The following is a 70,990-nucleotide window of genomic DNA, read 5'->3' on the forward strand; positions in this document are numbered from 1 at the left end:
GAATTTGTTTAGAATTGCACATACTTAAATATATGACCTTGAAATTTGCTTAACTCTGTTCTTAAGCACAAAAATTGAAATAGCAAAAAACACGCCACCTTCGATTTGGCTCATTTTCATATATTTTATTGCCTAACTTATTCTTAACAACCTGTGAAAAAATTAGAGTGGGCCATTCATAAGTTTTGAAGAAAATGGCACATTTGCAAACGTATGTTAGCACGCGCAGTGGAGGGGGAAGAACGAATTTCGCCCCACCCCTCCTGTTTTTCGCCAATATCTCATAATATTAATGCGAAATTAATTATGGCTACCTGTCCAGAATTGAATTGCACATCTCATCGTGCAAGCAATAAGAAAATCGGTTCACAACTGTTCTAGTAATAGCGGTGTAAAGTGAATATCCTGTCGCCGCGGCGACGCGGCGACTCGGCAGCCGGCGCCGACCCCTGGGCGCCTACCGCTACGTGCCGCCTGAATTGTAGACTGTGCCGGGACGGAACGGAACGGTTCCGTCTTTACATCGCGCTCCTTACCGCTGATTACGTTCGATTCGCGTCAAATTTTGTGAGAAGACTAAGAAATGTACAGGCAATCTTATGGTGATTTTTTTTTTTTAATCTGTTGGTAAACATTTGAAATATGAACGTGTAAACACAACATTGTGATTGCTGCGTTTGCCGCGTCGGCCGATCCCGCCTCAGCCGGCGACATCTTACTCTTAGCAGGCCTCTAACTGCCATATTTATTATTGGATTAACTAGAAATTCACCATACATACTCAAAAATGTATGTTCTTTCGTATAGTGAAGTTAAAAAGACGTGAAGATATCGTTGTGTGATAATGCTTTCGTTTAATTTACTTCATGATGCATTTCCACACGGCTCAAAATTCACCGCAAAATACCGTTTGCCTGAGACACTTTTACTATGGAACGTGAATGCTTGACTACGATGACTATGCATTTCCATTCTCGCAGAGTTTGGGATATCACTAATCAGCAATCATTCATTTCAGAAAGTGTACACAAGCAAGCATGTCTTGACTCTGTCTTTCAAGGTCACGCGCGGTTGCGTGATGTTGATGCATGAAAACGGCGTTTGCCGCGAAAGTTATGAATGGCCCACTCTAATTTTTTCACAGCTGGTTAGGAACATTGTGATGGACATAATATGTAAAAATTACCCAAATCGAAGGTGGCGTGTTTTTTGCTATTTAAATTTTTCTGTTTTAATTCCAGGTCAAATGCATTTCAAGGTCACTTCAATTTAATCTTATAATTAAAAATCAAAGCCTTACCAATTGCCTACAAGACCCTGTTAATATCATTTTGATACCAGAGAAGGAACCAGAGTTATAGACATTTAAAAAATTGATGTGTGGCATTTTTGGCTATATTCGATTACCTATATCTCAGCGATACGTCATCAAATTTCGAAAATATTATACGTAACTCAGTTTTGAACCATGCCCAGTCTGCCTACAAATTTTCAGAAAAATCGAAGGGGATGACGGATTTCGGTGTTTGATTTGACGTGGAATGCCCCGAACGTATAGCGGGGGGGGGATTCCGCTGGACCCCACCCCCTTGCCGTTTCGCCCCTGATCGAGCTAGAGCTTCGCGGAAAAACGAGAATGCTGCCCGTGACGAGAGGATGCCGATTATACCCAATTTTAAGGCCCAAGGTCATTGTTTGGCCTTCCAGGTCAGGTCAATGACCGAAAAGTCGGGAAAATGGGGACCTGTTATAACGTCGTAAAAAGTGGCTGCTAAGGGGTTTTCGGGGCGATGATCACGAATATCATATTAGTTTTGATCACAGATGTCTTCATCCATATAGGCCAGATCGGGTCAGGTCAGGTCAGGGCAACCAGTAGGGATCCTGACGGGCAGTGTCCCAAAATTATACTTTGGCTTGGGTGTCGGAGGGGAATATTCGTCACTACAAAGAGGACTGAGAGTGGAAAATTGCCAGCCAGAACGGCACAAAAAAAAACTTAAAACAGGGTCAGCAATTTATTTTTTTAAATTTGAAGCCTGGAGGATGTGAGAGCCCTTTTTAAGTTAATTGAATCGAATGTGGACTGTGGCGGGAGGTAAAAGGTACACAGGCGGACACACATGACACAGATGCTCTTTATTAATAAAATAGGGAGTGAAAAATCGCGCTGGAAAATTGGAGGTGTGAGTGAAAAATTATTTTGAATTGGATGTCATTTCCCAACTAAACTCGCAAATTTTGGGACACTTCTGACGGGTATTCGTAGAAAGTGTCAACCGCCTCTGATAGCTTCGTAATGTGTTAAGCAGGCACCAAAACTATTTCGTAAATGTTCAAATGGTTGCTTAACCCGCGTCCTGGTGGAAGGGGGCTATTTTTGCCCCCCCCCCCTCAAGACTTTCCGATATATCTCCAGAACCGCTGCGCCGATCGTCACCAAACTTTCAGTACCCTCCTGGGCATTAATTTTACACATTGTGAGCAAAATTTTTTCGAAGGCTATGATAGGTTGGCGGCAAATGACGTCAGAGTGACGTCATGTTCTGCCGTTTTCGACCAAAAAAGGATTCGCGGGAAGAGCTGTCAGGCCTATAGCTTTGAAGACACATAAAAACGTTGAATACGTAAGAGGTGTAGAATTATCAGAGCTACAAAACTGCTATATCAAAATTTTGATTTTTTTAATTTTGTGCCCCCCCAAAAAAAATTTAACCCGCGCCCCACTGGGGGGGGCTATTTATAGCCCCCCCCCCCCCTCACGTTTTTCTGCAATAACTTCCAAACTGCTTGACGGATCGACGCCAAACTTTCAGTACCATCGGCTGCATCAATTTGACACCTTGTGTCAAAATTTGAACTTTGTAGCTACCATAGGTCGGCCGGAAATGACGTCAGAGTGACGTCATGTTCGTCCGATTTCGACGTAAAACATTGAACCACGGCAATCGCTCCCAAGAGCTCAGTTTTTAAGCTAGATCCAATTTCTTTGCATGAAAGTACTCAGAATTGACCGCGCTATCAAACTGCTATCTCGGATTTTCAAAATTTTGAAAATTGCGAAAATTATATACAATAATATTCAAAATTTATCTTTTTATATTTTTTCAAAAAGCTTTTGACTTTTCGAAAAATCCGGAATACCTATATGTGACAGAACGCATGATTATGACTAACTCTAGCATGTTTTAGCTAAATATCTTCAAAAATGGCCAAGTTATACGTATTATTGCAAAAAAAATCACAATTATTAATTTTTCAAATCAATTTTTCAGTACGTATATGACATCGTACACCAATATAAATGGCACCATCGTGTTCCTGAGTAGAGGTGGCAAAAGATGAAAATTTTGGGAACCAGACTCGAACCAGACCCGGCTGTACATTTATGGAACCAGTCGGACCCGGTCTTAGTAAGAATCGGAACCAGTTGGACCCGTTCCCCAAAAGTCAATTAATACAAACTACTTGTAGGTATCATTAGTTGCATCATGTAAAACAGCTTATTTCCCACTAGGAATACTCATGAGCTACTGTTTGCAAAGAAACATTCACTTCATTCACTTCATATTTTGCAATAATGTGTAGTGTGCAAAATGTATAGTTTATGGTAGGACCCGGTTGGACCCGTCAGAAAATTTCCAGGAACCGGTCTGGACCCATATGGGTCCAGACTGGTTCTTTGGACCGGGTCCTCGGGTCCACATTTTGCCACCTCTATTCCTGAGCTCAAACTGCATCTAATAGACACCTTTTTTGTTGAAAAATCTTAACTTCAAAATTTGACCTTTTTTACCTGAAAGTGACCTCACCTAAGCTAAATTCGACTCAAAATGACCTCGAATGACACAGACGACATCAAATTCGAAATCTATGGCTTAAATGGACCATAAAACATGTGTCACGTGACCGACGCATGATATAATATTTCCGTGACCTGTGATGACCTGACCCTGACCTGAAAATCAAAGTACAAGTTTGGTACACTCAAGGTATCTAGAGCATCTGTTCACGAGTGTGGAAACCAAAAATGAGCCTGATCTGACTTGTAAGACGGCGGCCAGAGCCCAAAATGTGAACAAGCCAAAATGCTAATAATTTTTACTTTAACTGACCTGTGACGTCATCGGTGACCTCGAGGTCAATGAAATTAGGTTTCGCTCGACAGTTTTTCCGGGGCTATCAGACGCCGTTTGATTTTTGACGATCGGCCCAGTAGTTTCGTAGTTAGGAGGGGGGCTATGAATAGCCCCCCCCCCCCCCCAGTAGGGCGTGTTATACACAGACCCCAGTGGGGCGCGGGTTAATACAAACGGCAAAAAATCTTTTTTTCAAAAAAGTTTTTCGATTTTCTAAAAAAAGGAATATACCTATGTGATAGCCCCTACCAACTTCTATTTACATACCATATTTTACATCAATACCTCTTTTTTTTTGGCCAAGTAACAAGTTATAGCGAAAAACTGTTCAAAATTGATGACGTCAAATTTTCAAACTCAATTTTTTTTGCAATTCTAGACCACGTATCGCAAGACAAAGACCCCCCCCCCCCCCCACACACACACACAGGGCGTGCATTGCTCGGCAGACCCCAACAGGTCGCGGGTTAATATATGTAGAATGATTCCTTAGCATTACATTTTAAATCTAAATGTGACATAATTGGTGATCACAAAGTAATTTTGATTAGTCATCTCATGACCAGCTTGTGCCATTTTCAGTAGAATTCCCTAAGGCTTATGAGGAAAAGGATTATTGCTGGTATGCTATTGGTACACCTACCAAGAAACACATCTCACTTTCAGATGATTTAATTTTTGCATCATAGCCTAAGTGATTAACTGTGAATGTAAAAAAATGTACCATCTGAATCAATGTTTGTAACTAGCAACACCAAATGTGAGACTTGAAGCCTGCCTTTTTAATATTATGGGCCTATGTAGGCATAGCCAATAGCCATGTTGTCAAAATAAACATGCTTTACCTAACGTAATAAAAAAGCATAAAATGAAGTCAATGTGGTACCTAACACCCAACTGGAAATAATCAGCAGATAAGCTATATAGATCTTTCGTGCAAGTCAACCTGGTGAAACTTCAAAATAAATGTGAGTGGGGTTTAGTTATCTCACATACCTAACAATAGGTATCCTTTTGTCCATGCGAAGAGCTGTATACTGCCACCCTGTCCATTTCAGCCTTGAGTTTGCAAGTTCCTTTATTTTATATCTAGGTCCAGTCCACCTTTAATCCTCAATGTATTAATCAGGAGATAGGCCAGCATTATAACAGGTGACTTTAACAGGTGAGTGGCTGTGAGCTAATATCTTCAAGTGCAACAGGGCCCTAGTCCCTAGCAGGCTACACTGACACTTGATGCCTGGATGTGCAGTCCACAGACAAATAGTGGTACCTATTTGATCAAGATGGTTTAATGTAGGTATACCTACCACTACCAGACCAGTGACATAAGGATGCTGATGTAATACCTGTTTCAAATCCTGGGTATCCACTTTCCAAACATACCCAAACATAGCAGATTTGGGTACCGCCCCATACAAAAGCAGATCTGCACCCTAACTGAAGCAAATGCGCATCAAATGCCTGGCAGATTCATGATTAGAATAGTGCTGAGAATGGCCTCTGATATTTTTGTTCAGATCCGACTATTTTCAAATAATGAATCTGAAAATAGTCAGATCTGAACAAAAATAGCAGAGATCACTCTCAGCACTATTCTCATCATGAATCTGCCAGGCATTTGATGCGCATTTGCTTCAATTAGGGTGTAGATCTGCTTTTGTATGGGGCCGTACCCAAATCTGCTATATTTGGGTACGATGACATCACATGCGTACCCATTTTTGGCAGATTTCTGTCAAAAATAGCAGACTGCTAAAAATAGCAGATTTTGCCATAGTTTCCCCGACTGATATAGAAATGCATGACGTGACGTATACAATGACAGTCTGAGTGAATGGCTGATGCTCTGGATGAAAAAAAATGTACGAAATCTAAGGCAAAAATAAACATGGAAAGAGGACAAAATGATTTCAAAGCACTTACCATTGCAGAAAGAGCAGGAAGACTTCAAGGACCACAGTTCAACACCGGGCAGCCAAAGCAGCAGCTAGGCTCAGGCTCGCCTCTTCAATGAGTTGCATTTCAACCATCCACTACCACCGCTCAGCCTCAGCAGCGAGAGCGAATCGATCTTTGGCGAAGCTCCTCATGCAATTCTATTTTTATCTCCAGGGCTTGCTCCAGGGTGGCTCGTCGCCCGATTTGCAAGGGCAGTTTTCAATAACAACAGCGCCTTCCATGGCAAAAGAAGTGCGTCGAAATCGTAGACGAGACGCCATTCTGAGCTTTACTGAAGTTCCTGTTAAGTCGCCGTAGCCAAATTCTATCATACGAAGCACTTTGTGTCATTGACGGTTCTTCCAAGCGATTTAAGAATAAAAATGGCCCATCTGTGATGCTTTGCTTTCCATATTGATTGCATTTTTCAATTTTAATAACTTTAAGATTAGATATCATATTTTTTTTAGGAAAATGGGGGAAAATCATGATCATCTAGAAACCGTAGGGTAGGCATTCGATATTTCCAAGGTTAGCCTCGGGTATTTCTATCCTAGAGGCTTAGCAGTTATCCTAGAGGCTCGGCACTTAGACGATGAGCAGTTTTGGGGAAAGGATGTAAAAAGGAAAACAAGCTTAGAGCCCGCATCGTCTTCTTCCAGAATATGTTGATGCGATCCTCAAAAGAACGCTAAAAAGCAAGCGCTCTTCATTCGTGGTCACCGTTCTATCCAGATCACATCAGTGCACCGAATTTGTATGCAATCAGTCCGGCGACCGGCAATGACACTTGCACGTGTGCAGTTACAGTAAACTACAATTTCGCGACAAATCATAGCGGAAACGGCTGCCCACCGATAGATAAGTGCGCTCGGCGGTCGGCCCCACCTCCACCATATCATTATGCCAGTACAAGCAAGGACTTAAAGCCTTAAAGGTTCGTGGTTTCGGGCTTCGGCCGACGACGGCCGTCATTCCCTAGCGCCTAGGACCTGAGCTGACCTAATCTGAGCCTATCAACTTAGCATAACGCCTCAGCCCCGAAAATTGAATTGGCCGTGCCTTGGACCGAAACTAACGGCCGTGTAATCAAACAAAACCTTAACTAGCCTAGTCGTACTTGTGTCCCAACGAACACCTGCGATAAGCACCTTTGCCCAAGCTTTTGCCCTATGAAGCACATTATCCCGCACCGTAGACATGGTGTTTACAATTGCTTTATATCCCGCACCGTAGAAAGTGTTTACAATTGCTTCTGCAAAGGGATAAATCATCAGATGTCTAACTGATTTGTTAAACGTCTAGACGATTAACAAACTGTTAAACGTCTAGTAGACATTTGTCATTTCGTGTAGTCTGAAATGTGTCGTATTTTTTATATAAAATTCATTTTTTGCCTTTAATTAAGTGGCCAAAAGATATAGGTGGTACGGTATAAAGCTATTAGACCTCTCGTAGCCTAGAAAAAATCTTTTAAACGTCTCGCCTATCGGCTCGACTTGTAAAATATTTGCTCTACCTACTCGCGGTTATAATATAGGTATATTCACGTGCAAAGAGAGAAAATTATCACATGTCGCCTAACTGATTTGTTAAACGTCTAGACGATTAACAAACTGTTAAACGTCTAGTAGACATTTCGTCTAGTCTGAATTTTGTCTTATTTTTTTATATGAAATGTATTTTTACCTTTAAGCGCCCGACACATATCGGCGGTAGGTACGGGATAAAATCAATAAACCGCTCGTAGGTAGAAAAATCAATATGACACAATATGACAATATGATAAACAATTATGTATTACCTTAACAATATGACAGACCAATTATGCTTGCCTACGTTCAGGCATTACCTCTGATGGTCATACGCCCAGTACAACATGTGTTGTCTGTCAAACAACAATCGACGACGGGATCCCTTCTCATCATCTCTTAACCCTATTAGTGGCAGGGGGGGGGGGTTGTTTTCATCCACCCCTCAGGTTTTTCGGGAATATCTCCGAAACCGCTGAAGCTACGATGCTGAAATTTTCTGACTTTTCCTAAAACTAAATTGGGCACATTCCCTGAAAATTTCAAGTTCATAACTTTACCAAGGGCGGCTCCAGAGCACTGGGAATTGGGGGGTCCTATTCGTGAAGCGAGTCATTTGGGCGATGATCACGATGCTGATGTAGGTATTATAACTGTATGCACCAGTTTTATCATGTGATAACATATACAAAGTTATTGTGCATCCTCTTTTGACACGTTTTTGCTATAATAGGCGGATCCAGGCGTCCAAAAAGGGGGTTATGTTTTACCTCCCAACATAGGTGCCCTCACACCGCCTATGCATGACCAATACAATTGTAGTCGTTCTCTCATAAGAAAATTGTAACATAACAAGACCATTACCACCCTTTTTAGAAACAGTACCAACAAAAACCTTATTTGCTATACTTTTTGTGTACCCCCAATCTCAATGATCTGTATCCGCCTATGATTTTTGAAAATGCATATTTTTAGGATCCATGTGAATTCCTGGTTCATTCTTTATCGATCGGCAAAAGTTGCGTTAAGATTGGTTCAGAAACCTGGCCGTGATAAGCAGTCTAAAATGTATCTGCAATTTGCCCGTTTTTACCCCCCTCAACCCCCCTTTTGACATTTTCTTAATTTTTTTTTTAGAAATGTAGATCACGTTGAGCGAAGTCGAATGCCGTTTGAATTTTGAAAATCGGCCCGTTAGATCTCGAGATATCAAGGGGGGGTCGTAAACAGCCCCCCCCCCCCTGCCACTAATAGGGGTAGCCAGGAGCCTGCCACTAATAGGGTTAAGCCATCGGTTGTCAATTCACCCACCCCGTTTCCCTAAAAATAGACGGTCAGATTCGGCCTGGGTCCTTACGACCCCTCTAAATTCGCCAGAGACGCCGGATCGGATCGCCGTTATTGCACCCGTCTTAGTGTCTTAAATACTATGACAGCTTCGACCACGGACGTCGGACGGGGTGATCGTTCCACGAATGTACGCACCATCCAGGCCTAGGATGCATCGAGGTTTAAAAGGATGCAGTCTGTAGATCAATCAACAAACAATGGTGGTATGCAACCACTTTAAAATATCTCCCTGGCTCCCGCAACGTTCCAACGCCCCTCCGTTATGCATTCGCCCTGTGTGTCCGCCGAGCCGGCTTGCCTCCAATGACGTCATCGGCCGGCCGGCAGCGTTCAAGGTCAAACGGCTGGTGTCCTTACCTGGAGTTCTATAGCCTTGCATCGCCTATGAATTAGCAATACATTTGACACGTGCCCCGAAAAAGTCTTCAATTTTATCGCGTCGTGTTTGAAACAGAGGTGGAAACATGCAGAACATGGTAGCAAACCAAAAATCCTTTACCACTTACCTTTGTCATAGGGTCTGCTCCCTTCACTAGTGTTGAAGAGATCGGACCTCAGGTCTTCCCTTTACCACTTCCCTTCAAGTAAAAAAAAGCATTGTCTTCTACCACAAATTTGCTAATTAACAATTTATCGCCTTTGAATTGAATATGTGTGAATAAGAAAAGACAAATAAAACCCTTTTGACGAGTTTTTCCTTAAAATTTGTATAAAATGCTCTTAATTAAAATCGACAAAGTTTTTCCTTTCCCTGAAATCCTTCACAATGCTAAGAGATCGGCCTTTCTTCATGCTAGTATACTAGGAAACCTTCAACATTAATTTGCTAAATGTACGTCTTTGCTGTTGAAATTAATATTGGTATTACGAAATTTGTCACAACATTCAAGAAAAATAACAATGAATCTCTATGATGCCAAAATGTAATGAAAAGTGTCATACATGCTATCGTAGTGATGAGCATTTTCACCGGCGAAAAAGATGGCATCAAATGGAACTTTGGGAGGCGATTGCGCGTTACAGGGTGAGGATAACGGAAAATGGACTGGACATCTGTGGTGAGGGCGGGCACCTCTTACGAAAACCGGTAAGTGAAAAAAAGGTGACAGTCTACCTTTAAACGTCTCGTCTATCGGCTCGACGTTTAAAAGATTTGTTCTACCTACTCGTGGTTTAATATAAATTTTCTGACGACTGGGTTATGTCATTTATTTGGGATGTCATGCGAACATTTGCGATTTGAACTTTGTTCGCATACAATACCTGTAGGGTAAGGTGCCTAATTAGCGACCCTTTCCGATTTGCGACCTACCTCCCTACAGAAAAACTGGCAGGAGAAAACGGGATAAAAACATCGTCAAAAGGTCAGCCATACTTTGGTCAGCCTAGGTACTATGCCACCCAACGCTAGGTAGATACCACCCAAGGCAATGCAAATATCCAAGATTCCAATTTCCAAAAGATGAATAGGTACCATCGATTTACGATTATCACCCACAGCAACAGTTGAGATACTTGTCGCGACAGTAGAAACATCCAATCGGGTTACAGACAAAAGTACGTATCGCATAGGTAGGTACTTACGTAGGACAGAAGTACGTAAGCAAAAGTACGTAGGACAAAAAAAAAGCATCGCAAATGTTCGTACAGTGTAAAGTACGCATGGACAAAAGTACCTACGTCAAGGACAAAAGAATGTATCGTAAAAGTACGTTCAGTATAAAGTACGGATGGACTGAGTACGTCGGACAAAAGTACGTATCGCAGAAGTACGTAGGTACCTACAGTATAAAGTACGTGTGGACAAAAGTACGTCAAGAACAAAAGTATGTATCGCAGAAGTACGTAGAGTGCAAAGTACGTCGGGCAAAACTACGTCAAGGACGAAAACACGTATCGCAATAGTACGGATATTATAAACTAAGTATGGACAAAAGTACTTCAAGGATAAACGTAAGTCAAGGACAAAAGTAGGTAGGTATCGCTAAGGTACGTACGGTATAAAGTAAGTATGGACAACAAAAAAAAAAACGTCAAGGATAAAAGTTCGCGTCGCAAGTGCACGAATACCTACGGTATTAAAACCCTCGCCCGTATGGGGGGGGGGTCGAATGGACCCCCCCTCGGTTTTTCGCGAATAACTCGCGTAAAAAGCGGCCGATCGCGAAGAAACTTCCAGCACCCTCGCGTTAATCAATTTTACACCCACCCTGAAAATGGTATGACCCTGACCCAAATGACCTTTGACCTGTGACCTCTTTTCCGAGACCATGTTTGACCGGAATCGCGATTCGGCGTATGTCGCCTCGCATTAGCCGCGCGTTTGCAGTCTTTTCGTGGTTTCAAGCGTTCAAACATGTGATTTGCTGAGCTGCTTTCTTAGATTGGCTAGTTTTTGGAGCTGAATTCGAATTTAGCAGCCATATGATCATTTACAAAGTAGTTTTGGTGCCTTCGTGTTCGTAACATGTTCCGAAGCTGTCAGAGGCGGTGACACCTACTACAAATACTCCGCAGAACCTCGACTGGTTGACCTGACCTGACCCGACCTGGCCTGGCGGAGGAGGAGGAGGGGGGGGGGGCAATCCGCCTATATTGTCGCAATGCGAAGAGATAGAGAAACGAAACTTGCATGCGAACTATTACGTACGAACAATTGCGTACGTACTTTTGTCCTGCGTACTTTATACAATGCGACATTTTGCATACGTATGTACCTACTACCTACCTACTTTTGCGCACAAGCATTTGCGTAGTACTTTTGTCCTACGCACCTTATATTGTAGGCGCAGCCCACCCCACCGCTAAAGTAATGTGCGGTTTTACCAATCTCAACGGATGGCTTTGATTGGCTTTTTTTTTAATGCGGAGTGATAAAAAAAGAAGACGTCAATAGAATAGATAAAGTTGTAGCAGCAAGGTACTTTTGTCCTACGTGCTTTATACGCTTTATACCTAGGTACTCAAGGTAGGTACTGTACGTACTTTTGCGTTCGTACTTTTGCGTATGAACATTTGCGTACGTACGTACTTTTGTCCTACGTGCTTTATCGCTTACGTACTTTTGCGTACGTACATTTGCGTGCGTACTTTTGTCCTACGTAATTTTGCGATACGTACTTTAGTCCGCGAATCCCATCCAATCCTTTATATACTACCGTCATCTACAAAACATAAGTGCCCATTGCCTACCGACAGATAGCGCTAGTACATCAAGTCTTCATAAACCTCAATGCCATCCATAATCCATATCGAACGTAAATCTACCTAAAAATACAAGCAAATTTATCTCATATTTTAGACAAATATTTACAAATATTTATCTCAAATTTGGCGGGAATTATCATCGTAAACATACTGCGCGTACTGCGCCGCTTCTGCCTTGTCTTCCAATCATAGCAGAGCAAGGCCCTATATACCAGGTAGGACCGTCCGGCGATTCTACCTGATCGTGACGTCAGCTCGTGACGTCATCTGGGGGCAAGTCTTGAAGCCCCGTTTGAGTCCTATGCAAATGGGCGGTTTTTGAAGCGCTGTAGAACAAACTCTGCTATAGCTAGCACAAAACTAAGTGCATCGTCGGAAAGCCGAGACATTTTTCTTCGAATTATCTAAGAAGCTTTTTTCACTAAACCTATTAGTTTTTCCAAAAATGCGTAAAAAAGCCACCATGCCTCCGCAGCCTCCCTTCCGCCGGCCGCCACGCCGCCGCGGTAGTGTAGTGGTTAGGATGCTTGCGCCGTAATCCGAAGATCGTGCGTTCGAATCTAGATGCGGGTAGTACTTAAATCGAAATTGCAAGCAGAATATGCATTTTTTCTTGATAAATCACTTATATTACAGCTACCCGTTCATAAAACTATCGATAACAATTGACTGAAACCCAAAATATAGCATACATTCTAATAAAACAAATTCAAATATGGCGGCCGTTGCGCCAGGCTCCGCCCCCGACTCCGCCCCTTCGTGTGACGTCATCTGTGCACTTGGACACACAGGGAGATAGGGGACGACATGGGCCTGCCTAGCAGAGTACACAAGTGGCGGATGAACACCAAATGTAGTTTCTACTTTGTCAAATTTTGAAGTGTTTCGACCAAAGTATGGATGATTCAATCAATATATTGTATTTTTTGAAAATAATAAATATTTTTGATATGTCAAAATAAGGCAAACTGCGCCTTTAACCTTATAAAGTATTTTCTAAATTATTATTCGAACGCCACTCCTCGTACTTGGCGCAAACGGCGTACATGACGCAGACATCTTGGTTGTGCGTGGAGGAGAGGTTTCAGAATATAATTTAATCAAGTATTGGTAAATGTCCGGTTTCGGTGAGTAATAATTCCATCTTCTTCAATCCATCGTCATAAAGGCATACCTTTTATGCATTACTATGCATGTAATTTGAATGCCGCAAACCATACTACGATAATGACGCAGTAATTCGTGCCGGGACGATTTTTAAAATTTCTGCGTTTGGATTATTGCGCTGTTGCGGCGATACCATTTTATAACAACAACACGAAAGGAATAATAGGTGTTTTGGATTGCCAGCTTAGGTGGATGTTATGTCTGAGTAATGAAAATGAAGTCTAAATATTGTTCAGAGCATAGAAAGATGCTGGAACAGGTATATGGTTCTCACCATCACTTGTGATTTTGATCAGTAGCTATATACCTACTGGCGTTGTGGATCAGGAATTGATCTGAACCGAGTGGTTGGGTTTAAAGTTTTTACCAGAAATAACAAAAAAGTGGTTAATTCAGCATTGTAAGGTCAGTTTTACCATTATACAAGGGTTTACTTATTGTGGATTGAGATGGAATTATTAATAAAGTGTGGACAATGTATTTGAATATTTGTATCGTTATTGCCAACCTTTAAAATGCCCTTATTTTGCTGAAAGGGGTAGTTACCTATTGATAAATGAAACAGCAATATCAAAGAGGGCAATATGTTGTTCCTCTGTTTATTTTTGTCATATCTAGAAAATGATGCCTATTAGTGTAGCAAATCGTATGATAATTGAGGTGGTGTCACCTCACCATACTGTATCTGACCTATCTAGCCTAATCTAAGCCTAACCCAACCAAAGGTAATCTAAGCTTTCCTAACCTAAACTTGCCTGTAATACCTGCCAACACCTAATGCCTAGGTACCTCTTGCAGATGTCCTGGCTGGTTCAAGTCAGAATAGGTTGGGTCAGGTGAAACCTCAATGTATTATCATTAGGTATATTTGCTGCACCATAAAGTAGCATTTGTAGCTTTGAGGCATTTAAAAATCATAAGGAACAAAAGTTATCCTTGAAAAGTCATCTGGACCTCAGCTTCAGTTTTCACTGATACCAAGGTTCCTATCAACTAGGTAGGTACTTACATATCAGGGAGCTGAACACACTAAGCAATAAGCATGAATTGAAGCATGAGAAGCAGAATGATTATGGAAAGTAGGTACCTCATTCCTAGCATATGGCAAAGGAGCTAACTTTCAAAATAAGTAAAAAATTAATTTTCATTTTATGAAAGAAATGGAAAGTTAAGCTTCAGTTAGCAAAAAGAAAAAGAAACTGAATAGTACCTAAGTGGTTGTCATTGTACACCTTATTCTTCCCTCCTAGCACACTGGTTAGCAGTAGGTTCCTACCTACTCAAAATACTCGAAGAAGGTGCCTAATTTCATGCAAGGGTGCCTAATTTCATGCAAGGTAGCCACTGTATCAACATGCTCTGGTTGGGTAGAACTGAGAAGGAAAGCACTGCTTATCGTAGATGTAGGAAAGCAACCTTGTAAAAGTTGTCATTGTTTGTCATGCAACTCATATTGCCTAGTCCCATTGCCATGATAAAGCTAGAACACTGTACATAGTTTAGTCTGAAATGAGGAAAAAAGAGAAACAATCATATGCAGAGAAAATGTTCTTAATGAACACCACATTTATGTTGGTTTATTGTGAAATGAGTTTTCCACCAAAATGCCATTCATAGCAGCTGTGATAATATATTTATTACAGTGCTGTTTTTGTAAGGTAACATTTTCCTTCTAATACTTGAACTGTATTGGCTAGCAAGGAACATGGTGCATCAGAATAGAATAAGCTGCAACCTACAGAATTGTATGTTTTGTGTCATTTCATTCCACAGAGGTCTGGCTGCATATTCAAACTCATTCAAATCTGTCTGTAACACCATTGAAAGTGTCACTCATTTCTGAACTGAATTAACTGATGAATTAATGATCTGAATGTATCATGGTCACTCTGTGCCAGTTTGTAACGCCACCGTTGTATTTCCCGCATAGCTCGTCCCAGCTCGGGCCTTATCGACTGCTGTCCGCCAGATGGCGCCATGATGGACGAGACTGTGATGGTGGACCACTCGAGCATGGTGGACCACACGATGGTCGGCCACACCATGGTCGGACACGCCATGGAGGACCACGCCGGCATGGAGTCGGGCGGCATCGAGTTCACCGACGAGACGCTGCAGCTGCAGCAGGAGGACGTGGTCGGCGAGGAGGAGAGCTGGGACCGCATCGAGCGACTCAAGATGGCCATCCAGGCCGTCGAGGTGGACGAGATCCCGTGCCGGCGCGCGTCGCGCCTCTTCAACCTGCCCGAGTCGACGGTGCGGCGACATCTGAAAGACCCCGAGGTTAGGGGACGGGTCCTGACACTAGTATACGGTGGGTGGGGGCGGGCCCGCTTCTTTGACACGCTGCCTGAATTTCCCGCCGATCGCTAGTTGTTAACCGAGATAAAATTGATCTTAAGTTACTGTTCACTGACGATAAGCGATAAGTATTGCACAGCATATTTCAAGTGTTTAAGCATTTTCTTTCAACGTTCAAACTTCAAAGCATTTCGTTTTCGTTCCAAGCTTCCTTTAACCCGTACGAGCCCTGAATCTGCTGCCGTTAGTCAACGGATCCGCCAAGTGTCTAACTACCAGCAACAAAGTCGGATCGATATTCGATACCTACTGTAGATATTTATTGGGCATTGGCACACTGGGGACACCCAGCAGCAGGTTTGCGAATCTGATGCTGCCCTGCGCTGAAACTTCTGCTACTGGCAGTGGGTTTACAGAACATCGTATCTATCAACGACAGATTTTGGTTAATACTGCTGGCGATTATTGACGCACTGAACTTCCAGCAGCATATATCGAATTGGTATCTATTGCTGGTAGACAGACATTCGATAAATCCGTTGCTAGCAGCAGTATATGCATTCAGAGCCGGTAAATGTCTGCTGACGGCGGATTCGCCAATATCATTATGCGTTAGCTAATAGATCGACCAGAATGTTCCCTTAGCTTGGCTGTGAGCGGAATCCAGTGAAAACAAGCGTATGTAGGTCGAGTTGTATAGATAGCTGCTGTCCTTGTGCACTGCCTCCGCTGCGCTGCCGCTGACCCGCTGTGTGCCGTGGCGTCGCCCCCAGGTGAAGGTGAACCGTCCGGGCCGAGCGCCGGCGCTGCCCGCCGATGTCGAGCAGAGCGTGATGAAGCACGCGGCCGACATGTCCGACCTGGGCCACAGCTACAGTACCAAGGAGTTCCTCGAGCTGATCGCAGAGGTGCAGCAGTACCTCTACCCGGAGGAGTCGGCCTTCAAGGACGACCTGCCGCACCGCAGCTACCTGAAACGCTTCATGACCCGCTGTCCCGAGCTGACCGTCCGAAAACGCAAGGTGAGGACGGTGAATGCCAAGATTACTTTACTAATAGGTGAATGTGAGGTGTGGCGGGTTTGGAAATTGGAAGGGGTCCGGGAACAGTCGATTGTGTTCGCTGAACCCCTGTACTGGTGTCATTGATCCGAAGGGAGTTGTGTGGACTCCAAACGCCCGTCGCTATTGGTGATGTGGTCGACATTTTCCCGGTAAATTTACACAGCAAGCCCCGATTTACGTACCTATAGCTGCAAACTGGTTGTTGCTTCGAACATTTGCCGACGGACTGCTGTTGTTGCTAAGCCGTTTGTGTGCTTTCGTTGTTTTGTATGCTGCCGTTATTGCTAAGCTAGGTATTTTTGTGATTCTGTCTTGCAGGTGGTGCCCACAACCGGAAAGATCTTAGGCAGGAACGAGGCAATGGCAAACTATTACTACCGATTGGAGGAACTGCTCGACGACAATGACATAAAGGTACGTCACGCACAGCGCACATATTAGCGGTTTTAAGAACGGATCAATGTTTTCGCCAGTCGCCTCAGCTTGGAATTTCATTTAAAAGGTTTAGTGTGCACTAAATCGCTCACACGCGTTCGTTGTCATGGCTTATCAGCCGCTCAACAGAGCACTTGGATAGCACGTGCTAGTGCTACGCCCTGATAACGGGCACCCGTATGTTAGCGGCTGCACGGTACATTCGCCGGCCCCGAATATGCCGTCAATGGCACAGCTGCAGTTTCACCGAAAATCAGCAGCAGATCAGACCGATTCTTTAGCGCTGGCAGCGAATATTCTGATTGGCAAACTTTTCTCGCTTCGCTCTCAATAAAAGCACTTAATGTCACGACCTCGTCAACAACGCTACCAGTCCTACGTCGACACTTCAAAACGTTGCGATTTACTCTTTCAAACGCCATTCTACGTTCGTTCTCGCCCATGTCTGACTGTTCCCTGGTCTGCCTGCTTCAGGACAAGCCGGACCACATTTTCCTGATGGAGGAGTCTGTGATCGGTCACGGCGACTCAACCCAGGGCGAGGTGCTGTTCCCGCCGGCGGCCAAGATGTCACTGGACGAGGACGAGGACGAGGACCGCGAGATGACCACGGTGGTCGGATGCGGATCGGCGCACGGCAACCCCCTGCCGCCCTTCATCGTCTACAAGGGCTTCAAGAAGAAGAACGAGCTGCTGGACGGCGCGTACCCGGGCACCGGCTGCGCGGTACGTACCGGGGAGGTGGTTGTCGCGGGGCGGGAGGGGAGGGGGAATTCGTCGGTGACTTTTTTGTCTGTTGTTTTGGATTGGTTGGAAATATGCGTTCTTGAAAGGGCTTTTGGCCTTGAATTAGGTTTTTGTGTGTCGAAACAAGCCGGCTTGTGTTTGGCCTGCGTCATTTCGATTCGATACCTACCGTCATTGTGTAATCCATTGTAAACACGGAACGATCAGCCTTACGGTATTAACGTTGACGTCAAAATAAGAATAGTAGTTGCCGACTGGATGATCGACGTAGTATTAATTATGATGCTGCCTCACCAGCTGCGCCTGCTTCCGACATTCTTGGCATGGTTGGTGTAATCATTAGAAAAGAGGGAAGGCACACGGCCTCGCCGATAATACCGGGCACCCCAGTCCGACAGTTTAATATTAGTACCTCACTGACTGATGTTTTCCCGTGCCCACCACCAGGTATCTCCGAACGGTCTGATGAACTCGGACACGATGGTGAAGTTTCTGTACCACGCCGACACCTACTTCCCTGTGGAGCGGCCGGTGCTGCTGCTCTACAACGGCCAGTCGCCGCACATCTTCTCTCAGATCATCCACGTGGCGCGTCAGATGGGCATCGTGCTGTTCGTGATGCCGCCGTACGCCACCAACTCCCAGATGAGCTCCGACATGAATTACTTCATCAGGTTAGTAGTGTCTGGTTGAATGGATGGATGGATGGTCAGAATGGACCGGGGTGGATGATGAGTGGAATGTGTAAGCTGCTTGGAGGAGATTGTGTATTTGGGAGAGAACTGCCTCTTTTCTGCAAAAACGCTCTTTTGGTGATTATTTGAGCGACTTCTTATGCTTTCCACACAAGACTGAATAAAGCTGACACGTAAACATGAATATCACGCACGGATCTAAGGTGTCAAGTAGCCGCCTGATCATAACTTGTTATCAGGTATCATTATGCATATTTTTTTCCGTGGCAGTGTTATATCGACACGGTAGTTGTTTTGAAGGAGTGTTCATGTCCCGAACTGTTTTATCGTGAACGGATCTGTGACTTGGTGATGACTCACCATTCATTGCTGTCTGGATAATTCATGGGACCGGCTCACGGTTAACCGGGGAACGACCGTCGCCCCTTCCACCGCATGACTGCTGCTGCTCGTGTTTTCCCACGCAGCGTGGTTATGAGACGTTAAATAACCGTATCACGCTTACATGATGACCGAACCATGCTAATACCGAGTCGCCTCGCCCGCCGGGCTGGTAGGCGTCCATGAGTTGAACTCTCCACTGACTGTGGTGTTCTGCGCCCCTGGTAGCCCCACCCGTGCCGTCTTGCTAATGCCTCCTTCCCTCCTCCGACAGTCTGAAGGGCTCCTGGCCCGAGGCGTGGACCGCCTACATGAAGAAGTACGGCGCTCACATGGTGTGTCGCGGAAACATCGCCAAGATTGTCACGGAGGCGTACCCGCGCGCCATGACGTCCACCAACCTGCGCACCTCGTTCCGCACAATGGGCATCCTGCCGTTCTCGCCGCCGGTCACACCGCGGCCCTACACGCGGCCTGTGATGATCAAACCCTCCGACCCGGAGAAGACGTACAATCGGTACCGGGAGACACTGATGCCGCAGTGCCAGGGCTGCGCGCTTCACTGCCCGCGACCCATGAAGCTCGAGCCGCTGGCGTTCGCGTCTACCTCGACGTCGCAGCGCCGCGCGCCCACCACGCCCAGACAGCCGCGGCAGTCCAAGCCGGGCAAGAAGAAGGGCCAGCGCGGCCGCCAGAGCCAGGCGGCGGCGGTGGCGGCGGCGGCAGCAGCGGCAGCGGCCGCCGCCGCCGCGGCTGCCAACACGGCCGGCATGGGCGGTAAGTCAAACTTACAGCGACTGTTTCTAGCAGTTATAGCAAAATTACGACAAGCTGTCATGTTTGTTCATTTCAAATGAAACTGTTTTGCCCCGATTGGTGCCCTGATGCCACGGTGATCCATGACATTTATAAACAGCATTTCATCAAAGTGGAACGAGGCATAATTAGGCGCTCAGATATCGCCTTCCGCCCAAATAGACCATTCTGGTATGTCTATATCTCATTGTACCGTATTCCGTAATCTGACCCACCGCTCTGTATCTGTTGGTTCGCAGGCACCGTGTGCGAGATCTGCCTGCAGTCGTGGGACGAGTCGGGCCCCGGCCAGACGTGGATCGGCTGCGACAAGTGCGACCGGTGGCACCACCTCATGTGCATTCCGCCCAACAAGCGGCCGCGCAACTTCGAGGACGACACCTTCCTCTGCCGCCACTGCGACGACGAAGACGACGGCGAGATGATGTGAGGCCGGCCCGCCGGCGGCGACACGGCGCCCTGCCGAGCACGTGCACATAGCCATCGCTCTCATCCCCCGACCGCCCGCGGCCGCCACCGGGCTAGTCCGCCATTCCGTTGACCGTAGTGCGTAGAATAGGCCGTTGCCATTGGTATTTTGTGCACGCGCCGCGGCCGCTGTGTGTAGCCTGGAGAGCGGCGGCGGCGCGCCGTGCATCGCCTCAGTTTGTGTTATTGCGTGCGATGGCCACCTGCGCGGCCCTGCATGAACTCTCCGCCGCGTGAGGGACTGGTGTGCTTGGTCCGTGCGGGCGCCGCGTCATTTGTTCAAGTCTGGTTTGTTTAACTGCTGCGCGACTGCGAGCGAAAATGCCTTGGCCAATACATTGATTGGATCATCAGCTCCGATGTGTTGCGGGCGGCGGCTCGGGTGGCTGATATGGCGGTGAAGGTGGGAGTGTGACGCCGTCGGACCGACCACGGACGAGTGAAGAAAGGCGGCGGTGAGCGTGGCGGCAGACCTCGAAATCAAAAGTGAAATCGTTCGCGACCACAGATTGCGCGCGGCGTGATGGCGGCGTGTGGGGGTGGATTGACCAACTAGTGTGGTGGGATGTGGCTGATATGCCCCGCGGCCATATCAGATAGGCCGTTTCTATGCGCGGCTGACCTTCGGACCGTGCCGTTATGCGATCATGACTTCTGGAGAAGACTGCCGACTCAGTGCCGAGTGACCGGTGACCACGCTCTCCCATCTCCTCCCCTCCACGCCTGAGGACACTGAGATACCGCCTTCAGGCATGGTGGACATTGCTTGAAACGGAATGATGTGACATGAAACGATTGACATTTCTGACTTTTGGTTACCATAGCATAGGGAGGGAGAGTGATTGTGCAAAATACATCATACCTGAAACATTTCATAGGTATTGTTAAAACGTTTGCTGCCTCTTAGGGGCAAGAATGCAGATAGAGCAATGCCATCTGCCTAAAGATAGATTGAGAAGTGATCAAAAGGCAGCTGATGGCTTGACAGATACCTAAGGCGCCTAAGGCAAGGCGACCACCGACCACAAAACATTCGCATGTTCGTATTGAGTAATGTTTAAAAACGAGACTATTTGGTACAGACAGAATATTATTTTGATGCTTTCAATGTTTCCGGCGCCTTAATAAGTAAATCGCGTTAAATTAACTATCAATTTTGCTACAATTACATTTCTTCCGGATCCTTTTTGATTTAGCGGTCACTTCTCTTACCCTTTAGCGGTTAGTCGCATCTATTTTCATAAGCTGTTGCTATTTTTTTAATTTTTCAATATTAAAATTATTAAGCATAAGTAAAACCGAAATCAAAAGAAATTTGTAAAGTAATTACGGAAAACATGAGTACTACTTGTTCTGCCCATGCGCCTATTTTGATCTGCGCATGCGCAGTTTTAAGAACAACAAAACAAATCTGGCTCGTGCGGCGCCATCACTCTGCTGTAGAGAAGGGTGGGTAAGGCGTGTGGAGCGCCTAGCGTTCTCACCCTTTACTCACTTTTGTGTAAAAACAAAAAATACAAAAAAATAGATCAAGAAGTAAACCCTATTGTGGCTTAGTTCCGAACCCCAGCCAGAGAAGATGAACTCAGCAGGCCAAAACTATCCCATGGCGTCTCTGTACGTCGGAGATCTTCACCCTGACGTTACCGAAGCTATGCTGTTTGAGAAGTTTTCGACTGCTGGACCAGTGCTATCCATCCGTGTCTGCAGGGACATGATCACAAGACGTTCACTGGGATATGCATACGTTAACTTCCAGCAGCCCGTTGACGGTAAGTTTGCGGGCTCGCCGCTTGCCAGATTCAATTTTATTTTGGGGGAGGGGTGAATATTTTGGTTTCATGTTCAATTTTTCAATGATGGGTGCAGATATGAATTGCTTACTGGTATGGTGTCAGTTGTGATGACAATTGCTTTGTCACTGCAGTGGATTGTGCAATTATGTGTGTAAGTTGTGATGTCCGTCTAATTACTTTACAGCAATGGATTGAAGGCTGTTGGCAGTATCATTTGAATAGGTCATGTATTGATATCCTGTGGCATGACATGTAACCCCTTTTGACATGACAGTCAGCTAGCAGCTGGTGACAGCTAACATGTTGATAAGTAACAAGTTGACCTCTTTTGAACCACTTTTGCTATTTTCATGGTGTGATCAGTCACTACCTACTCATGCCTGTCTTTTTGCCCAAAAAGCTTCACTTGACACTCTTCATTGTGATCTGGCCTTGGGGCTAATAAGCAAGGTACTTAACTAAACCATTTATACTTGATCTGTTTCACATAACTATAATCTTCAAAACGTGGCACCTGGGGAATGATGTAATGATATACCTTTACGCTGAAGCATATAATAAATGCTAGGGATAAGCTGTACTCAGGGTCACCTCCCAAACATAAAAATACCTCAAATTCTTAGCTCATATACTAAAGTGCCAGGGATTCATTGTAATCAAGGTCTGTCAACTCAACCATCCGACAACCTAATAGGTAGCTGCTGCCCGCCCTTCTCGAGCTGGACCGGGTGGACTAACCTAGGTTACCTATCCTGACCTTTCCTTCCGAGAACGTATCACATTTCGGTACCCTCTTTTCTCATTTACATAATTGATCATCTTGTCTAGGATTCTGGCACTTAAAACACGCACCAGTTTTCTTTTTTCAGTGTTTTACCAAATGCAGACGCACCATTCCAATTCCTTGCCTGAGGTCCAGCCATCTGCCCACCCAAGGAATTGGCGCGTCTCTGCACGCAATAGGTTTCCACTCCTTCCTTTACGAGCCGAGGTTGTGGAAACCTAACAGGTGAGTTAACAGGTGAGTTAATCATTTTTTTCATCAGTTGTGCGCCGATGACCATGACTAGTCCGGGCGCCCCCCCATTCCATCTGTTGTGTGGAGCTTGAATTTTTTGCATCTTTTGTGTGGTCAGTCATACTTGTATACAATTCTTTGGCCTGAACATAATGGCTGTCATCTATGACTCTGTTGGTTAAACTAAATTTAGGTGACTGAAGGTTTCTTTAGGTGAAGTCGATCTATGGTTGTTGCCATTCCATAGGTTTGAGTACATTGCTATTAAGAAAATTACTACAGAACCACTGGTAAATACAAGGAGCTGGGGCCAAAGCAGGCCATGCACACAGTATCGTGAAAAGAAATAGACACCGTTTGTTACCGAACATCAGTTAGCCGGACTTTTGGCGGCTTCCTCATCCCCCTCCCCTGTCAGCAGCTGCTGGGATGCTGGGGCCGCCAGCGTGCCAAGCCTTATGTTAAAATTGAATGTATTCGGCTCGATCGTCAGATTTGCAGTTCACTATTGAAACCCGTATTGGGAGATTTATAGTTCATAATTTTTGGTGGGTTTTCGTGCCACAGTCGATGGCGCTGCGCAGTTCGGTCCGGCTGACAGCTGTCAGTCACGGGCCGTCCCCAGTCCGGGGTCAGCCCCGTCCATCAGGCAGGCGGTCAGCCTTGCCTCGGGGAGTCGGCCGACGCGGCGTTTGACAGTATGTCTGTCGGGAGTCCGCCTACTCATTTAAACTCTGAAATAGTTTCAAAGTATGGATTGGACTTGCTTTATAGCTTTTGGTGTAATAAATGATAAAATTTACTACATAGATAGTTTTCTCTTTTGTTTGAACTTTTTCTGCGTAAACCTTGTTAAAACATGATCAATCATGTTATGTCATGTTATGTCAAATCATGTTAAAACATGAGCTTTTTTTCAAAAGCTTGAAGCTTTAATATACTTAAAATAAAATCGGTTACATTGCTCAGTCAGAGGTTTAGCACACTTTCCGCACGTGATCACGACACGATCACGAGCGGTGTAGTAACCGAGAAAAGTAGACCAAAGGTCATCGACCCTCACTCCCGTCACCCTGATACATTGCAACTTATATGGCCTTGCATTGCAACTGAAGTCGTGCGTATATAGAAACGCCATTCGTGATATGCGCGAAAAATTACGCGACATTATGTTATGATGATACCTATAACATATTATTTTTATCATACAGGTGACACCCTGGCCCTGCATAGGAACCTAACCATCGTACTTCAGATTGCAAATAATATGTTATTCAGATAAATTTAAATGTGAGTTGTGACGTCAGAACTGGTTGTTAGCTTGCAATGGACTGGCATTAACATATGGAGTTTGATTTTTTTTTGCATGAAGATTAAAGGGACTGTCCTACCTTCAAAAAATTGCTTTGATATACTGTTCTTGTGTTGCAAGACATAGATTATGGGCCCCTTTACACGAAATTGGCAAACATTCGACCCATAGTTGGCTAATTGTTAAAAAATTCCAATTTAAAGCTTTTGGATCGATTACGTCATATGATTGTTTTTTTATCGGGCAAAGTTTTTTTCCTAGCTGCGAAATCGGTGGCACAAAGTTTTGTTACGCTTCTGCCGCGAATAGTACAAACATTGCACATAAACTCAGGAAATTGGTAAACATGTTCAATGTTCATGGAAAGGATTGAAATGAAAATTGGAAAATTGAAGCTTGAACTTTGTCCAGAAGAAGGTTGCAAACTGCAAAGAATATCAACAAGGCCTTATTTATCATTTTTAAAAAGTTATAGAATGCTCCCTAATAAGCAAAAGCAAGATATTGATGTTTGATTATTGATGCTGCCCACAATGTCTTGGGCACATGGATGATGGAAGTGAGCTCAACTTCAATAATCAGACCTAAGAATCACAATGGATATGGCCATGAGCCAGACTGCAAAGTGGGGCAATTTTGTCTAGATTTTGTCAGTGTTGTCACTCCTTCGTCTGGTGCGGATTTAAGTGTGGTGCGGTGCGGATTTGGTCTAGTGTGGTGCGGATGTAGTGTAGCGGGGTGCGAATTTGGCTTGCTGTGGTGCAGATGTGTAGCATTGTGGGGATTTGAGGTCAGTGCAGATTTTGACTGGCCATTTTGGGGTTTGGTGCATTTTTTGTGTTCTCTCAGGCCTCAGCCCCCTTTGGTGTGAATTTTCGGGCTCTGTTTGAAGGGTTTGTGTCAATTTTGAGCTTGGGAGTTGGGCCAGTGCTCCTTGGCGACCTGCGAGCCATACTCTGCAGTACTGGACTGGGCCCATGAGCAAAGTAATATAATATAGTCTGTTCAAGATTCAATATAATAAGTCTGCAAAACACATTCCAGCAATTGTAATTGAAGCAGAATGAATTGTAGTGAACTGCATTTGTATTTTTGTTGTGTCTGTGAAAAATAATAAATATACCTACCTATTGGAAAAATCGTGGCCTTTCAGCACATTTGGCAGAGTTGTGTGACTCTGATTTAGTGGCTCATGTGGAACGCAACGAGCTGCGGAACAAGCTTGAATAGCATTTTGCCTCAGGGCTATCTGCCAGAAACATTTCATCTGCATAAATTTGCCTACAGGCAAGTCTGACAAATTTGTGGATTAACTGGGGTCCTTGTAAGCCTGCATATTAAATTCTAGCCCACCAGCTCAGCCCTATTCTCAGTTTCAGCATTCAGCATGATAACAGTTCTGATCAAGTTCTGATTGTCACCACTGAGACACCAATGGAGTCCTCTGAAATTTTGCCTTTCTATTAAATTATTTGTAAGAGTTTCAGCTACATTTACATAGACCAAACGTTTCACTCTCAAAGATCTGCGACCCACCCCACTCGTCCAGTAGGATGCCTGGCGCGCAAACAGTCCAGCAGTGAGCTGCCAGCCGGTACGCAGGGCAGCAGCAGGCGGCGGCAGCAACAGCAACTAGTGAACATGTCTTGGACTGCAGCCACGACATGATCTAGGCCTATTCAATTTGTCCATGTACAAGTACCACAGCTCCTGCCCGAGGTCGCGCAAGTCAGGGAACTGACCACCTCCAGCCCAGGCGTGGTTCACTGACTCAAGACATTTCAACTGACCAGTCAGAGTTCATGTTTTGCAACTTTTATCCAAGTTATTTGTAATTGTAATATTCTAAACTGAATTTTAGGCATGACTTCATTTTTCAAGAGCTACACAGAACACGCCTTCCCTGTACAGCACGTCTATTGTCCTAACATTAGTCAAATAGTTGCAAGAAGCGACTTGAATGTGGAACCTGCCTGTTTTGAAGCCCTGTTGTCTGTTGGGTGACACTGCACAGAGGTAAGGATGGGGTGTGATTTTGCTGCTGTTTGTCAGGTGCAATATGTGTGTCAATGATCACAAAGTAGTTACTCTTAAAGGTTTAAAAAATGCACAGCATGGCCTAACAAGGCACATTACCTAGGTTTTGACAAGCAGCGCAGCGACTGTGGTACAAAGGCCCAGTCCCATGCTCATGTTAGTAGCTGGATCTGCTCCCAGGAAACAAAGGTAAAACACTATTGACAGCTTTAAGATGAAATCTGCAGGAAAACTAAGCCATCTATAAAATCTAACATAAGCTTAAAAGCACAACAGAGCATTTCTTATTCAACATGCAGCACTTCCGCTTTCATCCGCCATCAGCAACTCAGTTCAAAGAATGATACATTACATCACTAAAATTTATTTCAAAACACCTCTGCATGGTGTTTACACAAACAACAGTTCTTTACTAGGCATGGTCGACCTCAGGCCACCCACACTTCAGCATACAGGGTATTATCAATGTTTAACGGCTCAAGGTCAGTCGTCTTGGATGCTCAGAAATAAAAAGGTGAACATTCATCGTCTCTTCCTTAGTTGTCACCATCAACAGATTGTGGACTTCTCAGAGCATGTCTTGATTATGGAGTTGAAAGTTGAAACAGCAGTGAGCAAATCATTTATCATTTTGATACTATGATTAATTTTAGAGAATTGCACACTTGAACTTGACACCTGCCATTGATAAGTTCATGGCTCTTGCATTCTTCAGTCACATTTAGGACGGCCTCTTAACTATTTAAATACAAAAATAAAAATACTACAAGAATTAGAAGACTATTAGAATTAGTTTGGCATATCAATTTATTTCTCCACCCGGAACGAATGGGCGCTGTTCAAGGAGGCGTTGTTATTTTTCAAGGTTTCGATAAAAACAAGTCGACAGATGCAGAAACTTCGGAAAAGGCGGAAACGTCACAGGTTTTAAGTGCCAATACCAATACATTGTGGCACTTATTTGCACAGATGTCAAAATCAAACACAAATTTCTTTGCGATGAAGTAATTGCTGGAGAAACGGTTTTCACGGCTCTGATTTTCAAAGAACGCCCATCAAGATGGCTATCTCAACTCAATTCTAATGTTAAGGTGGGACAGTCCCTTTAAATAGTGACAGTTCATGTCTATTTAAAACAATTACGAATAAGGTAGAATGTGCTTTCCTCATCTGCACAATGATAGTATTTAAAGGAAGCTGTCAGCTTTACGATATTAGAGGGTGCATTAGCCTAGATGCATGCATTGATGTGGCCCTCAGATCTTAACTCTTCCGAACATTTTTTTTTTGCTAGAACATTCCGATACGCTGATACGTCCGGACTGCGCACACATACCTACCACTTCACCGTGAAGCATGTGGGCGATAACGCCATTGCCTTATTGGACGCTCCGTTGCCACGTGTGCTGAACTATTCATTCGTCGCTATCCGTTGCCAGTTTTGTGACCAGTCTTAGCACAGTGTTACCACTGAGAGCATATGAGAAGTAGGGGAGAGTGGGGTAATTTGGCTGGTGGTGTAAATTGGCCGCCCCCCACCTGTACGAAAGCTGATAAAAGTGAATGAAATAACTTTAGTCTCTATTCATTTGTCATCGGCAGAACTAACTCGAGAACAAATGTCAAAACTTTCCCCCGCTTAGTTTTATTCAAAATTAATAAAACGTGAATTTCGTTAGAAAATGGTAACTTTTACTTCTGTTTAAAAATTTGTATAACATGTAGTATTTGGGCTGTAAACGAATTCCAACATTATAGCGCCATTCTTGAGGGTGTTCAGCGGTTCCAAGAGCAATTTCATCTAGTTCTGTACTGCCATGACGACTTTATAGACAAAATTTTTCAGAATGGCAATGTGGGGTTATTTGGCCGGGACTAGCGGGGCAACTTGGCCGGTGCGCTTAGAGTCACTATGCTGGGACGGCCGAGTTGTCACGGTCAATTATACCATAAAGGACATAATTCATGACCAACTTTGACTACCTCGATGCCATATTTCCTATTGGACAGCTGTAAGGGCATGTGACGTCATCAACGGTTACCTAACGTTTTTTTGCTAATAAATACTTACAGAAAAAGATACAGCCGCGCAAATGGCCTCATTGTGTTCAGCTCGTCAAGGCGCATCGAATGGTATACATGATGACCTTGAACTCACGTAACCTTGAGGTCAAGCGACCTGAGGTAACGTGACCTGAAGCCAACCTTTGACCTTGACCTCTCGAGGTCAACACATACATGTTTCGATGCGGAATGACGAGAGAATTACGATGGTACTTTTAGTTTTGGCCTGGCTTGATTACTTTAAAAGCTATTCGCAAAAAACTGTCATCGCATCTAGAGCCGCTATTTTGACTATTTTCGACCCCTGTGACGGCTGAGTCAACCTCCAAAATGCTTCAAATGCGTCGTAGGACACGCGTCATTGCTGAATGTGTAGCTGACTCGCCGATAACAAAAATCATGGCCTCAAACTAACACCGGCCAAATTGCCCCACACCCCCGGCCAAATAACCCTGCTAGTGGGGCAATTTGGCCGCTTTGCAGACCTTTGTAATACGTCACAATTTCAATATAAGTAGTTACCCTATCATTTCAAGTTTACTGTCCAGGAAAGTAAAATGTATGCCACACCTGTCAGCGTTGAGAAAAAGCAGAAATGTGTTGTCGATTTTTAGTTACATCGTTTTCTAAAAAAAGCGGCCAAATTACCCCACTCTCCCCTAAGCCTCCGCCCCCCCCCCCCGTTCCCGGCACACGCGGCCCGACTCGATTTCTCTGTCTCGCCGCTGAAGCTGTTGGTATGCACGATGCAGGGACGGACCACTGCACGTTGCACAGTGGTCCGGTTCCGGTCGCCGCTCCGGCCTATTGTCCGTGTTATCGGGGAGGGCGCTGTCAGCCTCAGACGACGGAACTGGAAGCGGTGGCGACACCCGAGCCGACCGTCCGGGCCGAGTCCCGTCTGAAACCCGACCTTGGCGGCCGGCGGCCCTGACCGAGCGGCGCGGACAAGGAGCCCCGTCAGCTGGCCGCGTCTCGACCGGCCCGGCCCGGCCTGACCTTCGGGCGAACCCGGCGGCGGTGGGGGTCCGTGCCGCTTTCTGGGTCACCTTGACGCCGTCTGACCGCCAGCGGCAAGCCTTTGAGCTGCTGACCGTGAGGATAGGAGAGGGAAGGAGTTGATACATAGCGCAAATGGTCATACAACGGCTGATCAGTTGGCTTTAGACGATCAGTTAGCTTTAGAATAGTGGGTCTCTTTTTGTAAGCTAACATAATACCCCACGGCAGCTTGGCTTAGCGATGATACGGCTCGTTATCACGACGTAAGACTATTCGCTATTCTGCATGCATACTAAAAATTTTGCCAGAAATAACTTTTTTGTTTGGGAGAACACAGAGCAGTGTGACAATCGTAAGAAATACGTCAAATAACCCTTATGTCAGAGGCATGGATTTTTTCTCAGTGAGCTTATCATTGATTCAAAACTCAAATCCCCAAATATCTTTGTGCTGCTGTCTTTCGTCGTCAGCGTCCCGGGGTTTCTTTCCTTGAGCTGGTGCATTGCGATTCGACACAACCGGCTCACCCACTACGCTGTGACCGTTCAAACTCCCGATCAGTGAGGTGGGTGAGAACGCAGCCAACTTTAGTTCGGCAAACACCGGCGAGTGCCCACGCCGCGTGCTGAGGATTGGGCTTTGACCACTCCCTCCCCCCCCCCCTGCCAGCTCTCCCCCGTTCTCTGTCTGCTCGACGGCGGTCGGCGGCCGTGACGTATTTTTCCGCTGAACGGAGCGCGACGTTGTGCAATTCCCGGGCCCCTGTCGATGGCCGGCTGCGTCATGCTGACATTGCTGACGTCAGTGTGACGTAGCAGGGGAGGTGTGACGTCCGCAGAAGGCCGGTTATTCGTTTATTTTACAGAAATTCGTCGTTTCAATGGAAAAGTTGAGGATAGTGATGTTGGGTCATTTGTCACTTTCGGGGAGATTGGGAAGTCTTATTCATGCAAACTTTTGTGATGACCATAGACCTCTGTACACCTCTGTAGACCTCTTACTGGTGTACAGAGGTCTATGTGATGACCCATCGTAAATATCAGGTAGCTATTATTATATCAGCGAAGCAGCGAATCAACACTGACTGAGTGAAGACATGCTGATGAAGTGACTTAGATCAGCATATAATACAAGCGGAGAATTACTGGTATCATTTTGCCGCACATTCCAGTCAGAGACGGACCCGGTGACCTTTCTCGTCATTCCCGCTCTGATCGATGTGAGGCGATTCTGGAGGCTTCGCGGCGGGGCGGCCGTCCGGTCACCCTCAGTTATTTATGTATGACGCGGTGCCTCGGTGATGACCGTGGTTAGACCACTGAGCTGCCGGACCTCGGCGCTGTTCAGCTCATGTGATATTCAGTTTTTTTTTTTTGCCTGTGTTGGCGTGCCTGGTCCGGATCCTCGCATGCAGCGGAATGTGGCGATGCGACGTTTCGCTGTGGGCCGGGCCATGTGGCGTGACGTGTCCCGTTTGGTTGGGGTAATGGATTGCCAGAAAACACGACCACAGTGCTGAATGAGGGCGTTGCCCGGAATTTCTCGCTGACAGTGTGACTTCTCCCACATGTTATGACGTCACACAAGTCAGTGGGCGACACATACTGACGTCACGCTCTTTATTTGCAGCCGAGCGCGCCCTGGACACGATGAATTTCGACGTGGTGAAGGGTCGTCCGATCCGCATCATGTGGTCCCAGCGCGACCCGTCGCTGCGCCGCTCCGGCGTCGGCAACATCTTCATCAAGTCGCTGGACAAGTCGATCGACAACAAGGCCATGTACGACACGTTCTCGGCCTTCGGCAACATCATGAGCTGCCGCGTGGCCACCGACGAGAACGGCGTCTCCAAGGGCTACGGCTTCGTCCACTTCGAGACCGAGAAGGCCGCCACTGAGGCCATCGACAAGGTGACCACAGTGCGCCCACGCATTACTTACTATCGGATGTTCGATCTTTTCGCTGCGATCACAGTCTGATTGGAATGTTCAGTACCTAACGTTATCTAAACAGACGGCCTGGCAATTTGTAATGTGCCTCATATTGTCACTGCACGTCACCACTCGTAATACTTGATATCGTTGTAACCTTATCTACTTGCTCTTCCCTGTACCTGGCGATTTACTAACCCCCTTTGCGCGTGCTCAGGTGAACGGTATGCTGCTGAACGGCAAGAAGGTGTTTGTCGGCCGCTTCATCCCGCGCAAGGAGCGTGAGAAGGAGCTGGGTGAGAAGGCCCGCCGCTTCACCAACGTCTACGTCAAGAACTTCGGCACCGAGCTGGACGAGCAGAAGCTGAGGGAGATGTTCGAGAAGTTCGGCACCATCTCCAGCCTGAAGGTCGTCACTGGCGAGGATGGCACCTCCAAGGGTAAGTGCTGGGCGAGGGACGCGCCGGTGGACGTTGTTTGGGAGATTTGCCAGTCGTGCTGTGTACTTGTAGGTTGATGTTCTTTGTTTGCTTTTTTTGCGAGTATGTTTTATCGCGTGAATTGGGGTCAGCTTAGGCGTTTTCGCAATGCGAGGTATCTTTTTCCTCGTTCAGTTATGGCTCTTGTCTCCCACGAGTCCGCCGTTTTTGTGAAGCTTACAAAAACAGTGTGACGTAAAAGGCTGATGAAAAACCCGCTGAATGCCCAAACACAGATTGCTAGTATCTCTAGAGGGAAATAAAATCGCACGACAGGGTGCAGCTGTTGTGTGGCGTGTTGCTACTGTGCTGGGTTAAAATGTTTTTTTTTTTGTTGTTGTCAGCAATGTTTTCGTTAAACCATTTAAGCCTATTTTATTAATCCTATGCAGTTCTTTTGCAATGAGAGCATTTAAAAAAGAAATTGTGAGCATATCTAAGTTGGAGCTAGGACAGTCTGTTGACCTGTTCTCGTTCGATGCCAGGTTTCGGCTTTGTCAGCTTCGAGGAGCCCGAATCTGCCGAGGCAGCCGTCAACGAGCTCAACAACAAGGAGCTGAACGGCAAGACGCTCTACGTCGGCCGCGCCCAGAAGAAGGCCGAGCGCCAGCAGGAGCTCAAGCGCAAGTTCGAGCAGATCAAGCTGGAGCGCATGAACCGCTACCAGGGCGTCAACCTGTACGTCAAGAACCTGGACGACGGCATCGACGACGAGCGTCTGCGACGGGAGTTCGCCCAGTTTGGCACAATCACCAGCGCACGCGTCATGATGGAGGACGGACGCAGCCGCGGCTTCGGCTTCGTCTGCTTCTCGTCGCCCGAGGAGGCCACCAAGGCCGTCACTGAGATGAACGGTCGCATCGTATCGTCCAAGCCGCTGTACGTGGCGCTCGCCCAGCGCAAGGAGGACCGCAAGGCGCACCTGGCCAGCCAGTACATGCAGCGCATGACGGGCATGCGGATGCCGGGCGTGAGCCCCATGTTCCAGGCGGGCGCCGGCGGCTACTTCGTGCCGACAATGCCGCAGGCGGCGCAGCGGTTCTACCCGCCGGCGCAGATGGCGCACCAGATGCGGCCCGGACCGCGCTGGCAGCAGCCGGCCGGCGGACAGATGCGGCTCGGCGGACAGCCGCAGCCGGCGGGTATGCCGGCGGCGCCGTTCCGCGCGCAGACGCCGCGCCAGCCGACGCCGGCCGGCGTGATGCGCGGCATGCAGGCGCCATCGCGCCCCATCACGGGCCAGCAGCCGATGCTGCCGGCCGGCATGCAGGCGCGCGCCATGGCGCCCCAGCCGGCTCACCTGGCGCAGCAGCGGCCCAACAGCTACAAGTACACGCCCAACATGCGTAACCCGCCGCAGGCGCCGCTCTCGGCGGTGGCGCAGTCGTCGATGGCGCCGCAGCCGCTGGCGCAGCCGGCCGTGCGCGTGCAGGGCCAGGAGCCGCTGACGGCCAGTATGCTGGCCGCCGCCCCCGAGCAGGAGCAGAAACAGATGCTCGGAGAGCGACTCTACCCGATGATCCAGGTAAGAACAACGGAACGTGTGGTCAATCATGTTAAAGCAGTTATCCTGAAAATCAACCATTAATTTTTGCGTCCTCCATTAATTTGCTACTTTTTACCCGACACTCGGCTTTTCATGTTTTTTTTTATGGTCTTCAATCAGTAGGTAGGTTTGTCGACTCGGAACTCGGAGCTGTGAACAGTGAACACTTCGATCATTGTGACGTTTGGTGCTATTTAACGTGACATTCCTGGTTCCGAACGTCAAGTGCGAACAATTATGCTAATGCTGTTTGCCTGCATTTCCCAAACTGCTGGTATCTGCCTGTTCAGTACCCTAACTCCATCCCGTCTGTTTCACAGCGCATGTACCCGGAGCTGGCCGGCAAGGTGACCGGCATGCTGTTGGAGATCGACAACTCCGAGCTGGTGCACATGCTGGAGCACCACGAGTCGCTCAAGGGCAAGGTGGACGAGGCGGTGGCCGTGCTGCAGGCCCACCAGACCAAGGCGGCCGCTGCTGCCGCTGCCGCTGCCGCTGGTGCCCCGGAGGCGGCCCAGGCTGCTCCCGTCCCTGCCAAGGAGTAAAAACCTGACGGCCGGCTGACGGTCAGTCTCTGGCCGACCAGCCCGACCGGCGGACGTGTATAAAAATAGTAAAACCCCGAAGAAAAATGTAAAAAGAAAACGTTGGCAATATGCCGAGAGGTGTGAACGGTTGGGGTTCGGAACTTAGCCGCAAGTGAGTGTGTAGGTGGCGGGCGTCTGCTCGGCGGCGGCAGCTGAGGTTGGTGGTGGGTCACCGCCGGCCGCCGCTGCCGCCGCCGACTGGCGTCCCGCGGCGCCGGCCGACCGGCGGGGTCCGGCGGGCTGCCGACTCCGCCTGCCGGCCGGCGCGCCCTGCTTCTGTCCTGTCCTCCACCCACTCTGCCATAGTCACTGTAGCGCCGACGAGCGCCCTGGGACCATGGCGTCCACGCTGGCGCCGCATCCAGAGAGAAAATCGCCAAAAAAATCGCAAAAGGAAAAAGAACGATCGGTGTGGGGCCGGCGCGCGGGACAAACTGTCCGCGGCGGCGGTGTCGCGGAGCGCGGCGCCGCCGGCTGCGCGCGCCGGCCCCTGCCGTGATCAGTAGTGTCGTGAGATGTCGTATAACACCAAATTGGTTGCTTCCGGACGGCGGAGGGCACGCCCGCGCCGTCCCCCCACTCCTAGACGAGTGGTGCCGCCTTTCTGTTGGCCAGAGCCCCCGCTCCCGGCCGAGACGATAGAGCTAGCTGGCTCACTTTCGAGCTGCTTACCGCGTCATTGCCCACCAAGATGATACGTGTGTATAAAATGATAAAACATCTTTTTTATAAAAAGCTCAAAATAGCTCTCGCTTAGGGAGATTGAGAAAAGCTCATAACAGAAAGTGCCAGAAAACCTTCGAACAATAAAAAAATAAACCCGACGACTGATTGCTCGTCCTTTCATCAGCGCCTTGCGTGACGCACGGGGTGGCAGTGACGACCACCGGGTCACTGACCTTCGGTACAGCGCGCTGTGGCCGACCCCTGCGCTGTATATACTTCCTCCTCTGTTCTGTGCTTATGTGGTTTCTCTTCTTCGCCATCTTATGTTTTGACGTTCCTTCGTTTCGAAAATAAACTTTCTTCTCTAATACGGTTTTATTGGAGCTGGTGCGATGTGAAGCAGCAAAACGAATGACGCGTCACTTCCGATTCATTTCCTTGGACTTTCTTATTATTAATTACAGCGATTATTTTAGGGAATAATTGTGAGGAAATGGATAACCTTGTTAACTGAAATGGAACACGACAAGACGATACAGGGGAGTTCGCGCGGGATCAGAGGCGAACTGATATGCTGCAAATGACTCAAATGAACGCCATGTGCACGGGATACAGGCAGGGCAGGCTTGACCGGACCGGGCTCAGTTGTGTCGAATATCAGCTTGCAGCAAACTACAATCATTACGACTTTCCACATGTCATCTGACACCCGAAGCACCCTGTCGTATCGAGTGCTCAGTGCTCACTGTTCGCTGCTCAGGTCACTGGCTACGATGTCCGTTTAATTGGCTGACAGCCCGTAATGACGGCTCGGCCCAGCTGTCCACCAGTGCCTCGTCACAGCTGTGTCCTGCGATCGGCCCCGTCAGTCGACTGTTACCAACAGCAGAACGTGCTAGGGTGAACGATGTTACTCCTGTGGATGTTTCTCTGCGCTGTGGGCGTAGCCTCTGCGCAGGACGTGACCTCCACGCCGGGACCGACCGCAGTCAGGTTAGTCAGAGACGGCTGATGTGGACATAGCTGAAATTCCGATACTCTGTTCTCTCGGGTTTATGGGATTGCAGGACGTTCAGTTCCATTGTGCCGGTCGGTTGACTATTGAGCCCAGGGGCGTAGGCAGGGGGGGGGGGCCACTGGGCCATGCCCCCCCCCCCTTGGGCGCCGAAGGCGCCCTTTGCGATTGGAGGGCGCCGAAGGCGCCCTCCAATCGCAAATGCAATTGTGATATAATCGAATCGAAAAACAATCGCGACTGGAGGGCGCCCTCCAATCGCGAATGTGTTTACAGGGAAAATACGGATGGAGGGCGCCCTCGGAGGACGCCCATTCCAAATACGCCCTCCAAATACGGTTGGAGGGCTCCCTCGGGCGCCCTCCAACCACATTTGTAGGCTGTAGCTCTCTAAGCGTAACGGTGGTCGCCTATGTAAGCCGCTGTCCTGTAAATAAGCGCCCTCTCACCCGAAGGCGCCCTCCTGTAGGTCGCCACCCTGCTACACATTGCCGCCCTTCTGCTGATCGGCGTCCTCATAATTATTGGCGCTCTCCTACCTATTGAGCCCTCATGTGAAATTTTGAAGGCCGCCTTTCTCCCTTTTGGCACCCTCTTGTTCAGTGCCGCCCTCCTACCTATTGGTTCCCTAGTCCTTCCTGTTGAATGTTAATCGGGGCCCTTCTCCTATTGGCGCCCTCGTGTAGATCGCCGCCCTCCTAACCACTGGCACCCTCCTGTTGATCACCGCCCTCCTATCCACTGGCACCTTCCTGTTGACCAGCGGCCAGCGCCCTCCGCACAGACGCCCTCCTGTTCGTGTCATCCTCTTGAGCAAAGGCGCCCTCCTCACCATTGCCACCCCCATTTTAATCGTCACCCTTCCGCTCATTGGCGACTTCCAGTTGATGACCGCCCTCCCACCTATTGGCGACCTCTTGTTGATCGCCACCCTCCTATTGGTGCTCTCCTGTTCCTCGCCACCCTCTTACCTGGTGGCGCCCTCCTGTTGATTGTTGATCGGCGCCCTCCTACCTATTGGTGCCCTCCTGTTGATCGCTGCCCTTCTATCCATTGGCGCCCTCCTGCTGCTCGCCAACTTCCTACCTATCGGTGCCCTACTGTCGAAACTCGGGATGTTGATCGGGGCTCTTCTACCTATTAGTGCCCTCCTGTGGATCGCAGCCCTTCTACCTATTGGCAACATCCGTTGATCGCTGCCCTCCTATCATTTATTTACTCCTTTGGCATGTTTTACAACTTAGTCGTTCTATTGCACATAGTTGATGTCTTGCCTGTGAAAACTGCCACAAATGAACGTGCATTCAGCACAATGAATGAAGCATCTATACCTACCAAAACTATCTACGCTCTACGATGCATAAAACACGTCTTTGGTCTTAACGGACTGATCCTACTTTACGTGCATCATGGCATCTATATGGATTACGATTAAGCATTGTCAACAGGTTCGGGCGCAACAGCAGGCATCTGAAGTTTCGGTGATTGAAACTGGTTATGTGGGTACACTGTATGCATCTGTGAGAAGGCTATGAAGGCTGGTCTGAGGTAATTTGGATGATGTTTACGCATCTCGCGCTCCGGTATCAATCCGATACGGTGATCTGGTGCGTAGATATGCCACCGCCAATAAACTTTTATACATCGACACCCATGAGCCAAGCTTTCTGTATAGTTTGTGTGGCAGCGGCCCGACCAAACCTTAGGTATTTTTTACACCTTCAAATTTGGTAAAAGAGCGAGAGGAGCTTTGAACAGTGATCGTATAAAAGGCGTGCCTAAAAAGCGGAGGAAAAGGTTGTTTTCAAAAATTTCGCGCGCCTTCGGCGCAGCATTTCAAGAACACTTGACCTTTTGTGACCTGGAGTATAATGAATACACACGATGCAAAATCAATGCAGCACGACCTATACGAGGTTACGCAAAAAAAAAAACTGGTGGCATGGTAAAAAACGCCTCCCAACCCCCCAACCCCCACTGAGCGATTTTTTATCTCGCGACCGTATGGCGCCCTCCTTGGGTGAGGTGGCGCCCTCCAAACCCTTGGCCCCCCCCTTCGCGATTTTCTAAATACGCCGCTGATTGAGCCCCCAGTAGAATCAAGGCCTAGGCCCGTCAGCTTTTCCTTTCTTGTACGCAAATTTGTTGTTTTTTTAATGGAAAGTTCATAAATGATTTTACAGCCTTTCTTGTGGCATATCGCTTCATAAACTATTCTATAAAAAGGCTACACCACTTACAAGGAACTAGGAAGCACGATGCCGACCATTCACCCCTGACCGCTGTTACATTACACCCTCGATCCGGACCTCCCTGCAGTCCCTCCGGCGAGGGGTGCCTGGTGTCAGCTGGTGACCTCAGCTCGCAGCCGCCGGCTGTGGCCCAGCTGTCGGAGCTGCTGCAGCAGCTGTCGGCAGCTCCGTCCCCGCTACCACCGGCAGCAGAGCGCCAGCTGCTCCGTCTCACGCCCGGGCTGCGGCGGCTGGCCGCGCTGCTAGCGTCATCTGAGGCGGTCGCTGCCGCCGCCAACGCCACCAGACGGCGACTGCGCGCACCGCCCGGCGCCGTGGCGTTCGAGAGGGAGCTGGCGGCGGAGCACCTCGCCGCAATCCGAGCCGACCTCAACTGGACGGCGATGGGCGCCCCCTGCCGGAGATCCATCCAGGCTCTGCTGGACGGCGTCGACCAACTGCACGACTGGGCCTGGGAAAGTGAGTGGCCATTGGGAACGATTGATGTCATGGAGCTGCATGTTAGACAATCGATTTGTTCGAAACAGGATGCATGTTTTGTTTTCTACGGGGAAACAGGAATTCGGAGCTGGAATTTCAGAAATCAGGCAATCTTTACGATTAAATTTTAATCGATTAACGCAACGATTATCACCCGTCCGTCGTTTCCGATCTCATGCTGGCTGCTCCCTTGGAGCGGCACCGCTGCTTCCAGGGAGCACACCCGTAGCCGGGTGCAGAGAGTACCTTGGGGCTGGTCGGCCTGTCTTTTGGGACGGGCTCAGCCCCGGTGACTCTCTAGGATGCCTGCCCAGACCAATGTCTTCCCCTAAATCTTATCGTCCTCCCGGCTCTGAAATGGTCTGGTCCGACCGAAAGGGCCTTACCCAACAAAACAAAATCACGATTAGCGTACGATGCTATATACGATCACGGATCAGCATTAATAGTTAGAGAAAAAAGAAGGCAAAATTTCAATGCTTGCTCATAGCAATCTAGCCTCAGCAACGGTGAAGTGAAGCGCAGTAGTTATGTGATAAAGTTAAAACACAGACACCGTTTATGTATTTAAGAGACGACTGAACAGTCGATAAAGAGTGAAAATAAGTTAAATTCTCTTGTAACAATGAACACATGTACCCGTCCACATCAGTGAAACGTGAAAGGTGTCATGGATTGACACATCACATCCGAATGTAACCATTCGGATGTGATGTGTCAATTACCATGACACCTTTCACGTTTCACTATTACAACTACGTGCAAGAAGTCCTACTGTTAGTGAATTATGATAACGTTGCACGACGTCGCATGCAAATGCATGATAATTTCTTTGCATAATTAAAGTGTCTGTTGGTCGTTCATGACACGATCCGATGCATCACACTGATAGATGGTCCTATGGTAAAGCCATAGTGTAATAAATAACAAGTGAAGACACTTCACCAATGTATAATGCAAACTCATGTAACAACTTTTCTTCAGCTGGGAGTGGGCTATGTAGCTACTCACGCTGCAGTATGACGTAATAAAACGTCATAAAACGTCACTCCCTAAATCATTGAACGTTATCCTCAGCCTACATCATCGTCTTCCATGCCCCGTCATGATGGATTTTTTAATTGACTTAGACATGAAAACCCACGTTTTTTATTCCACTAAATGAAGGTAAATAATCCCAGTCTCTTACAGAATGCCTTGGTACACACAAAATCAGAGGACATCGATGTGCCACAGCCCGATGAAAGTCCTACTCGATCTAACTGCGCTCTAACATGCTGAACATCGTATCAGCATTCACTCTTATTCCGTAACGTTACTCTCGAGAACCCACTGTTTTTATTGCATGTATGGTCGCTTACTGAATGCATTGTGACAGAACCGGTATGAAAATATTCAAAAGCAGAGGACATCATAACACCATCGGCTTCTAAAAAGTGTAGGGTATTTTGACAACGTCTCTAAAACATAACCCATTTTGATCGGTCCTATGAATGACATAGACTCGAGAACCCATGTTTTTTATTGCATTTAATGAAAGAAAATAATCGCATTTTCTTATAAAATGCGTGAAAATATTCAAAATCAGAGGACATCGATGTGCCACAGCTCGATGAAAGTGCTCTTCGATCTAACTGCGCTCCAACATGCTGAACATCGCATCAGCATTCACTCTATTCCGTAACGTTACTCTCGAGAACCCACTGTTTTTATTGCATGTATGGTCGCTTACTGAATGCAATTTGACAGAACCGGTATGAAAATATTCAAAAACAGAGGACATCATAACACCACCGGCTTCTAAAAAGTGTAGGGTATTTTGACAACGTCTCTAAAACATAACCCATTTTGATCGGTCCTATGAATGACATAAACTCGAGAACCCATGTTTTTTATTGCATTTAATGAAAGAAAATAATAGCATTTTCTCAAAAAATGCGTGAAAATATTCAAAATCAGAGGACATCGATGTGCCACAGCCCGATGAAAGTCCTACTCGATCTAACTGCGCTCCAACAAGTTGAACATCGTATCAGCATTCACTCTATTCCGTAACGTTACTATCGAGAACCCACTGTTTTTATTGCATGTATGGTCGCTAACTGAATGCAATTTGACAGAACCGGTATGAAAATATTCAAAAACAGAGGACATCATAACACCACCGGCTTGTAAAAAGTGTAGGGTATTTTGACAACGTCTCTAAAACATAACCCATTTTGATCGGTCCTATGAATGACATAGACTCGAGAACCCATGTTTTTTATTGCATTTAATGAAAGAAAATAATCGCATTTTCTTATAAAATGCGTGAAAATATTCAAAATCAGAGGACATCGATGTGCCACAGCCCGATGAAAGTGCTGTTCGATCTAACTGCGCTCCAACATGCTGAACATCGTATCAGCATTCACTCTATTCCGTAACTTTACTCTCGAGAACCCACTGTTTTTATTGCATGTATGGTCGCTAACTGAATGCAATTTGACAGAACCGGTATGAAAATATTCAAAAACAGAGGACATCATAACACCACCGGCTTGTAAAAAGTGTAGGGTATTTTGACAACGTCTCTAAAACACAACCCATTTTGATCGGTCCTATGAATGACATAGACTCGAGAACCCATGTTTTTTATTGCATTTAATGAAAGAAAATAATCGCATTTTCTTATAAAATGCGTGAAAATATTCAAAATCAGAGGACATCGATGTGCCACAGCCCGATGAAAGTGCTCTTCGATCTAATTGCGCTCCAACATGCTGAACATCGTATCAGCATTCACTCTATTCCGTAACTTTACTCTCGAGAACCCACTATTTTTATTGCATGTATGATCGCTAACTGAATGCAATGTGACAGAACCGGTATGAAAATATTCAAAAATATAGGACACCATAACAGTACCAGCCCCTAAAAGTGTAGAGTATTTAAACAAAGTCTGTATGATACGAGTCATTTTGATCAGTCTTTTCCTTCACTTTGACTTGAGAACCTATGCTTTTTATTGTGCGAAATGAATGAGAGTCATCGCATGTTCATTGTTCCTATTGAATGCATTGTAATAGGTATGCAAAATCAGGGGACATCGATGCGTTTCAGCCCGGTGAAATGCCCAGTTGATGAATAGCTGTTTGGCTCATTTTAACACTGCGTCGGCATTTACACAGCTTCCGAACGATATGCCTGATAAGAGAGCATGAATTCTTAGGTATTGCGAGCTGTGGGGCCTGTCCCTGTGTTCATACGCTATACCCATTCTGGCATAAAGAAGACATTCTTAGTTAATGTAAAGATGTGTAGTAAAAATAGGTTTTTGGTCTTCTCATTATGTTTAAGTGATACTTCATTTCAAGTTGCGTGTAGAGGGATTTATTTTCAGTGTTTTGTAGAAAATAAGGGTGAATTAGCTGTTAAAACCAACACTTATATAACTACAAGCTTGGATAGTAGTTTCTTGGGTTAGAAGTTTTCACTACAGGGATGAAACTTTTGCACTACAATGACGAAAACGTCATCAATCGTCATCAGATATCGTTGATTTTCTGAGAGAGCACTTCCGGCAGAAGAAAACGCATTACACAAAATAATCGAAGTGTCTTCACTTGTTATTTATTACACTATGGTAAAGCTGTGTCTCAATATGTGCTCGGTGTTAAAATGAAATCAATCAGCACGATTGCAGAAAAAGTCGCACATGACATGATGGATTGTTAAATACGAACGCATCCTAATCCCTAAGTGTTACCGGTCAGACACGCAATGCTTACAATACAAACGGTAAACGGTATAATATAAGCGGTGTGCACACAACAGATGGTGACCTAAATGCTGTTATGCCGCGCAGTTGCTCACGTAAAAGCGATGTGCAACTGAGGCTGCAACAGGTGTCTCTTATTGATGTTATAGATGGGTCTCTTATAGATGGCTAGCTGCTAGATAGATGTTTAGGCATTGATCGATGATATTGACGACCTAGTCCGGTAAGATTGTTTGAGCTTATAAAGGAATGCAATAGGCCACGCTTTCATTAGGTACTTAGGTACTTCGAAATGTTAGTCAGTAGGTTATAAATGTTTGAATAACCGTTCATTTGGCACTAAAGCATCGAATGCATCTATTAAGTTTTTTTTCTGTATGTTTTATCCCGGATATTTTTTAAAAGCCATATTCTTCATACCTAAACCATATTCTTCAGGTTGTGCCATATTCAACCACACAACCGTTACCAATGTGTTATATCCGGTGAGAAAAGCCCAGTCCAAGATGCTATTATCGTGAACCGTGAACGTTCTCTGTTGCTGAGCTGAGCTGTGAAGGAAGCGATAAATAACAAAGTTGTTTGGCGATGACGCACGTCCACATGCGCAAACAAGGACACTTGATGTTTTTGCATCATTTTAAGAGCTCATCATTCAACAAACTATTTTGCATTCTCACTGGTATAGCTTACGCATTGGGCTTTCCCAACAACATCCGCCTAAATTCTGCATATGTAAATATTTGAACCGTATCACAATATTCCTCGAATTGTAGCGGCTGTCGTCCTTATCTTCCATATATGACAAGGTCTCCGGCCGACCAGGGGGCGAGGAGGGGATAACTGTTCTCGGTGCTAGCTCAGTGACGGCCGCGGCCCCAGCTTACGGGATCAGGCCAGCGGGTAGTCCGATTAACACAGATAGCCAACAGTTTCGTAAGCAGATTAGGTTCTTTGATTTGCACCGCGAGGCGCTATTGCCAGGCCACTTTGAGAGGCAAATCGTTTTTTGTCAGAATTTGCGGGATGAGATCATGTTTTATAGCACGAGCGTTGTTTAGATTAGTGTTTTGGGTGAGATAGTCGGTGCGGTACTCTCACACGTGGCCTGGCATTGACGCAAATTGTGACAAACAAAATACCAACAGGACTAGCACAAGATGCTTGTACTATGCACTGGGTTTATCCTCTTTGAGAGCGGTTCTCCTCTTACGGTATTATCAAACCGTTAGTGGAAAGCACGAAGTGATACGGCATAGTTCTTACTTTTTCATTCTTCCGTTGCGCTTAATATATACGTAAAAAGAGCAAGTTGTTTTCGTAAGGCAAGGTCTCTCTCAAATAGGACAAAAAAAGAAGACAGATCAATTAATTTTGACCATCGCCACTTACCTCTGTCCAAAGACATCAGCGCCACTGTTCCCGCATAAAGGAATTAAACACAAGATACCAACAGTGCTTTTGTCCCAAATGATGACCAGGCTAACATACAAGTGGCCATGTGTTCCAGTATGCCAGTACATTTATCCAGTATGTAGCAGTACGTCTGTCTGTCCGTCTGCTCGTCTGTTAGCCTGTCCAGCTATCCGTCTGTCCGTCAGTCCATTACTTCATCCGTCTAGTCTGTCCGTCTGTCCGTTTATCCGTCTGTCCGTCTGTCCACTTATCCGCCTTTCCATCTGTCCATCTGCCCGTCTGTTAGCCTGTCCAGCTATCCGTCTGTCCGTCAGTCCGTTACCTCATCCGTCTAGTCTGTCCGTCTGTCCCTCTATCCGTCTGCCCGTTTATCCGTCTGTCCATCTGCCCATCTACACGTCTGTCCGTCTGTCTGTCTGTTAGCCTGTCCGTCTGTTACCCCTTCCGTTTGTCCGTCTTGTCCGTCCATCTGCCCGTCTGTCCGGTACTTTATCCGTCTCGTCTGTACGGACAGACGGATATAACGGACAGACGGATGTCTGTCCGTCTATTCGTCTCTTCGTCTGTCCGAATATCCGTTTGTCCGTCTGACCTGATTGCTTGACTGTTCGTCTACCTGCATGTCTATTGTCTTGAATTTCTTACTTAATACTTTCACAATAATTATCATAAACCTCAATGCTTCCAGCCATTTGCTTGTAAAAGATCGGCTCCCCCTTCCTAAAACAACAGCCATTAGTCACTGGAACAACATCCAAGGGACCAACTCGCTAAGCCCCGCACGTTTCCTTTTCCACGCAAGTGCCGATGATGCGACAAGTTTCCGTTCATCCAGGCCTATCTTGATTTATGAATTACTTCACACTCCACAGCAGCTTTCCTGCCGTAATATGCATGAATGAGGTCAATGGCTATGTTTCAGCCATAGAGCTCCGTCCATTGGATCCACCCACCACGAATAATTCATCGTCGGATAAAAGGTGATCATTGTCGCGATATTACGTGAGCGGATCTGCCGACCCGATGACCGCGAACTGAGGCCGGCTGCGTTGTGTTGTGACAAGGTCAGGGAAGACCAGTTCCACTGGAATCGGTGTTCGGCTCCGATCCAGATTTTTAGTGGTTTAGTGGTCTGGCGCTAGTTAGAAGATGTTGCACCATTCCTCGGCATTTTTTAATCACTACTGGGTCAGCACTGGGGTGGCTGAGTTTACAGATTAACCGGCCTAGCAAGCTCCTAACTAACTGGGTGTAATCGTGGAATTAACGCTGTTCTTCGGGTAATTCATCTGACGACATTAGCGAGACTCTCATTAGACTGACGTATGGTGGTTCAATTGTAATGGTGTCAGTAATGTTTTTTTTTTAATGTGATTATATGTATTTTGCGTGACACATTTAGGTACACAAGCAAATAAAACATCAGAATATTTGCAAAATACAGCAACGTGTAAGGCGTTCATACGCAAACGGCATTTCGAATGTGGTACATATATGCCTAAAGTATGCAAAGCACAGCTAATTAGGTAACCATATTCCTGGCGGGCTTCGCCGGGACAAGAAACTGGCGGGGGGAGGCCGATTCGGCCCCCCTGAGATCTCGGAAACTAATGGACGGATTTTGATCCGGTAAGCGGCATTGGATTGCTCTCAACGTGAACTATATTTTAGACATTTTTTAATATCAAAAACGAACAAAAAACAAACCCCTGAGACCCCCAAAAAGCCAAAATTTTCCGATTTGGCAGAGTTGTCAAAGAATGAGGTCTAGCTCAGTGTCTAGGAAAGTCAGAGCAAAACGGAAAAAAGCAGCTGATAGCTGAGGAAATTTCATTTCGAATAGCTGCCAACAGATTTAAGCTATTTTTGATATTTGAGGCGCTAGGAGTCAAAAATCTAAAAGCGTATTTTTTAGTAACATCACTTTTGCGTCAATAACTTCTGAACCGTTGGTGATAGCCTGAAACGGTAAACGCCGTTGCAGTTCTCTAATAAATGCGAAACAAATGGTTTGCATTTTGACCTACTAAGGTCACTCTCAATTTTGACCTCAGGTCACGGTTGACCTGACCTGAGCAAGTATAGGCGAGTAACATATCATTCGATACGTCATGACTAGGGAAACATGTTGTTATATAAAGAAGTGTTTTATCATATTCGTTTTACTTTTATCATTGTATGAAGACGATATGAATGTTTCATGCATATAAGTCCTGATTTTACCCCAAACATGTTAGTTTGAATCGTTTCCCCATTGACCGTAATGGTAAGCATTGGTGACCTCAGGTCATGACCTGTCAAGGATATAACAAAAACCGAAACATATGTTGCACATATCGGTAAGCTTATTTGAACCTGGAAGTTTGAACATATTTGCTCGAAAACTCTTGCTGTGGTGAGGGGACAAACTTTTTTATGACCTAAATTAAGGTTGACCTGGTGACCTGACCTGAGATCAGATCAACTCAAAATTTTCAGAAATGTTGCGTAAAAGCCTTTTAGGAAAAGTCAGAAAATTTGAACTTGCTAGCTCAAAGCGTTTGGGAGAAATAACCAAAAAACCAGAGGGGGGGGGGGCTCCTGAGCCCCCCCCCCGCCAGGAATAGGGTTAATACTTAAAACAAGCGCAACGCAACGCAAGTTCAAGTAGGTACACATGTATGGATGTATACGCATTAGGCTTATATGGTCTCCCCTCGTATCGTCTCTTTCGGCTCCCCCAGTGTCTCGTTTCAGCCCCTAATGACAAACATCGGACACATCTGATCCACAGTGTTCGACTCGAACGGGAAGCCGGAGGCCGGGTTCAGCGACGGTAACAGTTTCTGGGAGGGCCGCTTCTCGCAGTGTAACGGAGTACGCCACGAGTCAGTGTCGGGAAACAGCTCGGTGCACATCCAGGGCCGCTACTACAAGGCCCAGCTGACCGGCCTGCTGCTGCCCGACAAACAGGTGCGTCTCCCGTCTCAGTTACCCGTCTCCTGACTCTGTGTCTCGTCTCAGTCTCTAAAGTCTGTCTCCCATATCTGATCTCTTCGTGCCTTCGTTCCACCATTGCCTCCCGGACCCGTCTCTGATCTCTGCCTTTTGGTCGTCTCTCTGCATCTCCCTCTCCCGTCCCCATTCGTCGTTCCACTCGGTCAGTCACCATGACCCGTCTCACTGACCTGGGAAAACCGCGGCGGTGTACCCAGCCGAATCGGGTGCTGCCTTGTCCTATCTGAGCATGTTGAAAACGTGGTCTTACTCTCCCGAGCCAGCCCGTCGCGATCCAGACGTGCTGATCATGTATGACCGAGGTACACGGCTACCAAACCGGCTTTCTAATGGCTGTGTCAAGGTGTAGATGCTGTATATAATCCATTTTCGAGGACGGCCATGGCCGGATGTCGTATTTTTTGCTGTCTGTTTTCGCAGCTGCGCAGGTAAAACAAACCGCAATGTCGTGTTGACAGTGGCGAACACAGTACGTAATAATATGTGGTGCCACGGCATTTCAGGACATCAAAATATCAGGTGTATGTAGTAGAGACATAAGGTCATGGATAACACCAATCATTGGCACAGGTACACCGGTAGCTTATACCATTTTCTCAGCTTTCTGATTTTTTCCTTAATTCATGGATTAATGTCGATGGAATGAACATTACAGGTATACCGACTAAGATAATTAACCGATGTAGGTTTATGTGTTCCAGACTCCAGTTCCCCTGTCACATAATCTCCGCCGGGCCTTTCGCAATCACATTGCAACCGGGTAAAGCAGGCATTGAGTAACTCGTTTGACAATGTGTTACATAACAGTATAGTACCCACTACCCACCATCTCCCAGTTACTTACATAACTTGGCATATTTTTTATTCTATACATTGTATAATCCAAATGTGATTAGTAGGGTCAACTATTAATCTATATCGATGAGGACGGCATCCAATCCAAGTCAGTTTTACAAAGATGAAAGAACGACCAATTATTATGGTCGTCGATACCGTTTGTTTGAGAAAAGGTTGATGGCTTATGGCGCCCACGTTGTTAAAGTTTTGCTTGCATACCTAAATAGTAAATACCCGCATCGTATTTGCCATTTGTGATCATTATTCGTGTTATTAACCCGCGAGTTGCTGGGGGGGGGGGGGGCGTTAAACGCCCCCACTTTTTTCGCCGGGCCATAGCATAAAAATGGCGCGCCGCAGGCGCGCCAAATTTTGGGTACCTGTAGGGAATTGATTGAAGTTTATTGTGACAAAGTTTAAAAAAAAAAAATCGGTCGGAAAATTTTTGAGATATCGAGGTTTTAGTGACGTCATGATTTCTGAGTTTTCGACCAAAAACGGCATATGTTCAAAAAATCATATAAAATCACAGAATAGACATACAGGCATGCCGTAAACGCCATTAGACTGCCAATACCATGGTCAATCAAATGGCTATCTTCGATTATTGATTATCGTTCCGCATTTTCCATAATCTTGAACTGAATCTTGGCAATTTTTCGTGACTTCTTCACGACCATGATATATGAATTTCTTAAATTGAACTTTTTGAGCCAAACACGTACACAATACACATATGATAAAATGAATCGTGTTCTACGCCCCAAATTACCTATAAAACATGTGTCACAGGCTGCGAATATCAGTTTTGATTTTCGGGGATATGTGCCTACCCGGTTGACCTGACCTTGACCCTGACCTATGCTTGACTGACCCCTACATGGAGCTGACACTCTTGTAGGCCTTATAAGATGGATTGTGCACCGTTTTGACAGAGTTTATGGCGAGAGGCGCCCATTGCGAAGTCCTGAAGTCCATGCTACTGAAAGCCCGATTTCAGGTGTTTGACCTGACCTTGACCCGACCTGTGACCTCAAAATTCAACTTTAAAGTACTCATCTGAAGCGTCTTGTCGCGCTCTTTCGTTTGCCGCCTCGTGCGTTTCGCTGCGCCTATTGGTTCTCGAGTTATCGGCTGGGGGCGTTTAACGCCCCCCCCCCCCAGCAAACGGTGGGTGGCGAAATACCCCAGCAACTGCCGGGTTAAAGTATGTACCAATCATATTTCTGATTTGTGAATGCTAGTAATAGTATAATACCGTATTACAAGCACAAAACTGCATAGCAAGCCAAATATTGGTGGCTGTTTCACTAGTAAATGAAATTTTCCATATGCGAGAGCTCTATTTATGCTCGTGCCTGTATTCTGTCCCCATGGTAAGCTGCCAGCCAACTGTCTTGACTGGTCTTGACGCTGTCACGGTTGCAGAGTTTTCGCGTCACGGTTGGCACGTGCTTCCCAGACCTGTGCACCGACGTCGACGTGAAAACCGTCCTAAATGACGCCCCAGGCTTCATGAGGTAAGACAAACCATCTCTCCTGGATACTATACAATGAAAACCCTGTCTAAAGGTACTTGACCTGACCTCAGAGGTCACCGGCTGATGATCCAGGGCTGCGGAGTCGATGGATTTTCGGCGACTCCGACTCCGACTCCGACTCCGGCTTTAAAAAACCAGCTCCGACTCCGACTCCGACTCCGGGCAGAATTGTCGACTCCGACCGACTCCAACTCCCGACTCCGACTCCGCAGACCTAGCAGGGCTGCGGAGTCGACAGATTTTCGGTGACTCCGACTCCGACTCCGGCTCGGGTTTCTAAAATCGACTCCGACTCCGACTCCGACTCCGGTCACAACTGTCGACTCCGACCGACTCCGACTCCGACTCCGACTCCGACTCCGCAGCCCATTAACACCTTAAAGTCGAGTACCAATCGCTGTGCCTCATAACTTCGTACACGCTTGTTTTTTCTTCTGTGAGGCTCAAGCTAAATTAGGGGCGAAACAGTTAGGGGATCTTATCCGCCCCATCCTTACCGAGCTCGCGAGCAGCTCGCGAACTGTTTGCTGTTTGTTCATCGAATCTCGGCCGATGACGTCGGCTGCTCGTGAGCATATTTGTTCGTGAATAATGTGTTTGTTTGTTTGTTTGTTTGTTTGTTTGTTTGTTTGTTTGTTTGTTTGTTTGTTTGTTTGTTTGTTTGTTTGTTTGTTTGTTTGTTTGTTTGTTTGTTTGTTTGTTTGTTTCTTTATTTGTTTGTTTGCTTGTTTGTTTGTTTGTTTGTTTGTTTGTTTGTTTGATTGTTTGTTGGTTGGTTGGTTGGTTTATATGTTTACTTATTTATTTGAAAACATTAAACAAACAGAAGCCCCTGACGTATGTAGTTGTTATTTGCTGTCAGCCACGCCCACTAGTTCCACGAATTTGCCAACTGCCAAGACCTTGGTCCTTAGCCTCAGTCGGCCTTTTTCCAGTTTTTATAGCCTTGGGACAGGTTTTATATAGCTAGGCTATGAGTGACAGCTGAACAATATACCTACGCAATAGCGTAAATGTTGCATGAGACACGACAAACCTTTAGTTCGTTCTTTAGCGTGAATGAATCAAAGGAAAATGCTATTGTGAATGTCCATCGGCATAGTTGTTCTTAGGGATATGAATGCATAAAAGACCACCGTATCATACAAGTGATACATCAGTCACGTGTCATACTTTTAAGAAGTGCCGATGGGTTAAACAGGTTAACCCGGCAGGTGGTGGGCCTCCCGGCCACTTTCCGCGCGGTGGGGGGGGGGGGGGAGGGGCACTTTTTGCCTCCCCCTCGTATCTCCGAAACTACTGGACAGATCCGTAAAATTCAAACGGAGTTCGATAGTTCTGTCAAATTTGTTTCTGTCAAATTTGTTTCGGGAAATCCAATTTCATTGACCTCGGGGTCACCGATGACGTCACAGGTCAGGTCAAAGATAAAATGTTTTCCCGTTCACGGGTCTTCTATAACATCCAGTAAAACGCATTTTATCAAAAATAAGCGATAGGGCGCAAGCTGCTTAGAACATATGTTGCTATTTTAGAGGTCACTGATAATACCAGGTCAGGTCACAGGTCAGGTCACCAATGGGCTGCACATGAACTCAATTTTTCAAGGGCTGTGCGATGCATGTTTTATTTTTTATGTTTTATGGCCGATTTTTCATTTCAAACTCAATGGTGTTGGTTATAAAACCATCAAGAACCAATTAGATCACCTTCTGGTGGAGGTCAGGTCAACGTCAGGTCAAAAAAGGTCAAATTTCAAAGTTGATATTTTTGCTTGAAATGGACACCTGTTCATACATCTTTTCTACACAGCGTGTGAAAATTTCAGATCAGGGTCGTTCAAGGTCAGGTATACGAAGTGACCATACCTCAAAAAAAGTTTAAAGGCTCGCTATAGCTACACCGACTGAACGATCACTCTTGAAACTTTCAGAGATCGATAAGACTATCAATATATATAAAATGTTTATATCGGATGCAGCTCGTCACGGCGAGTCTAATGATGGTCTTTGATTGCGCTACGTGCTCTAGAATTGCTAAAAATTGAGTTTGAAATTTTGACGTCATCAATTTTAAACAGTTTTTTTCGCTATAACCTAGCCAAAAATGAGTTATCGATCCAAAATTTGGTATGCGAATAGAAGTCGATAGGGGCTATTACATTTATTCCAAATATTCAAATTCAAAGCTCATTTATTCAAAAAATATTCAAAACTCAAATTCAAACACATATTCCAAATATTATAAACCCATATTCAAAACTCGAAAAACTTGTTGGATTTTTTGTCTATTATATAAAAAAATTGATTTTTTGGGTAAAAATCCTAAAATTTCAAAATTTTTAGATGGCAGCTTAGTAGCCCTGGTGATTTTACACCTTTTATGTCTACACATTTTTCTGTGTCTTCAAAGGTATAGACCTGACAGTTCTTCCCGCGAAACCTTTTTTTTGGGTCGAAAATGGCAGAACATCCAGTAAAACGCATTTTATCAAAAATAAGCGATAGGGCGCGAACTCTGACGTCATTTGCGGAGAACTTATCAAAGCCTTTGAAAAAAGTTTTGGTCACAATGTGTAAAATTGATGCCCGGGAGGGTACTGAAAGTTTGGTGACGATCGGCGCAGTGGTTCTGGAGATATATCGAAAAGACTAAAGGGGGTGGGGGGTGGGCGGGGGGGGGGGCAAAAATGCCCCTCACCGCCTGGAAGGTTAACTATAGCTTTTAATTGCCCAGGTGCCCAACAAACAAGTCGAGCTTGCTGGGCAGCACTACCGACCCACCAAAGGGTCACTACACACAGAAAAATATTGACACCGTTAGCGGTGTAATTGCAAAGTACATATCTGAGCACTTGAGGAAAGTTAATTTAGTCCCTTCCCCGCTTAACCCGCGCACCGACGGGGGGGGGGGCGGATATCCGCCCCCCCTGAGGTTTTTCGCGGATAGCGGGAAAACCGCGGCGCGTAGCGCCGCGAAATTTGGTATGACTATTCCCTCATCAATTTTACACATGGTGTGCAAGTTTGAACCTCCTAACTTTTAAGGTCAGGTCACCAGGTCACTTTGAATGACCCAACCTCAAGTCACTTTTTTGCAACTTTGTCACCGTGCCAGAGCTACAGTAGATGTCGGAGGCCTTTGAAAGTCGCAGGATGTTATAAGGTCATTAGTAACTACAATTTGTATATCTCGGAATTTTGATATCGGTGACCTAAGGTCAGGTCAATTTCGCGACCTCCCCATTATAAGTCAATGGGGGAAAAATCAACTCCCTATTTTTACCACTAAAACGGGTCGGAATGGCCCCATATACCATACATGACTTCATATACGATCAACCTTCACTACCTTGAGGTCTGTTTTGCTGTTGAGCAGCTGTGAGGTCATGTGACGTCATCAAAGGTCACCAAAGGTTTTTGGCCAATAACTCCGTACAGGAACAAGATACAGCCGCGTGGATGGTCTCATTGTGTTCAGCTCGTCAAGACGCATCGAATGATATACATGATGACCTCGAGGTCACGTGACCTGAGGTCAACCTTTGACCTTGACCTTTCGAGGTCAACATATATATCATTCGATGCGGATTGACGAGAGGATCACGATGATGCCCTTAGTTTGCTCCTATCTTGACTAATTCGAAAGTTATTCGAGAAACTCTCTCCATATCTAGCGCCGCCATTTTGCATTTTTCGACCCCTGTGACGTCATCTTTGACCTGACCTGAAAATGACCTTTGTAAAAATTGTAGATCTTGACCGTGCGTATCCGATGCCGTTTACCGCTTGTCGCTATCTTGCTTTGTTCTCGAGATCTCAGGGGGGGGGGGCGGTTATCCGCCCCCCCCGTCGGAACTAAGTTGGCGCAGACCCCCGTCGGTGCGCGGGTTAAATTACTCGCGCTTCTAAATGAACACCAGGAAGAAGGTAATAGAACACTGTTAGGAGGGTTGGGTGTTTTACTACATGTAGCAAAACACCCAACCCTCCTAACAGTGTTCTATTACCTTCTTCCTGGTGTTCATTTAGAAGCGCGAGTAATTTAAGCGGGGAAGGGACTAAATTAACTTTCCTCAAGTGCTCAGATATGTACTGTGCAATTACACCGCTAACGGTGTCAATATTTTTCTGTGTGTACGCCCGGCTTACCCATGTGCACACAAACAAATATTAACACCGTTAGCGGTGTAATACTACATGTAGTAAAACTCCCAACCGTCCTAACAGTGTTCTATTACCTTCTTCCTGGTGCTCATTTAGAAGCGCGAGTAATTTAAGCGGGGAAGGGACTAAATTAACTTTCCTCAAGTGCTCAGATATGTACAGATATGTACTGTGCAATTACACCGCTAACGGTGTTAATATATATATTTTTTTGTGCGTGCATTTGAAGTTAAACGCACCGTTGAGCACGTGGTCCTGCCAGTTCTATTCACCTTCTCTTGCCAAGCACGGCGGCGGAACGGGGAGGGCACCGGGGCACCGTGCACCCCTTTGATTTTGACATTTTAACATTAGTTCTATGGGCGTTGCATGGAAAGAATGGGACCAAAACGGCAGTGCCCCCCCCCTAATTGAAGGTGTTCCGCCGCTACTGTTGCCAAGCATGAGTTTTAACTAATTACTTTAATTAATGAAATGTAATCTTTACATATAAAACGTTCACAAAATGTAAAGCTTAAACAAAAACCGCTATAACGCTCACCGTATCATCTGGCTCACTTTCCACCTCGCTTCAACTCCACCCTTATTCACTTAGCCTCATCAGCTTTAAGTGCCTCTGTTCTTCCTTCTTTAGCCAAGCCTGTTACAAGTCGGCCGAAACAAGCTCCCCACAATCGGTTTGGGCCGGATGAGGCCGCGCGCCGCACACCTCACCGAACGGACGGCGTGTGCGCTCAGTCCGCTCAGTCCGGCTTCCGTTCGGTCGGACCGCTGAGCTCTCAAAGGCGCTCCTCAGCTAGAGACCGACAATCGGCTCGTTCACGGGTGACGGGTCGCACCCGGACGTCCTCAGGGTGCTCTCCGGGCACCGTGAGTCCGGATCACGGGATAACGGAGTACCTCACGGTCCTCCTAACCCGGACACCGCCGCGAGAGCAGCCACAGTCGTGAGGGACTCGGATACAGTCACGACTACGAGGGTCAGAGACACAGCCATGGACCCAGTGCCACAAGCACAGCCATGCAGTCACATCCACAGGCACAGATACATTGACGGACCATAGAGCTCCGTATACAGAGGTGAGAGGTCTATGGGCGGACATAACCCCATACAGTCCAGGGCCAGACCCATGACCACAGGGCTTAGATTCCGCCCCAGCCCGGCCCGCAAAACGGGTCCTGGTCCCAGAGGAGGAAAGTAGGTATTCGTAATAGACGGTTCAGGTTGCACAGCTCAGGCGCGTTGACCGCGGTGTCGTCTGTTTACACCCAGCCTGCCGAAGGTTCCCGACCTGACCGATGGAATCACCTTCCGTACCGATGACGTCATCGGAATACTGGTTGAGCGGCAATTCTGGCAAGATTACACTGCTGTCAGCGCCCTGTAAGTCGCAAACGCACATCCTGCGGATCGTGTTCCTCTTGAACAATGCAGTCCAGTTACGCAATCGTATACGTGATTATGCTTTGCACCGCTTAGTGGATTTCCCATTGTTGGTCTAATTAACATTGCATTATTATGCGTCGTCGTTTGGATGATGTCATTGCTATTTTTGAACATTGCTGATAAATTACAGGGCGTTTTTTTTACATTTCTGGAGCTAGCAACAAAAATGTTTAAGTTCAAATCACTCATTACATTTGACTATGGCTTGAACTGTGTTAGTGTCGCGCATGCCTTGTGTTGACTAAACCATTCTATATCCGACACACGTTCCCGTCATCACCGTCCCACAGGGCCACTGTGATCCTGTTCGGCACTCTGGCCGTGCTCGGCACTGCCGTGGACCTGCTGTACGAGGATGACGGAGAGACAGCCGCCCGTCCCCGCGGAGAGACTGCGCCGGCGGCGTCCAAGGGCGAGCAGACCAAACTTGTAGAGCGCCGACCGAGCAGCTACAGTGCCCTGGAGCAGCGCGAGGCACCGGCCAAGACCAGCTCGCAGCCGTGACCACATCGCGGCGGTGACATAACCGCTGGGTCAGCCGTGACCTTACCTCTTGGTCAGCCGTGACCTTGCCGTTAAGCTAGCCTTGACCTACTGCCCAGCTAGTCGTGGCACCGCCCCTGGATCTGGCGTCACCCCGGCTCCTGAATCAGCCGTGACCTTAGTGCTCAGATAATGGTGACCCCTCCCCAGATCAACCGTGACCTCACCTCTCCGTCAGTCGTGAACCCGCCATTCGAGTAACTCGAAACCTAGCGATGCCTTTGCACTCAGCGCTTGCTGTTTTTGGTGGTGCAGATTATATGAAGACATCGAGTGAACCGGTAAGGAGCTGGATGAACGAACTGTGTAAGTCGGTGCATAGGCACAACCTGCGCAAGCGCTGCGTTAATACTGGTAGTGCGTATGTGTCTACCTAACTTTATGCAGTAATTAATGCCACTATATAAGAGTATACATATTATAATACGTACTTACGTGCATATACCCAACTTACGTGTTTCAATCTGTCTTAGCTAAATGACATAAACAAGTTAAAGAAAGGAAACGATGAAAAAATATATGTATCTTTTGAATACGACGTCAGCGGACTAAAAACGTATTTAAGATGGATAATAATGGTCTGTCAGTTATACGAAGCACCCGTCATCACAAGACAAACATGGTAACTAGACTCTGACGCAAGTCTGCTACTGTGACCATTAATATATATTTAATTGCCCGGTCCGAGCACTATACCAGACATTATTCGGTCGCTTTCCCAAGGGTGTTTTAAAATAATGTCCGAACGAAGTGAGGACATTATTTTATCGAAAATAGCGTCCGAACGGAGTGAGGATGCTATTTTCGAAAATTGCACGAATGAAATGAGTGCAATTTTCGCATTGAATGTGCGAGCCTGCGAGCATATTCAATGAAAACACCCTTGAGGAAAAGCGACCGTATCATGGCTGGTATAGTATTCGGACCGGGTAATTAAATTTATTATAGTAAATTTTTGGCACCTAGCACCAACGCATCTCTGAGAAAGGGTTCGCTTTTGGGCTTCGACATCAAGGAGGGGCACGGGAGATGGGGGGGGGGGCAGCAAATGGGTAAAGCTTTGGGCGTATAATGAAAATTATTGCCAATGGACTTTAACACACGATGGGCGAATAACGAAATTAATCTATAATTTGGTTTCAGTATACCTTATACAAATGGTAAATTGCCTACCATGTCGTATTTTGCTTGAAATTCATCCCTCATTTCTCAGATATTTCCTGGTAAACATGCGAGACGCGTCTGTTACCTACTTTTATTAGACATTCATGCTACGAAGCGAGTGAGGAGTAGGCGTTGCGGAGACATGTTTTGTCTTCATTAGTGGGGAAATGTGATGTCGTTGCATTCCCTCCTCTTTCCTATGTTTTGAGTTTTGACATCCAATATCCATGAAGGTATGATAACAAACGTCGATCTTGCTACGAACACTGGCTCCTGACAGTGCTGTTCTTCCCGTTTTGTAAGGTTCATCTTCAATTGCTCTTTTCACTGGCTCTTGAGAACTAGGTGTACCTCGAAATCTGCCTTCTAAATTTCTGCGTAACCTGCTAAGCCATCTCTTTGAAATGCATACGAAAAGTCATTACATTAAGGCTGTGTTCTTTTCAAAATTCACCTGTCAACCTGTTTCGCAATTTATTACGAGCGAGCGAGCGCAGCGAGCGAAGCGAAGTCTTTTCAATATAACGGAAAAATCTCAGTATGAGCGGCCCGGCCCGGCCCGGCCCGGCCCGGCCCGGCCCGGCCCGGCCCGGCCCGGCCTGTAACGCTTTTGAGAGGCTTATATCTCAGCAACCGCTGGACCGAATGGCCTGCGGTCTTTTTTGCTGGGTAGCCCCATCCCTTCTACCCCGTAATTGACTACTTTTGATACATCTCAGTGACCGCCGTGGCACGTGCCACGTGAAAAGTCAAGGGTGTTCAAGCAGTTTTGCAAAAGTAATGATTTTGAGAGGCCCATATCTCAGCAGCGGCTTGAGCGATTGTCTTGCGGTCATTTTTATAGGGTAGCTGCATCCCTTCTACCAAAGGTCGGATACTCTTCATCTATGTGAGTGACCCCCACTGCACGTGCAAAATACAACAATAAGAGGTGCCAAATTTGTTCCCATTTCAGTAACTCGGTAATTACTGGGGCGATTTCGCTGAAACTTGGCATACAGGTAGGCACCCACCAGGCAATGCATTCCCATGTGTTGCGGTTAGGGTGCTACTGCACGTGCGCACGTGCAGGGGGCGTTTCCAGATCTCGAGAACGGCTGGGCCGATTGCGCTCAAATTTGGTACACGGTTGGGGACCGGTTAGTAGGGTGCCGTGCAAAAGTCATTTTGGACCCCGTTTGCACGTGCGCACGTGCAGAATGCCGCTTCCAGATCTCAGGAACGGCTGTGCCGATTGCGTTCAAATTTGGTACACCGCTAGCAACCGGTTAGAAGGGTGCTTTGCACAAGCCCGTTGGAAGTACCCTCTCGCCCTTCTGCACGTGCAGGGCTCACTATCTCGCTCGCTCGTTCTTCGCCCTTAAGGCGTTTTACTGGTTTTATTCCAAGCTGCAAGCTTCTATGACCGGACTTTTATTGAAGTTTCAGTCATCGAATGCATTGTTTAACAGGGAGCTTTTGAAGAGAAGAAAACTGCCGTATAATGAAATTAACCGCCGTGTTTTTATGCATGGGTTTTGATAGGCATTTCCGAGTTTTGGCGTCGACTGAAATTAACCGTCTCTCGCGCTTCAGCCTTTCAGCAGGCCACCTTTATACAAAAATTTAACTGAACTTTTTTAACATGCGTCGGTGGCAAAAATGTACTATAATGATAAATATGCTGCGATTACCTATATGATGATTACTGAGTTATACGTGAAAGAAGACTCGAACGATCATGGGTTCAAATAACAGGTTTAAGGTACATACAGCGCGAGCATGCCAAATATGACAGAGTTTATGGTCAATGTCATCCAAACAATGCCAGTGCGCACAATATTAGGCAGACTGCTCCTTTGATGGGTGCCGGCCTGGAGACTCGTCAGTGAATAGCGATTCTAATTTCTTAAAGAATTTCCTGTCGAAGATTTTCATTGAAGTGCCATTTACGACCGAGTCTTTGTAAGCCGACTGTCGCGTAGTGAGCGTTATGCAAAAATAAGATAAGTAACGACGAAAAATGAGAGCTGCATTGGTAGCGTGATGCAGAGACGCTTTGTTGTTAAAGGTCAAAATAGCCTAGTAGCGCAAAAACTATCAGTCAGCTCGCAATGGGTAGCCTAGGCCTAACAAACCTTTTGAAGCACTCAAGCTTATTGCTTCTGCTTACCGTTAAGCTTCCAATGCCCTATTAATACCTTCGTATAATCTATTTGCGCATTTATACCACTTTCCGGTCCCTTGTACGTAAAAACCTCACCGGCCTAGTTCAGTGAACCATGGCTTTATGCACCTGTGTCGGACGAGGCTGCAAGTGGCTGTCAGACTTTACAGATTGGCCGGATGGTTGCTGACGTCTGTTACCTGGCGCCGCGACGCAGCTGAGAAGTGGGGATGGGTGCGGTGCTGAGGGGGGGGGGGGAGGCGCTCCCAGAGGGGGGAGGGAGGGGGTTGAGAGGCGGCAGAGGGGAGCGGCAACCGTCTAAGTACGTGTGTATGATCTGCACCTGCCGCTCTGCGCCGCCGCGCACCTGTGTCAGCCGCCTCTGCCGCCGTACCTCCGCTTTCTCTGCTGAGTCAGGGCGTCGACACAGCTGCCGTCGTTGACGACGAGGCACCGGCGGCGTCACCATACGACCGTCACCAGACGTCATCGGCAGGCCCGCGCCCACTGTGTCGGCTACAGCAGAGGGAGGCGCCAGCTCGAGACGGAGGAGATACGGCAGCGGAGGGAAGCACACCAGCTCAGAAACACAGGAGACGCGCCATGGCCAATACCAGTCAACTCGGCAGTAAGTACACTCGGCAGTAAGTATGTAACTGGTCAGTGGTCACCGTCCGCTGACGGAGACCTCGAGGATCCTTTCTAGGAATTAACAATACGACGCAATTAATTGCGGCCTAGTGATGCATGATATCATTATGCTCAAGGACAGACAGTATCTTACTAGGGTTACCCGCGTGCTCCGCAACGCGAAGGGGGGATTTTTTGACCCGTGGGTATTGGGTTGGTCTGTGTCGATTTGGTTGGTGGATATCCATTTCATTCGATTGCTTTTTGACGGCCAAGCATTTTGTAAGAAAACAAAAAGATCATTGCATCGAGGTGCCCGTGTCGTATTATCATGCGTTCTACTTTAGAATGATTCGAAAACTGGCGTGAAGTCTTTTGAGGGCCATCAATGAATTTCGCTAAAAATGACAATGTAATGGTTTGGAACATTTACATTTTTAAGGATACTGTTGCTAATCATGCAAAAATGAAGAGTGAATATTGGACAGAATTGAATGCTCTATCCAATGGTACCATATTCAATTGCCAAAGGTATCAGGTTATGCAGCAAACCCCGTGTGATTAATAAAGTGGCACAAAATTGACAAACACCATTTTCTCCTGTGATTTGCACCACCTTGATTTGGATCCATCAGCTTTTCACAATTGTTATATGAGAGGCGGTACCTTTCTCTTGCAAATAGGCGTTGTTTCAACTCACTCCATTTAACGGTCACCTAAAAATAAAATTAATTCCAAAATCCCTCAAAAACCGCAATTTTTCAAATAAAAGTGCCCTCTCCGGTGCACGTGGCGCGTGCTATCCTCTGCATTGCACACCATTCAATAGCCCGTTCAATTCTGTACACGATGCTGTTTTCCCCGTGCCGGTCGGACCCATGGTCACCAAGATATTGCACGGGAACTGGACCCGTGTCGGCCAAAATTAGCCGTTTTCGCCCGATTTCGCACGCCGATTTATACATGTAAAGTCTATGACGCAAATTTGCACTTTTTGAGCACGCGCCACGCGCTCCCTATCAATCCGATCGAGCTGAGACCCCTCAAAGGCACGTCGCGCATCCTTGATCTATAAGTTGTGCAAATTTCAGGGCGCTAGGTGCAACGGCCTGGCCTGTAGTCCACGCAAAGCACGACCAAGTCGGGACCTCGGTAACGGACAGACGCACCCTCCTCAAATAGTAATATAGATATCGCTATCATTCAATGCATTATTTTTTGTATTGTTGAGCCGAAAATAGCCAACACCGCTAACTAAGAAGTGAACTATATATAAAAGCTGCACAGTTGTGAGTCTGTGACAATTGACAAACATGTTTGGTCTTTTTTTTAAGCACTACATAGAGCGCGGACTGAATAATACCTTTCTAAAGTTTGAACATCATTCTGGTCATGAACAGTCTCAATATCTCCATAGCTGTTCACCACATGTTATCATTGTTATTTATCAACCGAAAAAACGTCACGAGAGTTGCATGGCAGCTAAGCTGCAGAAACATTTTTTTACAAGGGATAGAGGCCGAGGTCCGGCCTATGAGCCTGGTATGCATCCAGCTCAGCACCGTGAAAATATGCACATTGCGCAAAGCGTATCAAGCTGTTAAGCTGGTTTTGGAGACCAAAAAATAACTAACGGTAATAAAGATGTATTTATCTATTGATGTCAAGCCAAGCCTGTTCATAAAATTTCGATGGATTAAACTCACTTTTTAGTAATGAACTTAGTTACATGTTTAGCTATACCTATTAGTGAATAAATAAAAAAGGAGTGCGGTTTAGCTGTTAACTATCGCAAGATGGTGCGGCTGTCTAAATTGGCAAAACATAACCCATTGCGGTCATTCACGATATGTGCGCCCTTTCTCAGTTCCTCGGCAGCTGAGTGCTCGGCTCGTGCTGCTGCTGCTGATATCCCTCTCTATGGTGCACCGGTGTGCCAGTACGTGTCCCGCCAACCACTGCAACAGTGGTGGCATCTGCTTCCGGATCAACCAGGCAAGGCTTCGTGTGACTGCAGTTTTTCTGGCGGGTCTGAAACAAAAAAAAAATGGTGACTGATTAATCATGCTTAGTGCTGCAGTAAAGTAACTGGCCTTTTACTGATACTGAAAAGCGAATAGAATAAATTAGAAAAGTAACTTCACTTTCGTGTGAAAAATGCATGCATAGTTATCATCGCACATTTTTCTCCAAGTGTTTCCGATGATCGCAGAGTCTCTGACGGGTTCTCTGGCTGCTCAGGTGATGCATTACGACGTGGCCAAGTGTTTCCGGATCGCGTGTCGCTCCTCTGCGATCACCGGCGTGTCGTCAGTGGTCCGAATGGAGGACGTCGGCGACTGCGGACAGTGTGAGTTCAGCTCCGACGAATAGAAATTAATTGTTCAAGAAAACAAAATATTTGAACTTAAAAGGTTTTACCTTATTTCTTATCAATGATTACAAAAATGATTCTAGCAATTTTTAAAAAGATGTTTCAACAAACCTCATCTTTCTAAAGGTTGCGAGTATAACGCCGATATCTACGCCGTGGATGAAGAAGTGTTCTTCGAGGACGACAACTGCACCAGGAGATGTGCGGGGCAGGACGTCTGGTCAGGTGAGGAGTTAGGACTGTTCTGCACGATACGTGTGACGTCTAATGCTGAGACGGGTTAATTATGTAGGACGAAATGTCAAGCGATTTTACATTGGAGCGAACAAAATAACTACTCGTATTACGAAGGCTCGCTGTGACGCTGCTGCTTTGGCTATACAGAGACAGAGATGGGCAGCCGCTGCTACCCTGAGCCAGGCAGGTTTTCCCCTCCTCTCTCATCCCAATAACTCTTTTGGTCGTAGAGATTATATAGGTAGCGATATCGTGTTCATTGGCCACTGCGCCATGCAAGTTGCAAGCAAGAAGAAAAAGGGGAACAAGATAAGTTGAGCGCACACAACTGGATAGAATATTTCTGGGGTCACTGCGTGTCCGATATTTCAATAACAAGAAACAGCGCAGCAGCTCTGCAATAATAGCTCTAAGCTCATTTGAAATAGGAGATTGGGATAAAACTTTTCGGTACCAATCAATGACATCACTTGCACGTAATTCGCGTTCGATGCTACTAAGTGCTACTAAGTATCGACAGTCCCATTCTTTATAATCTGACATCATCGCCGAATGTTCCCGTTTGTTCAGTAATTAACGAAAGCTGCGTTTTCAGGCTGCATTGACGGGAGCACCACTTCAGCGAGCACCACCACCAGCGAAGCCACGACTCCACCCAGCACCAGCACAGCCGGTAACCGCTCGGCCCGTCACCAGGGCTAGAGGACGCTCTGAAACCAGCGAGAGACCGCGGCAGCCTCCACTGGCGGCTCGTCAGGACACGTGGTTCGTCGGATGAGTTTCCGCCAGTCTGAGGAGGCCATATTCGGTAGCACGTCTGCGACGTACCACCCCTCGAACCACAGACATGACGGATTGTCTGTACGGAGCCACGCGGATCGGGGAAATGGCCGCCGCTGGGGCCTGGGGGTGGGGGCCTGGGGAGCCTTTGTGGGAGGGGGGGGGGGGGCAGCATTGTCACAAAGCCGACTATGATCCCTCTCAGCACACCGATGAGAGCCAGTTAGGTATGTCACCGAGAACATCCGTTCGTGTGGAGGCGTATTTAGTGGTGGGTGTAATGAGGCTGACGATGACGAGAAGGTGGGGTCAGGGTGATGGATTTATTGTCTTCTCTTGGTCCCAGCTTGTGACGACCGCGGGTGCTCGGCTGCGCAGGAGCTACAGGTATGCTTCTGGGAAACATTCACTGATGAGGTTTTGTGGTTAGATCATGATGGGATTGACCTCGGTTTGGTATTATGTAGCGTCGCTATTATCGATACAACGATGGAAGACAATTGTCGTCATCTTTAGATGCATGGCAAGTATGCATATGTTACCGGCACACCACAAATGCGACGTGAACAACAAAAAGTAAATGATCATAAATTGTGAAGATCATTTTATGCGTTTTGGAGCCATGAGGGACGCTAAATGATATTATGGGTACGATTCGGTGAAATTTATTTCCAGTCTAAAAAATAAGATTTGAAACATTTATTGCAACAAGTAGCACAAGCACATAGCTGGAAAACGATGAATACATCACAGTGCATTGTATTATGCTAGAATGTATCCGTGTTAAGTTGTTCACACGACGCAGACAGGGTTTACTATGTCAAAAATTTAACTTATGACGCAAAGGTTACTATAAAATCGACCTGATTTGTTAAAAATGAAACAAAGATCGAACTTCAGTTTTTTCTTTCAAAATTTGAGACTGACAACGGTGATTTCTTCTCAGATTACTTTAACGACTTAAAACGTAAGACTTATTTAAGTTTATGATGTTTTGTGCTGGATTGGAGACCTTACGTCTCTTTAGATTTTGATATGTTACGAGCAGACGAGAGGAAAACATGGTCCTCCTTAAATTCGTCAATTGGCATGGGGTTCAGTGTAGGCATATACATTGTGCAGTACCTATGCATATAGGATTTATCATTCCAATATTCAAGTTTTTATTATCAATTTACTTATTTAGGAGACAAAACTCGTCTGCGACCTGCGCAACTGATAAAACTATACGTGCAGATGACAAATTGTTCATAATGTCGTATGTACCCGTATTTGGCTCAGTAGTTTGTAGGCTTAGTTCAGCATCATGCAAAAGAAGTCATTGCAACGCAAAAATATCAAAACATGCTATCTTTAGGTAGGTAAGTCAAACTGAGTGGATCGATCTATAATGCTTTAGGTTCGGTCCTCCCTTGTTTACATTTGTTGCCTGTCAAGAGTATACGCTTCAGATCCATTCGTCAGCTTCATTTCATTCATCAATTTCAACTCGGAGCAAATACAATTCGAAGTTTGCAATCTAATTCTGAATTTCAAATGAAACGACATGTGGAAATCTTTTCGAAGGCTGTTCGAAACGGAAGTGAAAGCGCGAAGACCGCTGCAGTCTTCTCATTACCATCTCACGCACAGGCCGCGAATACAAAATGGAGACGGAGAACTTCATTGTCCTAGAAGGGCGCAGATCGAGCGAACAGTGGCGAGGAGACCCGGGGCTGCTCGGTGCCCACTCTCCTTCTCATTCATCCTGTAAGATCACTGCAGTACGAGGACTCGCACTCAAACATACGGTTCCAGGTTTGAATATAGAGCGAACTTGCAGTTAAAGACTATCGCTTTAATACCTCTGTTCAATATTGTCAGTTTATGGATGCATGCCCAAAACAGAGTCATCTATCTGGAATCCCTAACCGTAAAACCGAATGATTGCTGTACATACGCACACATATAAGGCAATCGACAAAAAATGAGTGACATTTCCAGCCACCCACGCAATGTAGCGAAGACGTTTTACTGAACGTTCTAAATTTATGCCTTGATGTACTGAGTACACCGAAATGCAGGCAATGTGCCACCCCTCCACGGCCGTTCAGGTCTACAAAATGTCATGGTTCAGCCAGAAGCGGTGAGGCTGGTCCTGCTATGTACCGAGTGGAAATCCCCCGGTTCACGGTCAGGCCAAGTGAGTTCGGTGTCCAGGTTAAGTAGCCACTAGCACTGTCATTCTATGGGAGAATGATTGTGCACTGTGCACTGGTCAGGGTCGCCTTAGTCATGATAAGTACAGATGCGCAGTTCGTGTTCTTGATTTATTGGGTAACTCTAAGCTCATTATCAGATTATCTGCATAACCTCAATCAAATAGCTGGTAGGCCAAACCGTGACTTTTCTTTGGAAAAGTTCCAGCATTAGGTATGTGGCTGATGTAATATGTAAACGTCACTTGTAGCTGTTTTGGAGTATTTGCAGTCTTATAACCAATTAAATTAGCAAAAAGAGTGTTTCAAGCCTAAGATATTTGAAGGGACCTTGCTCCATATATTTAGCAGTTGTTAGAAGATTGTTGTTTAATCAACCCCTAAAACCACACAACAGCTGCTGTCTCTTGAAGTCACCACTCGCGCTGGAGCGCCCGGATCATTAAGGCAGCTCAGCACAGAAGTTTTCACTGAACCATTTTGCACAGGCACTGACGTTACATGTCTGCATGGAATCGGCTGATGACGCGATGACCATCCGCCATAAGCCGTTCATCAGCTCCCGTGGACTATAATCATCACATCCGTGTACCTCATGACTTCTTGCCGCTGATTCTCAGCTCTAATCAGGCACCCGGGACGACTTCTGTTCTATGGCCTTCACGTCGGTGAAAAAGGCGCACCCATAACGCGGCTGGACAAACGAGGGACATGAGCACAAGACAAGGTTTAATGAGTATTGGAACCGGTCTTACACCTTTACAGGTTGTAATCAGGCCACCAAGACGAGGACTTCGGCGCGACATAGCTGCGGCTTTTATCCGTCCTGTTTCTTTAGACGTTCTTCGAAGCTCATACCGCAAGACGCAGCGCTATGCGCTTCTGGAATTTACTGCTTACATCGTGTGACTTGCAACTCCTTGAAGTTATTAACTTTTACGGGTGTCAACCAAATGCAGGCGGTATGAAGGACAAAACGGAGACGACATGATGTGAAATGTCTTCGCTCTTCGCTCCAGCACCGTGGATTTGCTCTAGATACGATGTAAACGGCAGCTAGAAGAAAGAAATGTGTATTTGAACAGCTTTGTTGCTGTGAAGATAGGGGAGTTCAAACAAATGTCTAGAACACGTTGATTTATAAAAACAAAATTATAGGTAAGGATAGGTAGATAAACAGACATCCGCTCAGTTTACGCCAAATAAAATGAAGGATTACCAAAACCATAATCATATATCTGGTCATTTTCGGCAATGTCCGATCGTTTATAACGACACAACATCTAAGGACAGCATCTTACGGTGTCCGACGTCAACAACCTGTGACATCATCAGCCTTTGATGACGCCATCAGTGACTGGCAGCCGGGACACACTGGGAGTGCCGCCGTCCGCGGCTGGTAGTGGCGCGCGCTCAGGCCTTGATGAGCCAGATCTCGTTGCGGCGCCCCTCGCGCTGGGCCGGGTCGGAGAACATGGCCGAGATGACGGTGCTCTGGAAGGCGCGCTCGGCCTCGGTGAGGTGACGCTGCAGCGTGCCAGCCTGCTCGGCCCAGTCCTTGCGCTGTGCCACGCCGCCGAAGCGGCGCACGTAGACGGCCGTCTGCGGCACGGCCACCAGACGGATGTTATCCGTCAGCGGCGCCGGGAGGCTGGCCTGGTGGGAGGCCGGCAGCGGCGCGCACATGGCCGCACCTCCGCCGGCGCGGCGCTGCATCATCACCGGGATGGTGAGCTGCATCAGCTCGCCGGCGGCGTTCTCACCCTGCATGTACATGGCCAGCTCGAGGAAGTCCATCATGTGGTCTCCCTCGGACTTCACCTCGATGCACACCCAGTTCCAGGCCGGGTAGATGCGCTCCTGGGGAGAGATGTCAGCGATCGTGAGCAGCGGAGCGACGGGATCAGTGTCATTAGTGTACCGGCACATGACAGGTAGCTGTTGGTAGCATGGAGGGTGTGTCGACCGTGATGGCTGACTTATCACACAGCCATGAGCCAAAGGTGTATGAACATTCTTAACTTCAGTTAAACGCAATGCAAGTGCTGAGTTGGAAGCAAGTTACGAAATAAACAGTAAGCAAGTTACACAGAAAATTGTAACATATTCTACAGCATCTTACCTCAAATTTGTCGTTCTTCTCGACCAGGGTGTATGAGACCTCCTCGCGTGCCGGGGGCTTGGCGCCGCCAGGGGTGCCAAAGTTCTTCTTGAAGAACTCGGCCAGCCGGGGCGGCATCTTGGAGAGGTCCCCTGGCTTGGCCAGGGCCCCACAGACCACCAGCAGGAGAACGGGCAGCAGCTTCATGACTGGGAGGGTGAATGAAGTCGGAGTTCATAGCAAAAAACATACATATACATACATCAGTACATTTACATAGGCTTGTTGATTTTTGGGCTTAGTGTAGGGCAAGTCGGTTTAACTTATCCTTAGCAGGCGAGGACGTTGAGAAGCACTTGGTGAATCCTCAGCACTAAAGTGAAACAATACCATCGAAACGATTGCGTCGATACGATCTTGGAGCTTATGTACTGCATACAGAGCATGAGCACGGCACAGCCATAAATTATTCTGGGCACATTACGAAAGCGGACATCCAATGAGAAATAATCTCTCTCTGCTTCACTGAAAACCGACAAGCAGGCACATGATCATTGCTCACGCAGTCACAACTTTACAAGCCATGGTCCTTCGAACATTAATTTTTAGCACGATGCTATATGAAAAAACTCGACATATGCACCTTGCATATCTTGAGCAACTTTGCAAACAAGTTTTGGAATTGCCTACAGCAGGACGTCGGACAGGACGCCACAATGTCCGACAGCCAGCACCGCTGGAACTCACCTGACACGTCCGGTACAACTTCTGCCCGACACTGAACAGGAGCCGATTTATAAAGGAGGGCGCACCGGAAGAGTGAGACGGTGGTCTCCTTCACAGCCGAATGCCTGCACAATGTCTAAAAAGGTGTAGAATAATTGGATGAATTGCGAATGAATTGTGCTTCCGAGTGATTGCGTTTGCCGGGTCACTGAAGTAAAGATCCTGATTGCTAAGCGATATCTGGGGTATTTTGTACAGTTACACTCATAACGCTGGCCATTATATCGGGTGAGCTATATGAGTGGAAATTCATGCTTTTTTGTAACTGTTAACAATCATTATATAAAGCTGTACTCATCGTAACTTATGAGGGTGATCAAATCAATCACCAACTTTAGCGACAATGCCTGTTTTCGTTAGCTTTGTGTTCGCCAAGTTCATGATACTGCCACTTGCCAGTGTCCGATCAGTCGTGCGGTATTTGATAAGCAATATTTAGCACCCCACTCTTCCATGTCAAAGCCGTCAACCTTGATCTTAATTGCGTCTTCTCTCGTGACATTCGCCCACAATAAGGTGATTATCTGTAATGACTAATGAGCATCGTCCATTACTTAACAGCAGGTAGGGAATTTCTATTTACAGGCAGGCAAGAAAAATTAACGTAAGAAGATAGTTAAGTAAATCCATTGCCGTGAGTTTCCCTTCCTTCCAACGAAGAAAAAACTAGCACCGTCCCACCCAGTCCCAGGTATTGATGTATTGATAGCTATTATCCATCATTGCTGTGGTAAAGACAATCCATGGATTGTCCATGGATGGCCTTGAGTAGACAGGACCTGAGGGTAAGTACACCTTCCACAGTTGCATCGAGCATAATTTATTGATTATTATTCCGTCGGTGCTGTCAACAGTCCGTCAGCATCGAGCCGATTTGTCGGGGAATTTTACAGACTCGATAATGAACTATAGCCGCACAATGGTATTTTTCATGTCCGGCCTGTATCCAAATATAGAATAATCTACTGTCAGACGCTATAAATGTTGGGTGCAAATCAAGTGCAACTCACTATCAGTTGGTTCAAGTTTAAAACTTAGGTATTTGTGTTACTTGAATGCCGTACTACATATTTCAAGTAGAGCGCTATTCTAGTCCCACCAAGGAAAATCTGTTCCGTCATTAGAATACCTCCTTGGGGTCGGGCACGGCTGCACGTGCGTAAATATAAGCTTATAAACCTAGAATATAGAATGATCGGATATCTACGTGATTATCCTCTCACTTACAACTTCATTACCCGCCTTAATCACTAAAGTTGCATCACTAAAAAAGTACCAACCCGACGCGTGTAGTTGGTCTTCTCAAGAGACTTCTGAAATCATGCGCTTACTAGCCGTAACTACGAACGCCACGCACGGATGTTGCGTACACGGCTGGGCCTTCTTTGCGCCACCTGACCTTGAGAACCGGCTTTAGATTAGGGAGCACTGTACGTACATGTTGCATATGGTTCATGCCACTCCTGTTCATTTAGACGCAAATTCATCAGTACTTGAAGTCCTGTTCATAGCCAACACTTTTCCAGACCGCCTCTTCCCTAAAAAGGGCAAGAAAGGGGCACCAGCCGCCTCGAGAGCCGCTTTCTACGTGATGCGTATCTCCAATACTGCATCACAAGTGCAGAACACTCCCTTATCTCTGGTAATAAGTTGTTATCCCATTCTTTATCAATAATGGGTTTTTCGTCTTTTTTATCAATAATGTGTATTTCGTCTTTTAAGCCTAAGAACGCAGCACATGGATGACAAAGTACGTGATTCATTTATGAATACATTAAAATGTTCTGTGCTGGTGATTCTGCTTCATTTAACAACGAATGCCTTGAAGCTCAGCGTGATTGAAAATGTAGTTCGTTCGTTATGATATACCTAAATCAGAGTAAGCTAAATATCCTCTTTTTTGTTTATGCGGACGATAAAATATTTCCGATGCATTTTTATGTCACTACTGTTTTATTTGCATTTTAATTATTGATATTTTTTGTTATGCTATAAATGTTGCTTAGTTGTTTGCTTAGTTCATCTATGGGATCGATCTCATTTTTTTTTTCAGGTGCTATCTGTTAACTCGCGCCCCGTAGGGCTACCGGCGGACCCTACCACCCGTAAGGGGGGCGTTTCGGCCCCCCCCCTAAGATCTCAGAAAGTTACCGGCCGATTTTCAAAATTCAAACGGCGTTCGATAGCCCCACCCGGGAACTACCTTGTGACCAAATTTCATTGACCTAGGTCAAACCGATGACGTTACAAGTCAGGTCAAAGGTCAGATTTTCACCGTTCACAGGCATTTCAAGAAATGTGTTGTGAAATCGAGTTAATTGGTAATTTATTGAAAACCATCGATCGTACATTGTTCGTCAAACACATAATTTGCTATCTCAGGTCACTGATACCAGGTCAGGTCACAGCGAGGTCAGGTCACCGGGGCTCACAATATGAAAGTGTCGTGTGATACATGTTTTATGGTCCATTTTACATGACAAATGCGATTATGTGGGTTAGGCAGTCTTTGGGGCCAGCCTAGGTCACGTTTTGGTGAAGGTCAGGTCAAGGTCAGGTCAAATTAGGTCAAATTTTAAAGTTGATATTTTTGCATAAAATGGGTATCGATTCGATGCAGCTCGTCACGGGGAGTCTAATGGTGGTCTTTGTTCTGCTCTACAAGGTCTAGAATTGCCAAAAATTGAGTTTGAAAATTTGACGTCATCATTTTTGAACAATTTTTCACTATAATTTGGCCAAAAAACGAGGTATCGATCTGAAATTTGGTATGTAGATAGAAGACGGTAGGTACTATCACATATATTCCGTTTTTTTTCGAAACTCAAAAAACTTTGTGGATTTTTTGGCTAATATATAGAAAAAAATGCTTTTTTGATTTTTGGGGGCCAAAACTCAAAAATTTCAAAAATCCGAGATAGCAGTTTTGTAGCCCTGTTAATTCTACACCTTTTATGTCATGATCATTTTTCTGTATCTTCAAAGCTCGGGCCTGACAGGTCTTCTCGCGAAGGTCTTTTTTCGGTCGAAAATGACAGAACATGACGTCATTCTGACGTCATTTGTGTCCAACCTATCATAGCCTTTGGAAATTCTATTTGTCACAATGTGTAAAATTAATGCCCGGAGGGGTTCTGAAAATTTGGTGGCGATATCTTCAGCCGTTTAGGAGATATCGACCTAAAAGGACGGGGGGGGGGGCCGTTTCGGCCCCCCTACGGGGCGCGGGTGGAGGTTCGCTATCACTTGTTTTGGCTGCCGGGGCCTGTGTCTCTCATGACCCGACGATGGTCCGGGGGTGAAGCTTCCCAGCCGCTACGTGCTGCATCGGGATAGATTCAGTTTTCAGCGCCACACACAGTGCCTCGGTTCTGCGGTGACCTGGTAGCTCGTCAGACTCGTCATGTGATTGTGGTGCTGATGAAGGAAGGGGAACCGT

The 70,990-nt window shown here is 46.4% G+C and overlaps 4 protein-coding genes across 12 annotated transcripts; 3 read left to right on the forward strand and 1 right to left on the reverse strand.

The window, feature by feature from the left end:
- Nucleotides 1-12,987: 12,987 nt before the first annotated feature.
- Nucleotides 12,988-20,596, forward strand: LOC122377916. Of its 8 annotated transcripts, none has more exons than XM_043358512.1 (8): nucleotides 12,988-13,296; nucleotides 15,306-15,619; nucleotides 16,411-16,659; nucleotides 17,020-17,115; nucleotides 17,611-17,862; nucleotides 18,331-18,557; nucleotides 19,234-19,736; nucleotides 20,015-20,596. In XM_043358512.1, the coding sequence occupies exons 1-8, from the start codon at nucleotides 13,284-13,286 to the stop codon at nucleotides 20,203-20,205; spliced, it is 1,845 nt and encodes a 614-aa protein (XP_043214447.1). In that variant the 5' UTR covers nucleotides 12,988-13,283; the 3' UTR covers nucleotides 20,206-20,596. The 8 variants fall into 8 exon arrangements, with proteins under 8 accessions (XP_043214447.1, XP_043214445.1, XP_043214450.1 ...); XM_043358510.1 differs by having other exon boundaries at nucleotides 12,999-13,296; nucleotides 15,267-15,619; XM_043358515.1 differs by having other exon boundaries at nucleotides 13,042-13,296; nucleotides 15,306-15,592.
- A 1,030-nt stretch (nucleotides 20,597-21,626) lies between these two features.
- Nucleotides 21,627-35,049, forward strand: LOC122377917 (polyadenylate-binding protein 4-like). Of its 2 annotated transcripts, XR_006255936.1 has the most exons (6): nucleotides 21,627-22,015; nucleotides 31,102-31,382; nucleotides 31,621-31,843; nucleotides 32,368-33,407; nucleotides 33,749-34,422; nucleotides 34,500-35,049. XR_006255936.1 is itself a non-coding variant. In XM_043358518.1 (5 exons), the coding sequence occupies exons 1-5, from the start codon at nucleotides 21,823-21,825 to the stop codon at nucleotides 33,971-33,973; spliced, it is 1,962 nt and encodes a 653-aa protein (XP_043214453.1). In that variant the 5' UTR covers nucleotides 21,627-21,822; the 3' UTR covers nucleotides 33,974-35,049. The 2 variants fall into 2 exon arrangements, 1 of the variants encoding a protein (XP_043214453.1); XM_043358518.1 differs by having other exon boundaries at nucleotides 33,749-35,049.
- Nucleotides 35,050-60,922: 25,873 nt separating this feature from the next.
- On the forward strand, nucleotides 60,923-63,064 carry LOC122377918. Its single transcript, XM_043358519.1, has 4 exons — nucleotides 60,923-61,070; nucleotides 61,317-61,425; nucleotides 61,576-61,674; nucleotides 62,282-63,064. The coding sequence occupies exons 1-4, from the start codon at nucleotides 60,996-60,998 to the stop codon at nucleotides 62,386-62,388; spliced, it is 390 nt and encodes a 129-aa protein (XP_043214454.1). The 5' UTR covers nucleotides 60,923-60,995; the 3' UTR covers nucleotides 62,389-63,064.
- Nucleotides 63,065-65,703: 2,639 nt separating this feature from the next.
- On the reverse strand, nucleotides 65,704-67,304 carry LOC122377919 (heme-binding protein 1-like). The gene is made up of 2 exons (XM_043358520.1): nucleotides 66,787-67,304; nucleotides 65,704-66,524 (listed from the first exon to the last, which is right to left on the reverse strand). Exons 1-2 carry the CDS (start codon nucleotides 66,970-66,972, stop codon nucleotides 66,078-66,080), a joined length of 633 nt encoding a protein of 210 aa, XP_043214455.1. The 5' UTR covers nucleotides 66,973-67,304; the 3' UTR covers nucleotides 65,704-66,077.
- Between the last annotated feature and the right edge of the window lie 3,686 nt (nucleotides 67,305-70,990).

This window comes from Amphibalanus amphitrite, unplaced genomic scaffold (assembly GCF_019059575.1).
Source record: "Amphibalanus amphitrite isolate SeventyFive unplaced genomic scaffold, NRLGWU_Aamphi_draft 000052F_arrow, whole genome shotgun sequence".
In the NCBI taxonomy this organism is placed as follows: Eukaryota; Metazoa; Arthropoda; class Thecostraca; order Balanomorpha; family Balanidae; genus Amphibalanus; species Amphibalanus amphitrite.

Coding starts and splice junctions, on each gene's coding strand:
- LOC122377916 (XM_043358510.1), top strand. Junction 16,660..17,019: donor TGACCGTCCGAAAACGCAAG/GTGAGGACGGTG, acceptor TCTGTCTTGCAG/GTGGTGCCCACAACCGGAAA. Junction 18,558..19,233: donor GACATGAATTACTTCATCAG/GTTAGTAGTGTC, acceptor CTCCTCCGACAG/TCTGAAGGGCTCCTGGCCCG.
- LOC122377917 (XM_043358518.1), top strand. CDS start 21,823: ATGAACTCAGCAGGCCAAAACTATCCCATGGCGTCTCTGTACGTCGGA. Junction 22,016..31,101: donor CTTCCAGCAGCCCGTTGACG/GTAAGTTTGCGG, acceptor CTTTATTTGCAG/CCGAGCGCGCCCTGGACACG. Junction 31,383..31,620: donor CCACTGAGGCCATCGACAAG/GTGACCACAGTG, acceptor GCGCGTGCTCAG/GTGAACGGTATGCTGCTGAA.
- LOC122377918 (XM_043358519.1), top strand. CDS start 60,996: ATGGTGCACCGGTGTGCCAGTACGTGTCCCGCCAACCACTGCAACAGT. Junction 61,426..61,575: donor CGTCGGCGACTGCGGACAGT/GTGAGTTCAGCT, acceptor ATCTTTCTAAAG/GTTGCGAGTATAACGCCGAT. Junction 61,675..62,281: donor GGGGCAGGACGTCTGGTCAG/GTGAGGAGTTAG, acceptor CTGCGTTTTCAG/GCTGCATTGACGGGAGCACC.
- LOC122377919 (XM_043358520.1), bottom strand. CDS start 66,972: ATGAAGCTGCTGCCCGTTCTCCTGCTGGTGGTCTGTGGGGCCCTGGCC. Junction 66,525..66,786: donor AGAAGAACGACAAATTTGAG/GTAAGATGCTGT, acceptor ATCTCTCCCCAG/GAGCGCATCTACCCGGCCTG.